A 55,007-nucleotide genomic window follows, 5' to 3' on the forward strand; every position below is an offset into this window, starting at 1 on the left:
TGTTTATATCATGCAGAGTTTTTTTTAACCAATAATGTTGTTGTTGTAGGGTGTTTTTTTTACCAATAATGTTGTTGTTGTAGTTTTTTTTTTACCAATAATGTTGTTGTTGTAGGTTTTTTTTTACCAATAATGTTGTTGTTGTAGGTTTTTTTTTACCAATAATGTTGTTGTAGTTTTTTTTTTACCAATAATGTTGTTGTAGTTTTTTTTTACCAATAATGTTGTTGTAGTTTTTTTTTCTTTCCGAAAAGATTTCATAAAATCCATTTTTTTTTTCTATTTAGACTTACCACTAATCCATGTGTAGGTATACTAGTTGATTGTTCCAATATTTCATGGAGCACCTACTCAAGCCGTTGAACACAGTTTGGGAAACACTGGCTTAGATAGAGAAGGAATGGCAAGGTTGTCAAGGGCTGCTTCAACTGGTCTAGAGCCTCATTGACTCTAGTCATTGTAGAGACATTACATTTTAGAGTGTACATTTTTGTAGTGTGTTTATCATCATAATAATTTTATGTTCTAGAATAAATGTTTGTATTTTTTTATTTATCATATCATAGATTTAACCACAATCTGTGTAATTCACATGGTCCAATGTACACCAACCCACCATGACACTATTATTATTATTATACCAACAAAGAAGCCAATATGTACTTCAACTATCTGTAATTTATTATTATTATACCAACAAAGAAGCCAATATGTACTTAAACCATGGGCGTAGCCAGGATTTTTTTTCGAGGAGGGTTTTGCCCCCCCCCCCCACCTCCCCCCCCCCCCCCGCGAAAAAGAATTATATATATATATATATATATATATATATATATATGTGTGTGTGTGTGTGTGTGTACATAATTAATCTTTATTACATTCTGACCCCTTCGGAAGACGTTTATTGTTTATTGTAGACTCCCCGCCCTTGCTAGTTCGCAGCGCTCCCCCAGCGCGGGGCGAAGCCCCGCCGCCGAGCATTATTTCTGGTATTGAAAGCCAACAAAATGATATTCTGAGGTATCTACAGTGCATTATCTTGCTATTAAAAAGTTTTATTTCAAAAACCTAATGTGCTATTCTTACTGACTTAGACCCTCTCGCGCCGTTCGACGCATTTTCCGGCAAGCTGTTTCCGCAACTCTTATTTCGCGTAATTCATTTTGTCGGAAAACATGTCCCGCAAAACCTCATGCGACGCTCTGTCACAACCTTACTAAGGATTCGACTCCCAGTTCGGCATATGATTTCTTTGATTTAGACCCGATCTCTATGACTGACTCCTAAAATCTGTCTTAGCCATCTTTGTTGAGCCACATTTAATGATTTTCAATTTCGGCAGAAGACTATTCACACTTAATTAATGGAGCCCAAGCCACTGGTAGAAATTTGTAACCATTCTTGACTACGCTCTTGGAATTACATGCCTGTATTTCGCTTTAGATTTTATATCGATAAGGAAAGTTTTTTCGTCAAATCATCTGTTGAGGGGTTTTAAACTAAGAAATTTCTGGAGTTTTTTTTTGTTTTGTTTTTAATTCAAAACCCCATTTAGCTACGATCATAGAATTTGGTGACTGTAGTTTGCTTTAAAATAATATTGAAGAGAGAGGTTTTCAACTCTAAACGCTCTGTAGGGGAATTTTAAACTCAAAACCATCTGGAGGGGTTTTAAACTTTAAAGAAAAAGCCATCTGGAGGAGGGGGATTTAAACTCAAAACCCCCTTTGGCTACGCTCATAGATTTTATAGTGTGTAATTTGCTTTTTTTTTTATATTGAAGAGGTACTTTTTAGCTTCAAACCCCAACTGAAGGGGGAGGGGGGTTAAACTCAAAACCCCTTTGGCTACGCTCATAGAATTTTGAGTGTGTAATTTGCTTTTTTTATATTGAAGATGGGGTTATCGTAAATTTTGGATGGGGTTTTAAAATCAAAATCTTCCTCAACTGTGCTGTTGGAATTTGGGGATTGTTGTTTGCATTTTTTTTTTGTTTTGTTTTATAGAAGAGGGGGATTTAACTGCAAAAACCTCTGGTAGGGGGTTTAAAATTCAAAACCCCCTGTAGGGGGTTTTAAACTCAAAGCCCCCTGGTAGAGGGATTTGTATCTCAAAACCCCCTGATAGGGATTTTTTTTAAAATCTCAAAACCCCCTGGTAGGGGGATTTAAACTCAAAACCCCCTGGTAGAGGGTTTTTAACTCAAAACTGCCTCGGCTGTGCTGTGGTAAGTGATGATTTAGTATTAAAATCTCACCTAAAATAAATAAAATGAAAGCAAAAATCAGTCACTTAATTCCGTCCCCCCCCCCCGCAGGCAACATCGTTCCGACCACAGCTAATGCCCAGGCATTCATCTCTTTCCATGAGATGATCCATAGTCGCTTCGCGACTGAAGGAGGCCATTTAGAATATTGACATTCTATATTTATTGTTAGAGGAGAGTTTTTTTTTTCATTTCGGGTGGGGGTTTGAACCCCAAGAACCCCCCCCCCCTGGCTACGCCCATGACTTAAACTATCTGTAATTTACCAGTTCAAAAAACGAAAATGACCCAACAGGTATTTCACGAAGGAAAGACGAACAATTTTTCTGGTCAGTATATCAAAAGTGCCTTGACCAATTTCCTTTCCCAGGATTTATAGTCTACAGAACGTATTCCCACTAAACTAGTATTAATTGCTTTGTCTTTCTTACTTCATTGTTGGTCTTATTAATATTAAAGGTGCTGTCAGTAGAGTCAGAAAGTCACAACATGTCCACCGCCTCCTTGTTCTGACTCGGAAAAAAAAAAGAAATATATTTTTGATGAAATAGTTGAAACCCCGTCATTGTTTAAGAAGGACTTCTAAAAACAGCAATCTGTCATGTTAATTGGAACCAATAATTGGTGAAAATTTTAAGTCGGATCTAAATTTTTTTTTACAAACTAAATGAAGCTTATGCTTTTAGAGGCCCAGGAAAGGGGTAAAAAAAATATTTTTTTTGTGTGTGTTTTGTCTGTCATTTTTCTGTCCATCCGTCTAAAACCTTTCGATCACAAAAACTAGAAAAAATGTTGAAAATTTGATTTAAGAATATTTTGCTTCTTCCAAGATCCTTTTTATCTTCTAAACGTGAGCCGTATTGTTTTCTTAAAGTAAATATGTAAGCCGTTTCTTAATAGAATTAATACTTTTTATTATCATTACTTTTTATTACTAGTTTTTTAATTATGAATGAATTTTTTTAAATTATGCGAGTTTTTCTGAGATGTATTTCCTCAATTCAATTTATATTCATGTTTTGTGGTTAATATTTCAATCAAACTTTTGTCGATATAGTGTTTGCGTACTAAGAAATACGTATACATTACTAATACTTAAACTCTTAAAAAACAATGCCACATTATAGAAATTGTTTTTCTATTTTTTTGTTCAATGCAGAAAGATTGAAACATATGCCGGGGATAGTATTTCTCTGTCTGAATACCAAACCCATCTTTTATAAAGCGCACAACAGAACGTCATTTGAAGCTTATTATTGTCATTGATAAAAAAAGATTTTTGTTAGCAACTCCTAAATTAAGTACAGAAAGCCTTGTGAGATCACTACAGCACAGACCTGCATAACACTTGAATCTAGAGCTTTACATGGTATTGTTACCTTGCAGCTATACCCAATCATGGGGAAAGGCTTCGGGAGTCAACCTTGAGGAAAAATCAGAAGCTGGCGACCCTAAGGCAGCTTGCAGCACCCTGTGTTACACCCTGGCAGAACATGCGACGCCGCTGACCCCAAACTGTATCGGCACTGCCGTTCCTTTGGATACATCAGCTGCGTGGAGAGGAGGGAACTGATGTGTAGGCAACATCGTTCCGACCACAGCTAATGCCCAGGCATTCATCTCATTCCATGAGATGATCCATAGTCGCTTTGCGACTGAAGGAGGCCATTTAGAATATTGACATTCTATATTTATTGTTAGAGGAGGGTTTTTTTAGGCTTGAGTTTTTATCTTGTGATAAAATTTTAATTATTTTTAATTGTCTGGCTCGAATATAGTATATTGTTTTATAGAAAAAGATTTTAGCTAATTGAAAATGTATTGTGATGAATGTTAAATTTTTTTTTCTGCCAGCTTGTTAATACTAAAATCTAAAAACACAAGTTACAAATGTGAGATGTCAGTATTGTAATTTATGACACGTGTTAACTGAGTCAATTTGAGATTTTCATACAAAAGTGTATTCTTTTGCTTGAGTACATTTTGATTTTTTAATTGATTCTACTGTGCAAAAATATTTTTATATAGTTTTAAAATGTATAGTTTCTTTATACATCCGTATACTGTACACTGCATACATCTTATAATTGATAACAATAAATGACAACCGTATTCATCATGGGACCAGGCCATTTCTATGTCTATCTATCTATCTATCTATCTATCTATCTATCTATCTATCTATCTATCTATCTATCTATCTATCTATCTATCTATCTATCTATCTATCTATCTATCTATCTATCTATCTATCTATCTATCAATCTATCTATCTATCTATCTATGTTCTACCTATCTATCTATCTATCTACCTACCTACCAATATTCTATCGATCTATCAATATATGTTCTATCTATCTATCATTCTATCTATCTATCATTATATCTATCTATCTATGCTCTATCCATCTATCTATCTATGTTCTGTCTATCTCTCTATCTATCAATCTCTCTCTCTGTATATATATATTTATAACAGTGCACACACCTGTTACTCCAATTGATTTGTTTCCATGTTTTTTATTGTTAATTGTGGAATTGCAATAAACTGGACACCTTTTTTTACGAGCAACCTAACAGATTTGTGAATTAGTGTATCTGTTAGTGTTAGTGTTACAATGAAATTTTACGGCCCGATCTCTCTTTCCTTTTCTGTCTCTCTTTTTTAGCTTCCTGAAACCCCCATTTTTTTAACCCTCACTTCGTAGATTCTCCGACAGAGACTTTTAACTTGATTTGGGAAGACCCGCTTCATAATGCGCCCCGACACATAAACGCACTCATATTTTGATCCCGTTAATTCTAGTAGCGATTTCACATAACCACTCACCCCACACCCTGCCATAAAAAACAATAATTATTCAAAACAAATAATTTAAACAAAAAACAACAACAACAAATACATGAATATAACAAAGTAGCTGATAAAGTTCGTTTTAGTGATAATTTACTGTCTATAGTTGACAGCTAATGAATATCAACATACATTTAATTTTAATTAAAAAGAAGATTATATTTGTTGCATCATATTCTATGATGCCATGCACTTTGTGTGTTAGTTCCTTGGGGAAATCGTAAGGCTTCAGAAAATAACAAATCAAAGGTAAACAGGACAAGTCTTTCGCCATGTAACACCACAGCTGACTAAAGGACACTTATACTAATATAAACCTATTTCTTTTTTTCTTCATTTAAGTCTAGTTTTCCTAAGCCTCACGCTAAATCGTATGATATTCACTAGATCTGGTAGTATTATTAAGATCATGACCGCTGACAAAAAAGTCACACCTGTCATTCCTATCACAAAGGCAGATGTTCTTTTATCGGCAGCAGAGATGTGATTTCTTTTATAAGAGGAGAGCTTGTGATAGTCCACAGTTGGAAACAACTCTACGTGCTCAGTATCTTCTTGTATCATCTGGGTCACGCTATCAGTGGATTTAAAAGTCCATACGTCTGTAGTAGTCGGGACGTCAGTAGTAGCAGACACGTCACTTGGAGCATACGTGGAATCTATAGTGGTGCCTAACAGGCTTGTGGAATTCTGACTGGTGACTTGGCTGGAGAACTCAATGGACACTTGGCTAGTTGACTCGGTTGTTGACTGTTCCTCGCCGCATGACTTTTCGTGCTGACTTCGAATTCTCCGCAAATACTTGTCATGTTGAAACTGTGAAATTATTGTAAAGATTGAAATTGGATTAATTCAAATACTGAGAGATTGTCACAACTTTTGTGTTACAACCAGATGAACTTTTTCAATTAGTTTTTCTATTCAGACAGTTTAAACCATAATTATTAATCTTTCCAATAGTTTAATTAAAGTATAGTTATGTCCATTTTGTAGTGCCGAAAGTTATAAGAGTATGTCTTTACTGTTCTATTTCAGATTCAGTTACTATGTCCATATTGGTGAACTACAGATTCGGATGCTTTGGTCATGTTGTTGTATTTATAGTAATAATATGGCTCCTTTTTGTCTTTGAAGGCAGAGATATAGTAATATATTAATTTATTTTATATTATATACAATTCGAACTTCGTTCTCAGGGGAGCTAATTAAACTTATACCACCACATCTGTCAAGTACTATTTGGTTCCCTTGTTTGATGCCAAGCATAATTAATTACCATTAGCTAATTAACCTATTCGTTATTTTTGTATAGATTCTTGTTTTGTCAGGTACAAGGAAAAATGGTGCAAAATTTCAACTTGATCCGATATTAGGCGTGGGAGAAATAACATGAACAACATTTTTACCAGACAGAGTAAGTTAACATAAGCTTTTTTTTTTTAAAAGGAACAAAGACAAATAAAAAATAAATTTCTGTTGTATTTGTTGTATTTCGATTTGCATATTATATTATGACCAGCGGTTGTTGTTTTTTTAAGAAAGAACATTCTCCTTTCTTAGATAATCATATCATATAAAATATGTGGGCACCGGCTGGAAAGAGGCAGTGTACGCCTCTAATGACATATCTCAGTAGAAAGAACTTGCCTCCCAATACGTCGAACGTTGAAGAAAGATAAACTTTGCTTTAAGTGGGTTCACCAGGGGGAACTGTTTCAATGAAATGCCTCGATAGTCACTCGAGTTATTTGTAGTTATTTCAGTATCTCACACTCTATCTATGCACTTTCCTAATGTTTTATCTCTTGTTATGTATTTAAGATTTATAAAATTGTGTTGGTATTTTCGCTTTATAGTCAAACTCTTTAAACTTTTGTTGATGATTACTACTGTTTTTAGCGGCCCCCGAAAGGGGAAAAAACGCTATTAGTTTTGTGTGAAATGTCTGTCCGTCCGTCCCGTTTAGAACTCGTAAACTAAAAAAGATAGTGAAAATCACAATATCACAATATTTTAGACCATTCAAAGCTCTGATGCAACGGCTACTTTTTTTCTGAAAGCAAAAAATTCTAATTTTTTTAATCACTTAATTGACATTAAGAAAATAATGGATTTTAGGGTAGAGAATAATCGAGTTTGAATTTCTTATACTTGAACAATGCTCAGATAGTATTCCAGAAATGGGGTGTCGGGGGTCAGGGATATCTGATATTGTGTGGATTGTTCTGGAGTAGAGGATACTTGTATCATTTTTAATGTCTCTAGTGGGTTCAATGGTTAGAATGGTTAGGTAGTATGTCTTTGATATTAAATAATATTTCTATTACTATTATTATATGCTTAGGTTAAACACTTTTCAATTGTTTATGATTTAATACTTGTGAATTATGAGAACTTACAAATAAAAACATATTTAAAAAAGGCCACAAAAGAGGCAAGATGGCCCATAAAAGAGGCACATAAAGCCCAAAAAAGAGGCGAAGAAAAGAGGCCTAAGGCCCAAGGATTCCTATGATGATAAAGATAAAATTGAATAGCGCAAATTCTGAGGTTTTCTTTAAAAAAAAATAAAAAATAATAAATAAGAGATTGAGTCTTTTCAAAATAATTACATCAATAATAAGACTTCGGTTAGGCCAAGGGAGTCGCGGTAGCTGAGCGGTAAAGCTCTTGGCTTCCGAACCGTGGATCCCGGGTTCGAATCATGGTGAAGACTGGGATTTTAAACTTCGAATCTTTGGGCGCCTCTGAGTCCACCCAGCTCTAATGGATACCTGACATTAGTTAGGGAAAAGTAAAGGCGGTTGGTCGTTGTGCTGGCTACATGACACCCTCGTTAACCGTAGGCCACAAAAACAAATAAACCTATAGATCACAAGGTCTGATCACATCTGCCCTATAGATCACAAGGTCTGAAAGGGGAACTAGTTAGGCCATGTTCACATCTAACTTTACATTCACTTGCACCTATCCTTTGATCTGCTGGACCGTTGGGGCACTACACAAGATCTGTCAACCTTCTTTCTCCATTCTTATCTCTCATTTGCCTTTGATATAATTTCATTCGGATGTTCTTTCTGAAAATATTGAAGCCTGCCTGGGTGGACCACTTCGGGGGCCGATTTTGAGTTTGTGTTCCCACACAAACTTTCTTTGTAACCTTGTTTTTATTGCCTTAATATTTTTCTTGCTATTGTTTAGTTAGTAATTTTATTTTAGTGTTGATTGTTGTAACAGTTGTTTCTGTTTTATTTCTTTGTTTTGGTTATATTTTAATTTGTTATGTTTTCCCTTATAATGTCCTTTCAGTTTTGTCTATGTTAGCATTGTCGCCAACTAAGATTCCCATACTTACTCAATCTAGTAAGCCGTGAGGTTTAGCATTAACTCTGGGCTAGAGAAAATAAGGAGAAATTACCTTGATGAGGTAAGAAATCATTTAATGAAGTGGGTTTTTTTAGAACAGATTCCACACAGCTAGAGAAGTCGATAATGTTATTCAAATGACAATGTTACACGACTCTCATGTCTCAATGTTACACGACTCTCATGTCTCAATGTTACTCTCATGACAATATTACTGTTATGACAATGACTCACGTGAAAATGTTACTCTCATGACAATATTACTGTTATGACAATCACTCACGTGAAAATGTTACTCTCACAACAATATTACTCACGTGACAATGTTACTCACATGCTCAATATTTGGAGATACCACAATGTCTGAAATACCCAACGGATGACAACATATTGCCGTGTTATCATGAGCTAAAAGATAAGCTCCAAACATTGTTTTGTTGGTTACTTGTATCTGGAGATACGTAACAGAGGTAGGAAGTTGTGTAGTACATCCCAGGTATACACTTCCTGAAATTAGAGACAATTAATATAGATCTAATTCCCCTTTTTAGACCTTTCGATGTATAGGGGCAGATAATTGAACTAATCAATGACGTGAAGAACTGTAAACAATAAAACAATGTGGATGCAGCTTTTAGTGTTTCAAAAGAAATCCTTTGAATAAAGATACAATTTCTGAATAGCTCTATAGCAGTGTCGACCAACATACGACTGGTGGGCCATATCTAGACAGTGACGCACCGCTATCCGGCCCTTCTTTCCACAGTGCCTAATGAAGCCTCAGAGGCTTGATTCAAAAAGCCCGACAATATCTTTGTGTTGATGCAACATGACATTCAGACATGTAAAAGGTTTGGTACCACTTTTGTATAGGCCTAAGGTTTTATTGCAAGTGTCACTCTGTCTGGAAATACTTCGTAGCAATGAATTGAAATGTATGATTATTGCAATGTTTGTAGTTGAAATTTGTTTGTTGGTCACATACATTTTGGAAGCTCATATTGGAAAATTATTATATCAAAGTAAAACTACTGCAGGACAACAGTAATGAAAGCAGCTTTCGACCAGGTATCCTTTCTGATCAGGCTGTGGTTTGATGGATATCTACCTGAGGGATTTGTCGACACGTCTTAGAAGAGGAAGTTGGATAAGGGTATTTACCTCAAATGTATTTATTAATACTGATGTGAGTGTGTGTGTGTGTGTTTATGTGTGTGATCCTTCAGAAATAAAGATTATTCACGTTCTACGTAAGCCCCTCAGAGAGTGCAGGGGATCACGGCGGCAGTAAATCACAGCTGGAAGTGGATCACGTCGGGCAGGGGAGCAGGTTCAAAACCATTGTGACAATCGTCCAGAGCTAATATCATACAATATCACATGACTTGGTAACCAATGTTACATTTTTGATGTAATTAAATACTTATAAATAAATTCAAGGCAGCCCTATTTGTCGGATGCAGAGCTGGGGGGAATCTCATGTCTCATGTTAGAGCTGTCCATGACAAGTGAAGGGTGAGACAAATGTGTTTCTAATGGCTACATTGATGGTATAAAACGTGTAATCTCATTGGTAATTAACTCTATTGGTAAGAGGGAAAGAGACTTTATTTAGTTTGGGTTAGAAATTCTTTAGATCAATTTATGATAATCGGGGATGTTCAGAGAATAAAAGAATTGGGGGGGGGGCTAATTGTCAGTTCGTTCTACATATTGCATTTATCTCATTAACAATAACATTGAATATAATTAAATTAATTAACCATTAACATGTTGGCATGTCCACTGTACTGATGTGTCATTGGTCAGGATGTCCGAGGAGAATCGGATCTCAGCAATGATGTACATGTAGACTGTGTAGACCTCAGAGACCCTGGCCAAACTATACTCATCTCTCCAGACACTGGGTGGAAGCAATGTCGTCACACATAACTCTTGGTGACTGTCTACTTGATAGAAGAATATTTTGTTACCAATGATTACACTAATTAATTACATTAAACAGATACTTCTGACATAACTAACACATTATTTGTAATAACTAGTAACTACAACGACGTTAACAAAATATTATGCTCTAATTGTTATACATTACAATACAATATTTTTTCTTAAGCCTTACCATAGAGTCATATTCATTCAGCCTACTAAATACGTTAAGGCAGAGGCGGAGTGAGGAGGGCAAGGGGGCAAGATGCCCCGGGCACGCCACACGCAGGGAGGTGCCAAAAAATAAAAATTATTGTAGATAATTTAGTCAGCTAATACATTCTAAGGTTATCTGCATAATATTTTATTAAATATTTAATAATAATAATGATCTTCATTGTCCGTAATGAAATGAAAGCGCAAATTGCATGTCGCCACAGTGCAGCGCCATTTGTTATTTATACGCCTATATTCTTATGTGATGTTCATGAAAAATGGGTTGGAGGGCACCAATAAAAGAGCTTGCCCAGGGGACACATTTTACTCTCTACGCCTCTGTATTAAGACGTTGTCTTTGAGGCCAAAAGTTATGAAACGAACATGGATATTATGTATGAATGAAGATCCTTTAGTAACCTATATATCAGGACTTCAGTCATAGAACGACTATGGTTCGTCTTGAACACTTTTTCATGCGACTGTGGAGCCCTATTTTGGAGCCACATTCCCGTCCACATATATTGTTGGTTAAGGTGGCTTTCGCTTTGGTGGTAGAGGGGCCGGCCATTTTTCGTATAGCACGTTTTTCTTCCAGGCCCATGTTTTTCACTGACTGTCCATAGCTTTCTTGGTCACTGTCTCTCCATCTAGTGCGGTCTAGGGCTATGTCTTCCCAACGGTCAGTATCAATGTTCACTGTTTTGAGGTCCCGTTTTATTACATCCTTCAGTGACCTAAAAAATGTATGGTTATGTCAAAAATACTGTTGTAACTCCAGTGGCGGACTGAAAGGGTTAATGTGTGTGCGGCCTACTGATACACACGACTCAGGCCAATCACACAGGTCAACGGCTGTGGAACAAGGTACATTACTGCTTGTAAACGCAAGTAGGAACTGTGTTGTGGTCATGTGACCGAGAGCCTTTAATGTCGAGAGACAATGTGTAAGAAAAGACAGTAGAGTCCAGGACAGCAGAGCAGTAAGGACTGTGGGCTACAAAGTGAGTCCTCGAGAATGTAGCTGTACGAACTAGAGAGACTTGTAGTGTTTAGTTAGGCAGTTCTATTGTACAAGCATTTGAATTCGGTGTATTGGCTTTTGATGTATTTGTCATTAAATCGCCACTTTGTTTATTGAAGCTCTTGTTGTCAAGTTCTTGTGTTAGATGTGCTGTGTTGTGTTTAGCAGTGTTTGCAGAAGGCCTGATAGAGAAGATCGTAACAATACTCTAAATCATTTAAAGACCAACCTGAATGTCTTGAAATGATGAGATAAACATAAAAACTTGTGTTTCCATTGATGTAGTAATATTGGTCGTTGGTTTCATTTGTTTCATATGTGTCGCCTACAGACTCCAGCAGAAAGGAAATATTGGGAGCTGTCTAGAATAAAACATTTCTTTTAACTGTAAAATATAATTAAACATTTATTCAATACTATGAAATTCATTTATATCTCCTCAAAGTAACCCTCAATATAAAAAAAAAAAAATTTAAATATATTATAATACCTAAACGAGTTTAGATAAAACAAGAAATTTCACTTTTGCTTGCATAATTGCCAACTTTTAATCTGTTTTTTAGCGGCGACGCAATTAGTTTTGTGCAAAATGTCTGTCCATCTGTCCGTCAGTCCCGTTTAGATCTCGTAAACTAGAAAAGATATTGAAAATCGGACATCACAATATTTTAGACCATTCAAAGTTCTGATGCAACGGCTACTTTTTTTTTTCTGAAAGCGAAAAATCTAATTTTTAAAATCAGTTATGCAAGCAGTTTTTTAAAGAGAAAAAGCTAATTAGTATGCATTATAAGTTAGACCTAAATTAAAACAAATAGTAATCTTGTAAAGTTCATTTTCGTAAACTTTGTTTTCAGGAATGTTGCAATACTAGTGTAAGAAATTGAGCCTTATCAAAATAATTACATCAATTATAAGACCCAACTTAGACCAGGAGAGGCGAGGTAGCTGAGTGGCAAAGCGCTTGGCTTCCGAAACGGGGGCTCCGGGTTTGAATGCTGGTGAAGACTGGGATTTGCAAATTCGGAATCCTTAGTCGCCCCCACCCAGCTCCAATGGGTACCCGATATTAGTTGGGGAAAAGTAAAGGCGGCTGGTCGTTGTGCTGGCTACATGACACCCTCGTTAACCGTAGGCCACAAAAACATATGAACTTTACATCATCTGCCCTATAGACCACAAGGTCTGAAAGAGGAACTAGTTAGGCCAGGTTCACATCTAACTTTACATTCACTTGCACCTATCCTTTGATCTGCTGGACCGTTGGGGCACTACACAAGATCTGTCAACCTTCTTTCTCCATTCTTATCTCTCATTTGTCTTTGATATAATTTCATTTGGATGTTCTTTCTGAAAATATTGAAGCCTGCCTGGGTGGAACACTTCGGGGGCCGATTTTGAGTTTGTGTTCCCACACAAACTGTCTTTGTAATCTTGTTATAAATCCGTTTTAAAGTTCAATTCAGTCAAGCATCTCCATTATGTCTTGTATACACGTATTTATCGGTTACACCGAAGTAGTGTTAAATTAGATCATATCCGTCGTCAGTTGATTGGGTCCTAGAGACACTGAAATCTGTTTATTTGATAGTGTATGAATTATTTAATCTGTAAAGTTGAAAAGAGACTCAGTGTTGTCAAACAGCGATGATTGAGATGGATACTAAGAGTCACATAGCCAGGTCGTGTCACAAAATTCATCTGCCCAACGGGCCCTTGTGCCTGTTAGAGAAGTTGTGACCGAGCGCTGGACATGTCTTAAGACAAGAGGAAACATATTCCCTGAAGACAGCCAAAATATGGAAGCCTAGACGAGTAAAATGTGAATAGGCCATCTTCTTAGAGCACTACGACGTACCTTCATTAGTCAAATAAAATATAAAAAGTACCCTTTTCAAACCTAGGGCAGAAGGTCATCTGTTTCTGTGGGCCACGGTTAACGACCAACCTTTACTTTCCACGAACTAATGTCATTAGAGAGTCTTCACCAGGATTCGAATCTGGGACCTCAAGGCTTGGGAGCCATGCGCTTTACCATTTGGTAATCGCCCCCCCCCTTTTTTTTCTTTAGTACCTCATTGGCGATTTAAAAGCTAAAGACTTAGAGATGATAAGGTGTAGACGTAGCCCAAGACGATATTGGTGGAGACACTATGCCGCCCTATGCTATAAGCTGGCAGAGCTATGACTTAGTAAGTAAGTTTGTCTAATTATATACGATTACATAAATATTGATTTAAATGATCTATCTAGCTATTGTAACCCTATATAGTTAGAGAGGAATAGTAGGCCTAATACCTGACTCAAATATGAAAGTAAATAAAGCAATTACTTACAATGTTGATGTGAGTCCAATCATAGACAGCTTGACACTTGATTCTGTTCTTAGTGTTCAACATGTCCACGTTCCATGTGGTAAAGATAAAATATTCTTGGCCGATATAGTCAAGTGGTAATGAGACATCCAGGCTAGAGTCAATTGTCTTGTCCTGATTTCAGTGTAACAATTATTAGTTATTAATTAAATTTAAAAAAAAAAAAAACAATATATATATATGTATATATATATTTGTATAGCATACCCATCTTTTACTATTAATTTTTATGAAAAAACGTTTTGCCTATTTAGTTGTAAAAATTAAATGCGTTTTAGAAAAAAAAAAGAAAAAGAGCCATTGCAACTTAACTTTGCACGATCTAAAATATAATTTAGGATGTTCAATATCTATTTTAGTTTTTGCTATCTAAAATGGGACGGACGGACGGACGGGCAGACATACTACACAAAACTAATTGCGGCTTTTTTCCCCTTTGTGGGCCACTAATTGAGATAATAGACTGAATTTTGTTATATCAATGTCATACTTAAAATTAGCGCTTCCTATTTGTCTCATAGTAAGGTTAGACTTCGTAAAAAATGTAATAGACGGACTTACCCCAATTGTCCCCATTGTGACCATGACAGGATAAGCAGAATACAAATAGGTACCATAGAGGTTAGACTGTAGATTTATATGCAGTGTTTGATACAGTGCTTCTAGTGAGACTGATATGTTTTCAACATTACTGGAACAATCAAATACATACATTCATGTAAAGCATAACATCTTATTTAATTAATATACAAGTCAGTACGTGAGTTCAATTATATTTAGACTATGGATTAATTACATGAAATTATGCCTTTGGGGAAAAGGAAAACAACATATCCTTTCAGACCTTATGGTCTTTAAGGCAGATGGTGTAAAGGTCTTATGTTTCTGTGCCCAACGGTTTACGAGGGTGTCATGTGGCCAGCACAACGACCAATCGCCTTTACTTTTCAAAAATTAATGTCAGGCACCCATTAGAGTTGGGTGGACTCAGAAGCGCCCTAGGATCTAGAAATTAAAAACCACTGGATTTGAACCCTGGACCACGGTTCAGAACCAAGCGTTTTACTGCTCAGCCACACAATGATTATGATTTATAAATCCTATAAATTTAGTTCCAAGAAAAACTTCGATGGCTCTGTGCTTATTTGGTCATAGCTCTCAAAGCTTTAGAATATCCTACTTATAGTGAAAAAAATGTGCACATAAATAAGAAAATTTAATTAGTGGTCGAGAGGCCAAGTGCGCATTAACTTGGCTTGGCTTGGCAACCTAGAAGGGGGCTCGAGGTTCGACTCCCAACTCGGGCAGAGTTGTGTTTACTGAGCGCCTGAAGGCAGCACGAAAAACCAACTCCTAGATACCCCCTCCCCCCACTGGTCAACAAATGAGATTGGACCAAAAGCGCTCTGAGCATGCTATAAGCATGACAGTAGCGTTATATAAAAGCTATAATAATAATATCAGCGTAGGTCAATTTATTTGTTGGGTTAGAAGGAGGAGCGGAATAATAGTTTAAGGGAAGGTTTACTTCAGTTAAGTATTCAAATAATGAGGTCATAGGAGAGTTCAAACACTAACGAGTAATTTCTGTTCAAGTATTATGACACAAGCAAAACATCTGACTTTGGTGTCCATCCAATGTTGGTAAAACAACTAGTATCTATGAACTATGAAAAAGAAATTACCTTAAAGTCATTTGCGTATAACCGAAAAAAACTAACTTAGAATGTCCTTGAACCCTGAACTCGACATTGACCTTGTTCGTGTAAGTCGACATTAATGTAATGGATAATGTGATGTTATTGTCTGTGACAGATGGTAATAAGTATATAAGATCAAATACACATTAAATTACTATAGTTTTATGCCATTGTAATAGTAAATAACACATTTCAATTAATTGTATTGATTTGAAATTTACTATAACATATTAAATACCCTAAAAAGTAAACTAAACAAGCACACACACACACGTCCATTTTTTTATAATTAAAGGCATCTATGTTGTTTTAATTGTTAAAATCTATGTCAAGATGCCTGTTTCACCTAGCTCTGTTAAATTCTCGAGCTGTAAGCCAACTTTACATATCCCAAAGTCACCGCTATTATCTTAGGAACGTTCAATGCAAGTTTCATTACAATTGGTCAAATGGTTTGGGTTTCTATGAAGGACTCACATACAAACATATTCCTTACTTTTTACTTTATATATTAGATTGAAGACGAAAGGATATGGCATTTGGTCTTCAGAGTCTGAAGATTAAAGAAGAGTTCCGGATATGCTTTGTTCGTATCACATCTCATGACCTTGGATCATTTAGTTTAGAAAACTGTTTCTCAACCTTTTACTTTAAACTTCTCCATAAGAAAAAAAAAAGGAAAAGAAAAAGATGTGTCCGTGTTTTCACTTCTCGTCTTTCTTTTCTAACTAGGATCTAGGGGAAGCGCTGTAAGCCCCAACAGAGAGGTCTGGCTCAGATCTTCCCGACATTAAACTCTACCATTTTGTACTGCAGAAAGTCTTTCTTCCGGCTCCTAAAGCCTTGACTTTATTCTTGAGAAAATAAAGTCATAAGAAGAAAGGAGAAGGAAGGGTTGAGAGACTTCATAACACTATGTAGCGCAGATACGTCTGTTAGGTCATCTTCAAAAAATCAACTTTTAATGGGCCTGATATGTGTCGTGCTTAAGACTCAGCTGAACAATTGTAATATGCTCAGAAGAATATCGCGTCTCCTGACCTGAGAATGACTTGTATAATTATACATTGGCTAAGACATGGTTAAAATGGTTCTTGAAAGAGAATGCTGGGATGAGATCTTGTTGAAGACAACTCTGCTGACAACGATATAAAATGTCCTACTCTAATATGAAAAGACGTCTTCTGATTTATTTTGAAAATAATATATATATATATATATATATATATATATATATATATATATATATATATATATATATATATATATATATATATATATATATATATATATATTTGCAGTAATATCGGTTAACTTAATGAATAATTATATATATATATTCGCCTTTGTTAAAATTGTTGTCAGTACGTGGCAACCCTCCTTCTAAAAAACTTAGGCAGACATTTTCATACACTCCAACTCAGAGAACATAATTACAGCATTTACCTATCGATGTGTTATATAAAGATATAGGTAAGTAGTTCTTTGATATCTGGAGACTAGATGTATATATATTGACAGGATACACTAAGGTAGAACTGATTGTTGATTGGCTCACTATGTACAGGACAACATTCACTGGTTGGCTGGAGTTGACCTCAACGAAGCGAGAATAGACATCTGTTGCAATTTGGTGGAGGGAGAACATATATTTAAATTTACATAAATTAAAAACGAAAAGATTTATTTTAAAAAAGCCTTTTAAAACATAACTTTGTAAATAAAAAAAATCAATATTTGATGTTAAACATTAAATACAAAGTCATGATGTGGTATTCCCGAAGCTTTGGTTACAGTTAATGTCACGTGAGAACAAATATCAAAAAGTGAACAAATAAAGTAAAGTTCCCTTTTCAGACCTGCGATCTATGGGGCAGATGATAATTAGGTTATCTGTTTCTTTGGCCAAAGGTTAACAAGCAGGGCATCAAGTGACCAGAAAAACGACCAACCGCCTTTAAGTTCCCCAACCAAATTCAGGAACCCATTAGAGAGTTGGGTGGACTCATGGGCGCCCTGAAAATCCCGAAATTCAAAATCCCCAGTCTTTACCGAACCCTAGGACCCGGGTTCGGAAGCCAAGCGCTTAGCCACTTAGCCACACCGTTCCAATTTATCAATAAAAAAAAAACATTAATGATCAATCAAAAGTAGTTCTATAATAGTATTCAGAGAGATTAATGTCATCTTTGAAGAGAAAAATTTTAAAAGCCTTGCGTTTTAGCTCTTATCATTTACTTTACACGCAAGACAGCTAATCATTTTCAGTTAGTCTAAGTTCTTAGGAGTAATCGCATGGTGTACAATATTCCGCATGTAAAATAAACGTTTGCAAAGATAAACGCAAAAAAACTTTCAAATAGTTTTAGAACATTTGAATATTAAAATTTAATTTGCAAAGAAGAAATTATAGTATACATAACCATGAAAACAATTTATTCCAAGTATTTTTAACTCTCGTTGACTCTACGGGTGACTCTGTTGTGAAAATGTTTGTTTGTGGATCCAGATAGACGAATAGCGACTGGTTCCATTGGGGATACAGTAAAAACCTGGGAGCCAAAGTACTCAATACACGCTATCCGAGTCCAGAGAAGGAAATGCACGAGAGGCCCGGTAGACCAGCCCGAACTATTCCACATAAGGGAGGAGCCTTCAATATTAAAGTGACGATTCTCCCACTATTCCAGGCGGTTACACGATAATAATGTTAAGAGATATTCCGTTGTTGTCCGACCTCTTGCTGCTTTTAGCGCACCAGGACCAGGGTCTGCATTACGTGCAATTACCTAACCCAGCACATTGGGACAACCTTAAGCAGAACTAGAGTCGAAGAGCTCGCGGTTTTCTCCTGTCCGTTAAGAGAAATCCTTCTCAGCTTTCAAAAGGGTCCTGGGGACGAACAGCGCTCAGGTTCCTTAATCGAATGTTTCTTTTTTGAAGGAATAACATATTACCTGTGGAACTAAGAAATGTACTCTCTTCCAGATAAAAGCTAACTGCTCTTCTTGGAATTAATGGTAATACTGTAAAGTTCTTTAAAGTCTGGTCCTTGCTAACATTAAACCGGACATAGATGACGTCATTAGAGCCGGAAGTCACCTGAAGTAACCCATGGTGTGGACTTACTGTGGTCATTTGTGGAAGTACAGCAAGGTACAATCGTGGAGCAATGACTGTAATAGCTACTCGAAATAAAGAAAGAAGGAAAAAATACATTGGAAGGTTACATGGTAGCATGGATGTTAGAATTGTCCTAATAGGTTTAAAGGTCTAGGTAAGTCAGGGAAATAATATATGTGTGTGTGTGTGTATGTGTATGTGTATGAGAAAGAAAACGAGTACAACAGTACCAACTATTTATTTTTATTACGTATAGTGTGCATGTAATACAAAACTACCATAATAACAACATTAAGCTATTCACAAGTTGTGTTTTATAGGTAATAATGGATGTACTGGATGCTACATACATAATACGCCAGTACTTACTACTGAGATATACATGCTCCTAAAATTAAAAGCGCTAAAATATTCATACGTCACACAAATGTTCGTGATATTAGAAGAACACTTGGCTTCAACAAAGTAATGCCTACACCTCACGTACAGCTCTGATTAATAACTGTTGTTTGATTAAAACGCTCTCTGAGCTAAGGATACACATGCAGCATAAGCGCCACAGTTCCCACCCCCCCCCCCCCACGCCTTAAAGTAGCCAGAACGGACATCATAGTTTGGCAGAAACAAAACAGACAAAATGCCCCCTATGGGAAAATGCCCCCTTCAGAGTTTAATCGATCTGCTAAGAAGAATGCTGAATTACCATGTTATCAGATTTTTGTAAAGATTTTATTAATTTCTCGTGTACCCACTCTTGTGTTTATTTCTTTTGGCTTAAATTGTTGATCAAACAACAGCATTTCTTTCCAGCTATTCCTCCGGTTTTTAAACACTGTTCAGAAATAAAATTACTTCCACACTTGACGGCGGGGTTCTTTCAAGCAGGCTTCGAACTCGGGACCAGTTGACAGTCTAAAACGCGCATCAGACCACTTACATTGTTGTTACTGATCGTTGACTTGTAGCGCGAAGCTGCTGGTAGACAACTAAACCGTTGCAGGGGTAATCTATCTTAACTAATAAACTTGAAAACCTTTAATACCTTCATTGTGAACAATATTAAATTTAGCTTTATATATAATATAGACAAAATTAATATGAAATAAAATGTACATGAACTAGACTTAAGTAATAATATTTCTTATCAAAATCTAGCTCACTAAAATAACACAACCTCTCATGTTCTGGAGTCGTCTGCACTAACTAGGATCTAATGACGACAACGCCACCTACGTTGCATCCTTCACAACCAATCGCTAACCTTTTCTCACTGTCACCATAGAAACACACACATCCATAACAAGCATCCATTTTCATATACAGCCATACCGCTTTGACAGACAAATCCATGAGATTCTTGACTATCATTTGCAGTCCAGGACATGGAGCTGTTCATCTGCTTCCACAACAGACCTTGGGTTCTACAGCCACTTACTGAAGTACTTTGAATAGAGCTACTAGGGACTGTCGTGTTTCGGATATACCATTGAAATGACGTAGTACAGTCCCTGTTACCGCCCCCTATCCAAGCTAAGGGATATTAAATAGATCAAAGTTAACAAATCAAAAAGTGAAATCTGGTCTGATTACAAATATAATAATGGATACTGTCTAATTGGTTATAAAAATATAGCATATACACGACAATCGTAATAAATGTTCTCACTAAGACAACACTTTTGATCTATTGTTTTCTTTAGAGGGTGGGTTTTTTTCAACTTGAATCAACTTTATAAATTGACTTTAAAAAAAAAAAAAACTACAAAAGTTGACCTTTGACCTATGACACTGATTTACTTTTTCTTCATAATCATCTATTTATTGGAGCGTTCAGACGAGTAGTTCTAGATCTGAGGAGGGTTTTGGGACCACTGCCTTGTTCAGGTCTATGTAGTATGCAGCTTTAAAAGAAATGGTTGGCTAATTCTGATTATGCTCCACATGATATAATAAAATATTTACAAAGTTTATATCAACTCAGTCTCTGTGGTAAAAAGAGTGTACACGCTATCACTTCGACACCCAATATCGGTTCAAGCTAAAATTGTGCACACTTATTTCTTTCACCTGACCAAAGAAGAATAAAAAAAAAAAATAAACCAATAGTTAATTAGCTATTGGTAAATAATTATTGCGTTTGGTATCGAATAAGGGAAAGAAATCGTAAAAGAAAAAAAAAAGCTGATGTGGTGGTATAAGCGAATTAGTTCCCATTATAGGTCACATCTTTAACATTGGAGACTAACATTAGATAACTAGGAAACCGTCTATCTTCAGAAACACTTTACTATAAGATAGTATGTCGGCTTGAGGAGACTTGAGACCTGAATTCGAATTTAGGTCGTTCCCCTTTTTCAATAAATGCATTTAAAAAGCGATTACAGCACCATTTACGTATATAGCCTCTTCTTTCTCCCCCACCCCTCCCCCCAACTGGTCCAGGCAAGTGATAGGATCATAGCGTATTGAGAAAGCTAAAAGCATGAAATAGCTCTAAACAAAAACTATTGGCACAAATATTTCTATTTGCACATATTTATTGTTGTTACTCCAGACAGCGTTGGCCTTAGGTACAGGTAAACAAGGCAGCCAGCTAGGGGTTTCGTTTCGTGGGGGCCTCACACAGGATTAGTCATTTTTCTAGAGAAGATATTGCGAACCTATTTGTGCCCAATGTTATTGTAGTACACTGGTTTTTGGTTAATTGTGTTATTTAATTTTTCGTAATTTATTTTTATTTGTCTATTTTTTTTAGGGGCCACCAAATTCACTTCCTCTAGAACCTGAAATTATTTAAGACTGGCCCTTGTCCGATGCCTGATCTAAACTAATCAATATAACTACGCTTACCATACGCTTTACAAGGCTTCTTTAACTCTTGTCTGTCTGGTAAAAAGTTTGTATACCTTATTTCTCCCACACTTCATCTCGGATCAAGCTGAAACGTTGCACATTATTTCTTTTACATGACAACACAAAAAAGCAAAACAATTATTTAATGAACTATTGGTAACTAAGTTTTTTGTATGGTATTTCGAACAAGGGAAAAAATTCTATTTGAATGAAGAGTTGGCATAAGTTGAGTTAGTCCCCTTTATAGGCCGCCACTCTAAATAGAAACAAACAATAATAGGTACCTCACTAGCAGAGTATGTCGACCCGAGAAGGTCTAAGCTTCTTATTTATAGGTTGTTTCCCCTCCCTCTTTTTTTTTTTTTTTGTTAATGCTTTTAAACACTTTTTATGGTCAAATCCACCCAGACATTCCTTTCTTCTCCCTCCCCCAGTTTCCCAACTGGTCCAGTCACGTGATAGGATCATAGCGTTTTGAGAAAGCTAAAAGCATGAGATAGGGCTAAACAAAAACAATTGGTAAAATATTTCTAATCGCACAGATTTATTATTGTTTGCCTAGATCTATTACACATTTATTTACATGACTGATTTGTACAACGTGTTACAACTACACATAGAGTAATCTTTTTTTTTTGATTGTTTTTTGTTATATCTTTAAGGTTGTGAAAATCTCTTTTGATGAAATCTGTTTAGTACAATGGATTTTAGTAACTCTAATTAATTTTTAATTTTAATTAATTTACAATCTTTTTTGTTATAGTGATTAAGATTAAATAGGAATAAACTGTAACTGGGTAATATTTATAGCCCTGGGAAACGAGGCGGTCTCCAGGCGTTGGTGAAACTGTCTGTTGTGGCAACTACACATACATAAATAACGAAGCGAACATTTGTGTTATTATTGTTAGTGTGTTAAATAGATGTATTATTGTTTAATATGCATGACTGAATGCATGACGCGTAGGACGTAATCATCTTCTTTTTTGAAGTAAGGTCTGTATTATATAAGATAAGATAAGATAATATGGATTTACACTTGCTTTGCCATATAAGCCTTTTACTTACTATCGTGCCTAGTTACAAGGTTTTACGGAATATTTGACAAAGTGGTACTGGCAGGTATATTCTATAGATTTTATTCGGTGGATAACAGACACGCAGTTTTCATGACTGTTAATAACTGTGTTGTTAATAATCATTCGACTGATAGAAACCTATAATTTCCTGCCATGACAGAGTTCGGCATTGCTCCAAGAGTATCTAAGACTGCATCTTCCAGCCTTCTAAAAAAAGACTCCTTTTACGCCTAGTCATGTATTTTAAAAGCTCTTGAACCATGATCCGAGGTCAAACCCTGCCCAGTTCCATCCTCTGAAATACTGCAGGGGGTCTGGTCGTTACAATATTCCTTTGTGAAAAAAAAAAAGTCCAAAACTTTTCCGAAGAGGGACAAATATTCAAAATTATAAAAGCAACAACCATGTCATAAAATGCGATTTTTAACTGATGTAAACTTTTCTTATAAGATTACTGGTTTCAGAGGTTTTACTATTACAAGGATAAAAAGTAGAATGATATCCCACTGTAGCTTGTACTCACCTGTTCTGTTGTAAAGGTAAACCTGAAGTGTTTGTAAAACATCGTTTTCAGGCTCGACCAAGTGGGAATTAAGACTTAAACAAAATTTCTGAAAAGTATGAAATTTAAAAACAAATAACATTGGAATGACATCATTAACATAATTAGACATGTGTCTTTACTTCTTCAGTCTTATTAGTAACACAAAGACCGCAGTCACGAATGAAGAAATTAGAAACGTTATACAGCAATTGGACCCCACGATGACCTAATAACAACTGTCAAAAAAACGTAAAGTTAAACACTGTGGCCACATCACAAGATCCTTAGGACTCGCAAAGACCTTATCAAAGAATGGACAGGCCTTCAGTGAATGAAAATTCCATTCACGACAAAGGACAAAGAGAAATGGAGAAAGACGGTTGAAAGATCTTGTGTGGTGCCCCGACGTCTAACTGACTAAGGGATAGGTGGTGAAGGTGATTAGTAACACTGATGGGTTCAAACAGCTGGTTCTTCAGATTTTTTGGGTTGCATGCCGTTCAGTAGTCTCCAGGTATTAAGGTTTACAGGCGATTATTTGTAAATATTTAAAATATAGTAGTTATGGCATGTAATTTTAATAATGAATACGTTATATGATACAAGGATAGCGAAAAAGAGAGAGAGAGAGAGACAGAGAATCAGATAGAGAAAGAGAGAGAAAGAAAGAGAGATAGAGAGAGACAGAAAGAGAGAGAAAAAGAGAGAGAGAAAAAGAGAAAGAGAGAGAGAAAAAGAAAGAGAGAGAAAAAGAAAGAGAGAGAGAAATAGAGAGAGAGAATGAGAAAGAGAGAGAGAGAATGAGATAGAGAGAGTGAGAGAGGGAAAGAGATAGAGAAAAATAAAAAAGAGAAAAAAATAGAGACAGAGAAAGAAAGATAAAGAGAGAAGGAAGAGTTCGAGAAAGAGAGAGACAAAGAGCTAGGAAGAGAGAGAAAAAAGAAAGAGAGAGAAAGAAACAGAAAGAGAGACAGAGAAAGAGAGACAGAAAAAAGAGAGAAAAAGAGAGTGGGAGATAGTAAGAGATGCTATGATGTCAGATTTTAATGCTAAATAAGTCATATATCTTTTAGATAATACTATAGACAATAATGATATAAATATACAAAATAACCATCTCCGTTGATTAATACTTAATATAAAAGTAAATAGATGTAAAGTGTTGTTTTTTAAATGAAAAAGTGGTTTGAATACTTAACTTTAAATACATTATTTTCCAATAAAACTTAAATATATCTATCTATAGTCTATTGTACTAAACCAGTAATGTAGAAATTTATTTCACTAATCGTTTTCAAACAAATCCAATAATTACCAATAATTCATTGACTAATTGGTTAATTTTGTAAGTGATTGATGTTATGTCAGGTACAATAAATAACTGTGTGGAGTTTCAACTTGATCCAAGAAAGAGTGTGGCAGAAAAAACGTGTTCAAAGTATTTCCCAGACAGACAGACAGACAGACGGAGTTGATATCAAATTTTTAAAAAGTACCTGCTACACATACATTTGGCAATCACTAAATTTTATAAAATCTCTTTATAATCTGTTTTCTAGTTGTTGTTTTTCCTATCTATACGTGATTAACTAGTATAGGGAAGGACGGAATGACAGACAGACAACATATAACTAATAGCGGCTGTGACATAATGGGGAAATAACTATTTTTAAGCTATTGTAAAGACAGGAGTGATTCCCCTTAAGAAGTTTATATAAGGGCATGTAGACCGTGTTTAGTGGCCACTTGCTCCAGAGTTACCAGCTTGATTACTGGACCTGTGTTGTGTACTGTTTATTTTTTTCTGTTAGTTATTGGTCGTTTATCTTGGGGTACTCTGAAGAGTGTGCCCTGCTCTGGAGATCTTAGGACTTAGTTTATCTTTAATCATTATTGCATTTTGTATTTTATGATTAATTAGTAGGTATAGCCTCAAATGATTTCCAGGCAGTATTTTTGAACCCTGATGTTATGCATCCTGGGGTACTCCCAAACGTGACATTTCTATGTAGCCTTGTCTCTGAGGGATTCAACTCTGTATTGAATCATCAGATGGGCTTTACCGAACTTGATAAGTGGGATTCTATGAAGTGTATAGTTCATCATGACCCTTTTGTTTTTTTGGCTAAAAGTGGCTGTGTTGGCCTGAAGGCTGGACCCAGAGTGGCCAAAAGTGCTCGTGTGTTGACCTGAGGCCTGTGACCTTGATTTTTGTTTACACTGATGTGTGATTTCTCGAATTAGACAATGGATTTTGTTGTAGTTATGACATATGACTAGGGCGGTTTGTCATACTTTTTTTGAATGTGTAACTTTTATTTTGTGTTGAGAAGACCTGTGAGTTGATGACCATTTATTTACACATTTATTTTACTCTCCATGTTAATAAACTTTGTATATATGTTTACCTGCAACTTTGTTAAGTCTTGTGTTGCATACAAAAATAGGACTTCTGGATAAATATAATCAATCAATTTTACCTAGTAGCAGGTATAGCTAAAAAGATTCAATGAGACTTATAGTTAGGATTAAGTATTTTAGATCTATCTCTCCGTAATTATTTTCCACATTCCGATGGATTTATTTTGCTCATTTGTGTTTCACAGCCCTGTTATGATCAAACTTCAATAACTTTTTGTATGTAATCAGGAAATGTTATATTAGGTACTAGACATATGTTACCCGCGACCCGCGGGTCTTTATTTGCGCATTACGGTCGATGTAGTCACAATTAAATGAAATAATAATGTAATAAGTAAAGCGAATGTGTCAATATAAAAAATAGTGTGAATGAAGCTATCAAATAAAAATAGCTAATAGGCTTAAATCCATTTTTTCAAATTAAAACATTTGCTTGTAGGCCTACATACATTTGATTAAAATTTGAGATGAATAGACTTAATTTTGTTCATGTGTTAGTAGATCTTGAGGTAGACATAGATCTAAATCTACACTAATCTAGAGTTAAAAATTGGCTTTTATAGAGTTCATTCTGTGTTGTGCATGCGTGACCTTTTTTCATGAATGAATATAGGCCTATCTCAACACGGCTACGCAACTTTAGCGAACAGTGAACGAATGTATTAAAAATGCTTTAGAAAAACAAATTTGAATGTTAAATTGATTAAAATATCAAATGAATGGACAATAATTAGTATGTTTATGTGTTAAAGCACAAAACTATCTTTGCGAAAAGAAGTTTTATCATCTTAGAGTTCAATAAGAGTTTTAGACCTAGACCTAGGAATAGACTCAGTAGAGAGATGTGTTAATGTGTAACCAATTGGTAATGTCTAATGAAAGAATGTTCGCCAGGAAATCTGTAGTCACAGATATCAGGAACTAATTTATGTAAAAAATGCTTTTAAAACACAAAATTGAAGGTTAATTTTATTATATAATGAAATCAATGGATCTTCTTTTGTATTTTCATGTGACAAAGTAAAAAACTATGTGCGCAAAGTGTATTTCTTAAAATTAGATCTAGGTCTAAATCCTTTCGATCTTTTCTCATGTCACCATTGTAGACATGGCCTAGATCCATAAAATACTATAGCTGTAATAGAGTCGGACAACTTTTTTTTTTTTTTTGAGATTCTTAAGTTTGTCTTAGGGCTACAATACATACACTACGGTCTAAGTTAGTACCCAAAGAACATTCCTGCCAAGTTTTATCAAGATTGGTCAAGCGGTTTGGATGTCTATAAGTAACATACATACATACATACACCTCACATTCTACTTTATAATATAGAGATCATTATAGAAGTATTCATGCTCTTTTTATATAACACAAATTAAAGTTTACAAAACCAAAATTTTTTTTAATTTAATGGGGTCATATCAACGTTGGTATCATCATTCAACAGATCAGTGTTGAAGGTATGCTGGCACGTTCGTCCAGTGGTATATTGGCCCCTACTTGTATTTCCTAAGTTATTAAGTATAACCTCTAGGTCTACAATTCAACTAATGTATGCACTTCTAAACTTCAATTCTGCTCAAAAACTCTAGACTTTGCGTTTAGACACTAGACACGTACTTACCTGAGCACTGCTCCAAGTCATTGGACTCTCATAATATTTGTAGCATGTGTGGTGCTCCTGTCCATAGAGAGAGCCAGGTAAGAACGTATCACATGGATCTGAAACACACGTCATCACATTAGACGCTATCAGCTCTCGGGGTGAAAGCCTGTTCTTACACCATTTTGATTTGTAGAGACGAGGGTCTTCGGTTTGGACGCCACCTCATTTACAGTCGTTTTGAATTTTGTTTTTGTTCTGAAAAGCTACTTGCTAGACTCCACTATCACCTGGAATGTTTTGCAAGTGGATATGGTCGACCATTTTATGGCGTAAAAACGATATGTTTATCTAAGGACTTTATAATGTTGCTAATGCTACATATTTATCTTCTATCTATAATCGTCACTTTAAAAAGATAACTATTGTGTAAGTTTCTGTTCCTACTTTTATCCCACTGTCAGTTTAAAGACAGAGTTGACTTGTCTTTATCTTTTTTTTTGTGTAATTTATACTAAGTGTAGACTTTAAAAAATCCTCGTAGTGTTCATTTTAAGAATTAAAAATCAGATTTTTTATAATTTACCTAAAGATGATCACAATCAAATGGTGTAAGAAGGTGTAGCAACGGGCTCGTGGGACAAGACAAGTTAGTCACGAGATATAGACATTACATGATAATACATTTGACTTTCTTCCTGTCAACACATTTCAATTCATTTTGTCTAACTTCAGGCCCTGGGAACTCCTACTGGTCATAGGCTGGTGATGGTCCCAGACTGGCAATGAACATCTTCGTGCTATGGTTGTTATGCCAATAAGCATAAGCACAATCATAAAACAGTTATCAATGATTTCCTACCAATCAAAGACTTACATAAAGATACAGCTTTAAATGGATGAAAAGTTAGATGTTACAGAACTAAAGTGTCGGTCTCCGACTAGAAGTTAATAGTTCGGGCATCACTGCTTCTGATGAAATTAAAGTGATTGGAATATGGAATCTGGAATTTGAGTGCCATTGATTTAATTTTTAAATTTGAAAAATAACCTTTTACCTGATTGGCAGACAAATGAACATTGTCTGGCACAAATGGCGTCGTTGGAAAAATTGGACGATTGCCAGAGTAGCACACAGTTCTCTGTGTCATTGTAGTCACTGAAATATTTGTTGTCAGGCTGTCCACGACTCCATCTTGTATTGACGAAGGTGTTATTATTAGAAGACCAGACAAAAAGACCCGGTTGGTTAATGTCATTGGCACCTATCCAGCCTTCAAAACAAAATCATATATTAAGTTCATCAATTTATTTTCAATTTTTTTTATTTATATCAATTTATGAAGTCAGTACGTTTGTACTAGATCTAGACTAACAACAATAAATCTGTGTGATTACAAATATTTTCTTACCAATTGTTTTTGTTTAGCGCAATTCATGCTTTTAGCTTTCTCACTACGCTATGATCCTGTCACTTGTCTCACTACGCTATGATCCTATCACTTGTCTCAATACGGTATGATCCTGTCACTTGTCTCACTACGCTATGATCCTATCACTTGTCTCAATACGGTAAGATCCTATCAATTGTCTCAATACGCTATGATCCTATCACTTGTCTCAATACGGTATGATCCTATCACTTGTCTCACTACGCTATGATCCTATCACTTGTCTCAATACGGTATGATCCTATCACTTGTCTCACTACGCTATGATCCTATCACTTGTCTCAGTACGCTATGATCCTATCACTTGTCTCAATACGGTATGATCCTATCACTTGTCTCACTACGCTATGATCCTATCACTTGTCTCACTACGCTATGATCCTATCACTTGTCTCAGTACGCTATGATCCTATCACTGGTCTCACTACGCTATGATGCTATCACCTGAGTAGAGAATGAAAAAACAAGATTTCTGGGTGATCGCTCTTTAAATGTTTTTAAAGAACGACCTGAATTTCAACTTGTGGGCTGAAACCTTCTCGGGTTTCTCAAGCTAACGCGATAACCACTCTGCTAAAGAAGAGTCTATGAACATTGAAAATAGTTTTGTTCGCTCAGACGACAAGCTAAAATAAAGGGGACTAATTCAGCTTATACCACCACTTCAGTCAAGTATTTTTTCTTTCCCTTGTTTGAAATACCAAAAATAATTTGTTAGTAATAGTTAAAAAACTAATTGGTTAATTTAAAAAAAAAATAGTACTTGTGTTATCAAGTAAAAAAATAATTGTGCACAATTTCAGCTTGATCCGAGATTGGGTGTGGGAGAAACAACGTGTACAATCTTTTTTTGACAGACACGCAGACTCAAGTTGATATAAGCTTTGTAAAAATGAAATGATGTTGATGATATTTTATGAAAGTAATTATGTCCGGCTTATGTGCAGCGGATCCAGAACTTTGGAGTGGGGGGGGCGATTTTTTTCCAAAGCCTAACCCTAAAACCTAGTAAACCCTAACCCTATGCATAAACGTGTGTATATATATATATATATATCCAGAAGGGGAGCCGAGTTTGCAGGGGGGCTATCGCCACTACCGCCCCCCTCAGTTCCTTGCAATAAAAACGCATTTGATGGAAGAACAGAGAAACTTTATGTGTCAAACAATGGTCAGTTTTTATGCTTGGCAAATTCGACCAAAAAAAAAGAACAACTTCGACGAATTAAGAACGCCGAGGCTCACGACCAGTACCTCGGATATAGGATTCAAAACGAACTTATAGGTCTAGTCTTGATGGCATAGTTTCCCGTCATCCTTGACTGCAAGCTTGATGTTTGCCACAAAGAGCAGACGTCTTTTACAAAGTGTTTTGTGGGCGTATCAGGTCCAGAAGTTAAGGTGGAGAACACTTTATGTAGTTTAAAGGCCAATAGTACAGTACTTACGTACTTCAGCGTTAGAGGCGGGCAATCTCGTTAGCGTGACATGGTAAGATATATAATGTCTTACGTTACGGCTCAGGGCCCCACATTTGACATTCGCCCAGGGGCACCGCGCACTACTGAGGCCACCTCTGAATTCGCATGATTTTATAAAATAGTTTTTTTTTTGGAAGAACGGAAGGGGGGCTGGGGCAGGAGGAGGATTGCCCGCCTAACTGGGTGTGATATCAGGTGTGAGCATTAAGTGTAATAAGGTGTACTAACTTTCGTTTTCCATGTGATTTTTAAGTAGGTCAATCACGTGTTGCATTTCATACTCTGTGATTGGTTCTGCCAGTTTTCCTTTATAAAATTCATTGTGACAATATTTCTGTGAAAAAAAACAACAACAAATAGATAAGTAAAAAAAATGCTTACGATTTATAAAGCAATGGATTTGAGTGCAGACAGATGTAGACTTCCCCTAGAAACCAAATAAGTTTGAAGGTCCTTCGTCTTTAAATAATTACAAAAATTATGAGAGGTAAACGGCGGTTAAATCTTTGCTATTTTATTATAGATATTTAGTTTTGGCTTATTAGTTTGTAATTTGATATATTGTTAATTGTTGCATTGTTTGTTGGTGTTATATAATTAGTCGGTATATTGTAACTTCGTATATTATTAGCTCGTACATTTTACGTGCCATACGGTTTTATCACCTTAAAAAGCGGATCGGACGCGAACACCTGATCTACTACACAAAAATTACCAATAATTTTTTTTTGTTTTTTAAAGCTGTTTAATCTTCACACAATTCACAATAAAGCAGTAATGCTCAACCTAACTCGGCCGGCGGGCCATTTTTATTTCCAATACTAGTGTCGCGGTCCACATCAACAAAAAGTTGATAAAAAAATAGACATTAAAGCATTTTCATCAGAAACCCGTGATAGTGCTTAGAGTAATTGATCAGAAGCTTATTCTAAACCAACTTTATATATCGGCTCCATAAACGAGACGCTGAGTCTAGAATTCTAGATATTCGTTATTGAGACGATTACGTCACATGGTTTTCGCCCGATTCATCAATCCACACTTTTTCTAATAACTCAATTAGTCAATTAGTCTTCTGGCACCATAAGTAGTCACTCACACTAATTTCTCCCATGGAAGAGAAAGATCCTTTGTGTTGTGATGGTTGAAATTACTTTAACAAGACCTCAAGTGTCCCATGCATCATCCTTATAGCTACTGATATATTTTGTTTAAAAAATGGATGTAACCACGAATAATGCTAAGATTTCGAGCAACATCAAATGTCTTGGTAGACTCCTCAGCGGAGATGGTAAACATTTGGAGCACTATCAAATATCTTGGTAGACTCCTCAGCGGAGATGGTAAACATTTTGAAATCTGATTTGCCCGTTACTTTTCAAATGGTGATAGTTACCAATATCTTTCACTTGCCTTGTAATTGTCATGAGAAAGATTGACAGCTTCAACAGCATTCTTCTTTTAAGGACACATTTCTTCCATCACTGCTAACAAGCATTTTTTTGTTACACAATCGCTAACGGACTACGGCTTCATGTCTCTACTTACAATGTGAACAACTCTCTAGCTAGCCTTAAGTTTTACTCATTTTCTGGTCTCCTATTCGTAAATATTCTCATCGATCAACCAATCTAGGTGAAATAAAAAAAAATTGCTGACTTATTTATGTGTTTGGCTTCATAAAGCTATTTAATGTTATGTTATCTAACAAGAGCCATTCTTTCTTGATAAAACAGATATGTTGTTTCTTTATCGACACCAAATCAATAAACAAAAAATGTGAGAACCTAACGAAGGAAAATATTTTTGTTCACATTTGCTCTCCACTTTATGCCGACGTTTCTGGAATCATGTCACGGGCCGGATGTGGCCCGTGGGTATTATTTTTTGGGTATCACAACAATAAAGTAGGCCTAGATATTTATATTGTTTCCTTAAACATTAAGTTTGGTATATCTAGGAGTATTAATTAGAGGTTTTTTTTTCGTTATGGACTATGAGAGTGTGTATGGACCTTTACAAAGTCTCTCTCCCTGGCTCTCTTTTATTTAAATGCGTCGTCACTATTGCATACTATAAATTAATGAAAGATCGAAAGTTATGAACAATGCCAAGTTGTAACTAATAGAAAGTTATGAAATAATAACAAACAAGTAATATTTACTAATATCATGTTTTAATAGATAAAAAATAATAATTATAAACTTGCGTGATAATAATAACTGTTACAACGAGGTCAATAAGTGGCATAAATAGACTTCAATATTATTTCTCTATCTCACCTGCGCATGGTGCCAGCTCAACTTTTCATTAAAATATTTATAACATTTTCCGTTGACGGCTGTAGAACTATCACCAGGACCTGAACACGGTTGTAGAGCAATGTAATCTAGCGACAAAAAAAAAATATTGCGTTAAATAATTATAGACTATCTGGTAATGTCTAACAAATAGATTTTACGAGTGAATTTTAATTCGTTTGTATTCTGACTTCAGAGCAATTAGATTCCTAATGAACACCATCAGACTTTATTGAGAACTTCTTTCTTCATAATTAGTAGCGATTTAGTGTTTTTTAATCACCATTCAGTTAGCGTAGACAATTGACAGTCTCATATTACAAATGCATTAGGAGAAAGACAGAGGTAGTCAAAGAGACAGAGCAAGAATGAGAGATGGGGGAGTATGTGATAATAAAAGTTTTAAAAAATTCAGATATTTAACTAAATAAGATTTAAAGTGTAAAAAAAAGGTCGTCTGAAGTTAGGACGCGTGATACTAAGGTCTCCTACTTTTCAGGGTCAGTAACTATTTTATATTTATCAACCTCTGAAAAAACAAGCGAGAATCCTCTCTAACTTTGTCTGACAGCGTTACTGTTCTTGCCAAGCTTATATCAACTGACTCTGTGTGTGTGTATGTCTAATACAATTGTATTTCTACTACGCCGGATTAAGTTGAAATTTTGAAGAATATTTTCTTGAGTAAACACAATTCAATTAAAAATCAATTTAAAATATTAACAATTCATTTATGAACTATTGGTAATTAATTTATTTGTTTGGTATCGAAGGGTGTGATAAGAAGATGGATGAAATACTGTTTAGAGATGTATAACTTTGAAATCTCAGAAGATGCAGAGCTACTAAATTTCCCAGCAGTATCCAACGTCAACAAATATCATAGCCTTTGCTCGGAAGTAGTATCAGCAGGGAAAGGGTTAAATTAAGCGGGAGTTGACGGGCTGGAGAGGAAACCATGATAAACGTACTTTTTCAAATTGAGATGCTACAGAAAGATTCTATGTATCACATTTAAAGACAGCATCATAACAAAAAGAAGAGATTAGAGACAGGGTTACTGCAGCGATTGGACCCCACGATGATCAGTGAACTACTGTCAAAAAAGCTATTTAAATCTCTATAGCCATATTACAAGGTCTTCAGGGCTCGCATAGATCTTCCTTCAGAGAACAGTACCAGGAAAAAGAAAATGAGTCAGATAGAGAAAGTGATGGGAAGGAAAACAGCACAAAAGAATGCCCGGGACTGCCATCAAAGGCTTAAGGCAGAGAGGAAAAGGAGAAAGACGGTCGATAAATCTTGGGTGGTTCCCCAACGGTCCAACAGACTAAGTGACAGGTGAAGGTGATTTCCTATGCTAAATTTAGAATTATCATTTATTTATAAGTATAAAACTTTAATAAAATACTGACATAAACCTATGTAGAATTTAAACCCTGGGACTGATGGTACTATTTCCATAAAGAGCACAATTTCTTACTATTAAGCACAAAATTGGTAAGCTGCATTCTAATGCATGTTTTGGCGTCTATAATTTGACTATGTTGCAACATTAGAAAATCCTGCTTTGGTCAAATGGGAAACCGAAGTCAAATAACGGTAGCTCGTTGGGACTATTGTATACACTTCAGAGAAACTCGATCAGAAATCATTTAATAATTGACCTTTGTTTCTTTGTTTCAACACAGTTTGAATCTAGGTCAGTTCAAAGTTCATCATGATGATATTATATAATTTTTTTCCGCTACTAAGAAGAGCCAATTAAATCAATAGATATTTTCTTAATTTACTTACGGATTAAATCACAAGAAGGCCGACTAGTTTATTACTCTAATAGTTTGTGAAACACCTATTCAGGTCTCGTGGAACCATAGTGTTCAACGGAACACAGTTTGTGAAACACTGGTCCTAAATCTATTGTAAATTGAATGACATGACTGATCAAACCTAATTGATACAATAACGCAGTGTATAGGTTTCTTTCTTTTTTTTTTAAAGTATGATATATATATATATTTCTTTTTGTTGCAAGTATCAACTCGAATTGTCGCTCGTAAAACGAACAAAAATTTCGTTCTCGACGCTGCTCGTATCTCGAATTACTCGTATGTTGAGAAGCTCGTATCTCGAGGTTCCACTTTATTGAAATATTTGGCTGTAAATGTGAAGTTCTAATCGTTAGACTGTTTTTAAAAGTATTTTTTTAAAATATTTTGCTTGTTTTTTTTTTGTTGTTGTTGTTGTTGTTTTAGATAATTTTACGTTTCCCACACTTTAATTGAACATCTTATCTTATCTTATCTTATATAATAAGACTAAGACTAAGACTAAGACTAAGACTGCTTTATTGATCCTTACGGAAATTTGTTGTGATTACAAGGACTCCTTTCTCATATAAAGACAACACAACAGAAACATACACATAAATACAACAGACAACATAAAGAGTTCATTCAGCGACTACAAACAGGTATCTTGGTGCATTTCATGTTCCCTGATCAATGAGTGGCGGTGATAGAGTCTGACCGAGTGAGGTACGAACGAGTTTTTGTACCGCTCCGTTCTTGTTTTGATTGACAGCAGTCGCCCACTTCGCGACGACCTGGCGTAGTTCTGATGGAGCGGGTGGCCGTTGTCTTCCAAGATAATACATGTACTTATTGACAAACTATAAAGGATACATTTCTATACCACTGAAGTGTATAGTAATTAATATTTAGTTTTATTGATTAATTGAATTTTTCTAATGATTCACGTTCTTTAAGACCCAACTGAACTGGTTCGAAGAGCTTGAGTATGCCATCGATTGGAGAATTGGAGAATTTAAACTACAGACTCATGCCCACATATTAAATTAAGCAAAAGAAATAGCTCACTAAAATTGCAAATCATATTTGTAAGAAAACTAATCTTTCTAACAGAACATTTTCGTACAACTTACAACTATTTGGTGAAAAAACTTTCACTACTGGCAAACATTTCTGCACAAAATCCTAGAGAAACGTTCTAATGACTTCTTTACAGCGAGAGCAGACCAATAATCTATCTCATCTTATTTTAAAAAAAAACGTATACACGGAGAGCTTAGGTTTTCACACAAACTTAGAGATGACCCCGATAGATCATTCCGGGGTTCCGCTGTTTGGTAAGCAATGCAGGTAAAAAAAAACGTTTCGATCTTTCCATTCAGCATCAATATTATAAGATATGATGTAGTAAAACCAATTAGCTATGATGTACAGCCAATCAGCTATTATTATTATAGCTTTTATATAGTGCTACTTTCATGCTTATAGCATGCTCAGAGCGCTTTTGGTCCAATCTAGGAGTTGGTTTTCCGAGCTGCCTTTAGGCGCTCAGTAAACACAATTCTGCCCAAGTCGGTGTCGAACCTCGAGCCCCCTCTAGGTAGCAAAGACAAGCCAAGTTCAAGCGCACTTAGCCACTCAGCCACGCTTCCCACTATGAGCTATGATGTAAAGCCACTCAGCTATGATGTACAGCCACTTAGCTATGATGTACAGCCACTCAGCTATGATGTACAGCCACTTAGCTATGATGTACAGCCACTTAGCTATGATGTACAGCCAATCAGCTATGATGTACAGCCACTTAGCTATGATGTACAGCCACTCAGCTATGATGTACAGCCACTTAGCTATGATGTACAGCCACTTAGCTATGATGTACAGCCACTCAGCTATGATGTACAGCCACTTAGCTATGATGTACAGCCACTCAGCTATGATGTAAAGCCACTCAGCTATGATGTACAACCAATCAGCTATGATGTACACCCAATCAGCTATGATGTACAGCCACTCAGCTATGATGTACAGCCACTCAGCTATGATGTACAGCCACTCAGCTATGATGTACACCCAATCAGCTATGATGTACAGCCACTCAGCTATGATGTAAAGCCACTCAGCTATGATGTACAGCCACTCAGCTATGATGTACAGCCACTTAGCTATGATGTACAGCCACTCAGCTATGATGTACAGCCACTCAGCTATGATGTACAGCCACTTAGCTATGATGTACAGCCACTCAGCTATGATGTACAGCCACTCAGCTATGATGTACAGCCACTCAGCTATGATGTACAGCCACTCAGCTATGATGTACAGCCACTCAGCTATGATGTACAGCCACTCAGCTATGATGTACAGCCACTCAGCTATGATGTACAGCCACTCAGCTATGATGTACAGCCACTTAGCTATGATGTACAGCCACTCAGCTATGATGTACAGCCACTTAGCTATGATGTACAACCAATTAACTGTGATGTACACCCAATCAGCTATGATGTACACCCAATCAGCTATGATGTACAGCCAATCAGCTATGATGTACACCCAATCAGCTATGATGTACAACCAATCAGCTATGATGTACAGCCACTTAGCTATGATGTACACCCAATCAGCTATGATGTACACCCAATCAGCTATGATGTACAGCCAATCAGCTATGATGTTCAGCCAATCAGCTATGATGTACAGCCAATCAGCTATGATGTACAGCCAATCAGCTATGATGTACAGCCACTTAGCTATGATGTACACTCAATCAGCTATGATGTACACCCAATCAGCTATGATGTACAGCCAATCAGCTATGATGTACAGCCAATCAGCTATGATGTTCAGCCAATCAGCTATGATGTACACCCAATCAGCTATGATGTACAACCACTCAGCTATGATGTACAACCAATTAGCTATGATGTACACCCAATCAGCTATGATGTACAGCCAATCAGCTATGATGTACAGCCAATCAGCTATGATGTTCAGCCAATCAGCTATGATGTACAGCCACTTAGCTATGATGTACACCCAATTAGCTATGATGTACAACCACTCAGCTATGATGTTCAGCCAATCAGCTATGATGTACACCCAATCAGCTATGATGTACAGCCACTTAGCTATGATGTACACCCAATCAGCTATGATGTACACCCAATCAGCTATGATGTACAGCCAATCAGCTATGATGTTCAGCCAATCAGCTATGATGTACAGCCACTTAACTATGATGTTCAGCCAATCAGCTATGATGTACAGCCACTTAGCTATGATGTACAGCCAATCAGCAACCACAGTGCCATCTCATTTGTAACAATATATATTTATATCTATATATATTCAGTTAAAACAAGCCCTTCTGACATCTAATTGGATATAGATATACTATGGGGTAAATGATGTTAAAGTCATCTGTTTCTTTGACCAACGGTTAACGAGCAGGGTGTCATGTGGCCAGCACAACCACCAACCGCCTTTACTTTTCCCAACTAATGTCAGGTACCCATTAGAGCTGAGTGGACTCAGGGAGGCTCAAAAAAATCACTGAATTTCTAAAGTCCAGTCTTCACCTAGATTCGAATCCAGGACCCAGGTGCGGAAGCCAAGCGCTATTAACCATTCAGCTACCGTGCACCTATAATATCTATATTATTTAAAACTCTAAATTATTTCATTATATTCCTTAACATCTGTGACGATCACACTTGTCGGGGATTATATTATCAAACTTGACAATTCAATGAAATGAAGAAAGAAACACCTCTCTGTATTTTCTTAAAACTTCTTTAATAATACTTCTTCAACTTTCACATAAAATGACTTCTCAATTCAATAACAACTTGACTTAAATACAACTTAAAGATACATGAAACTTCACTTAGTATAACTTCAACTAATAAAACTTTAATTAAATGGACCCGCTAATATCACAAAACTTGAATAAACCTTTACTAAGAGAAGACTTAAGCGATAACTAAGCGAGGACCAATGCCCTACAAAAACTACTACTATACGAGGACCCCGTCTAACTGACTTTCCCTTAATTTATACCTTTCTTAATCGTACATTCCAGAATCATGGAAACTTCTCTCCTAATTATTTTAGTAACTTTGACCTTCTAGAAGCTGACGTGTGCTATTTTTTCCCATAACCTCTTTCTTTGATTGGATACCTAAAATTAACTTGTTTACACTGGACACTTGCACTGGTTTGACCTCGAGCATCTAGAAACTGGTCGAAATAGGTCACAGACTCGACTCGTGACAACATCTTTAAATGAAAGTAATACTAAGGATTTATCCAAGGAAATGGTTTACAAATGGCTTTTGTTTTAATAATGACACGGAACTATTTGTAAAAATACATTTAGCGGGTCTCGAACTGGTGATTTCGACACCTTCAGCATCTTGTACGAACGATCCTACCCAGTCAGCCAGCGAGCAATGTTTAAGAAAGCCATTACTTATTGATACAGTCATTCCATGTATCTGATTTGGAATTCTTAAGATCTAGTCTAAATCTATATCTAGAATCTAGATCCATATTAGATTTACGTAAAACTGTAAGCAGAAATCAAAGATAATCTATTAATAAACTTAAAGTGACTTTAAATTAAATAAGTAACTCAGTGATTGATATACTACGCCATGTTTTTTATAATCTAATTCATAGCCAAATTTAAATTAATTTCTTATTTACTATGGAAAATTATAACGAACGAACTAGAGTTATCCCGTGTAGCCAACGAGCTAGTAATTATGTTCTCAGCAATATACATAAACAATTACACCGCAATGAAAAACTTTCGCGCCTTTTCTGAGATCAGCGTCCATGTTCCGTGAAGTTCTAATGATATTGTAAAAAAACACCACCACATGTTACATTTTAAAAACAAAAAGTAAACTTCTAGAACACAAAAAAATTATAGCACAGAAACCTTATACGTTTAAAAATATCCATTAAGTCGGATTTTAAAAGATTTCCTAATATTTGTGATCTAAGCATGTCTGGCAGGCGGACGGACAATGAAAACACACATTTTATTCACATTTTATTCACATTGTATTCACCCTATTAAATGATAACTTACCTAGGCTGATAAAAAGTACGTGCACAAATAAGCTCCACTCCATGCTAGGAGAACAATTCTTTCAGATACTGCCTAAAACAAAGAATAGGATTAAAACGTGCATCTAATTAACATCGTTTTTTAAAAAGGATTTAAAGCAATGTTGTTATAGTTCTTGTAGTTATTATATATATATATATATCAAGAGAGAGTGAGGGAGTGAGAGAGCGAGAGAGTGAGGGAGTGAGAGAGCGAGAGAGTGAGAGAGACAAATCAGTTTTTGTACCCTCTCAGAGATCTATGAAGTATAAGAACACTTCTAAGCAATCAAAATATCTGCGTACTGTTTGAAAATTTTCAATGAAATAATTTTTTTAAATGTAATCTTTTAGTTTGAAAACTGTAAAATAGTGCCTCAGTTTAGAATCTGTGCAATGTAAAATAAATATTTGGATTGAAATTTTTGAAACAATTTTTTTTTATATTTAAATAATTCTTCATTCTATCTCAAATTTCTGTAACACAATCTTTTGAAAACATTCAAAATTCTGTTTGAGATCATTGTACGAGTGCTTTCTTCTATCTGAAATGTTACTCTTAAGACCCACAAGAAAAAAAGAACAATCTTTGTTCAAAGATTTTTTATAATACATTTTAAGTAAAGTGCCAACAAAAAATTGCAAAGCCTTACCTGGATTAACTTGTCGCGTAGAGTTTATCACCTTTATTGTAACTTTAATGTTAACCAATTAAAAGCATGGATCGATTGCGGTCAATTTCCAACGTCACTCGTGTAAAGAGTAATACACACTACATTCTTTATAGTGTCTCAGTTGTGTTTCAGAGAGTCTAAAGCGATTCGCTTTTTGTTCACATTCCTTGATGAATTGTTGTCTTTGTCCAAGTTGATGGTTGAAGTTTTATTTTTTTTTTTAGATATTATTCCACTTCAAAGGAGGCACGCAGTTTCCTCATAATATTTATAGAAACACCCATCAAGTGTTTGCTGACCTACATAACATGCGATTTGAGTACGACGGTACTGCCATGGATCGATTAAAAAATCGATCCTATTGAAAATACATGATTGTTTAATGCTGATGCACTAAAACTGAAGTGCCTTAACTAGACAGGAAGTACGTCATCGAAGTCGTTAAGAAATTTTTAGATTTACCGCGAAACAATTCCCAAACGTAAGCCGAGAATGGCGGTTTTCTGTTACATATCTAAAGAACGACAATCAGCTTATTTCGAACTGAATTATACGTATGTAAAACGAGTAGTTGGCGAGCATAAACAAATTTCATTCAGTATATCAGCCTTTCAATAATAGGCCTACGTTTCTATGTCCGACATCAGCCTTTCAAGACTACGTTTCTATGTCCGACATCAGCCTTTCAAGACTACGTTTCTATGTCCGACATCAGCCTTTCAAGACTACGTTTCTATGTCCGACATCAGCCTTTCAAGACTACGTTTCTATGTCCGACATCAGCCTTTCAAGACTACGTTTCTATGTCCGACATCAGCCTTTCAAGACTACGTTTCTATGTCCGACATCAGCCTTTCAAGACTACGTTTCTATGTCCGACATCAGCCTTTCAAGATTACGTTTCTATGTCCGACATCAGCCTTTCAAGACTACGTTTCTATGTCCGACATCATCCTTTCAAGACTACGTTTCTATGTCCGACATCAGCCTTTCAATACTACGTTTCTATGTCCAACATCAGCCTTTCAATACTACGTTTCTATGTCCGACGTCAGCCTTTCAAGACTACGTTTCTATGTCCGACATCAGCCTTTCAAGACTACGTTTCTATGTCCGACATCAGCCTTTCAATACTACGTTTCTATGTCCGACATCAGCCTTTCAATACTACGTTTCTATGTCCGACATCAGCCTTTCAAGACTACGTTTCTATGTCCGACATCAGCCTTTCAAGACTACGTTTCTATGTCCGACATCAGCCTTTCAATACTACGTTTCTGTGTCCGACATCAGCCTTTCAATACTACGTTTCTAAGTCCGACATCAGCCTTTCAAGACTACGTTTCTATGTCCGACATCAGCCTTTCAATAATACGTTTCTATGTCCGACATCAGCCTTTCAAGACTACGTTTCTATGTCCGACATCAGCCTTTCAAGACTACGTTTCTATGTCCGACATCAGCCTTTCAATACTACGTTTCTGTGTCCGACATCAGCCTTTCAATACTACGTTTCTAAGTCCGACATCAGCCTTTCAAGACTACGTTTCTATGTCCGACATCAGCCTTTCAATAATACGTTTCTATGTCCGACATCAGCCTTTCAAGACTACGTTTCTATGTCCGACATCAGCCTTTCAAGACTACGTTTCTATGTCCGACATCAGCCTTTCAATACTACGTTTCTATGTCCGACATCAGCCTTTCAAGACTACGTTTCTATGTCCGACATCAGCCTTTCAAGACTACGTTTCTATGTCCGACATCAGCCTTTCAAGACTACGTTTCTATGTCCGACATCAGCCTTTCAAGACTAGGTTTCTATGTCCGACATCAGCCTTTCAAGACTACGTTTCTATGTCCGACATCAGCCTTTCAAGACTACGTCTCTATGTCCGACATCAGCCTTTCAAGACTACGTTTCTATGTCCGACGTCAGCCTTTCAAGACTACGTTTCTATGTCCGACGTCAGCCTTTCAAGACTACGTTTCTATGTCCGACATCAGCATTTCAAGACTACGTTTCTATGTCCGACGTCAGCCTTTCAAGACTACGTTTCTATGTCCGACGTCAGCCTTTCAAGACTACGTTTCTATGTCCGACGTCAGCCTTTCAAGACTACGTTTCTATGTCCGTCATCAGCCTTTCAAGACTACGTTTCTATGTCCGTCATCAGCCTTTCAAGACTACGTTTCTATGTCCGACGTCAGCCTTTCAAGACTACGTTTCTATGTCCGACGTCAGCCTTTCAAGACTACGTTTCTATGTCCGACGTCAGCCTTTCAAGACTACGTTTCTATGCCCGACGTCAGCCTTTCAAGACTACGTTTCTATGTCCGACGTCAGCCTTTCAAGACTACGTTTCTATGTCCGACGTCAGCCTTTCAAGACTACGTTTCTATGTCCGACGTCAGCCTTTCAAGACTACGTTTCTATGTCCGACATCAGCCTTTCAATACTACGTTTCTATGTCCGACATAAGCCTTTCAAGACTACGTTTCTATGTCCGACGTCAGCCTTTCAAGACTACGTTTCTATGTCCGACATCAGCCTTTCAAGACTACGTTTCTATGTCCGACATCAGCCTTTCAAGACTACGTTTCTATGTCCGACATCAGCCTTTCAATACTACGTTTCTATGTCCGACATAAGCCTTTCAAGACTACGTTTCTATGTCCGACGTCAGCCTTTCAAGACTACGTTTCTATGCCCGACGTAAGCCTTTCAAGACTACGTTTCTATGTCCGACATCAGCCTTTCAATACTACGTTTCTATGTCCGACATCAGCCTTTCAAGACTACGTTTCTATGTCCGACATCAGCCTTTCAAGACTACGTTTCTATGTCCGACATCAGCCTTTCAAGACTAGGTTTCTATGTCCGACATCAGCCTTTCAAGACTACGTTTCTATGTCCGACATCAGCCTTTCAAGACTACGTCTCTATGTCCGACATCAGCCTTTCAAGACTACGTTTCTATGTCCGACGTCAGCCTTTCAAGACTACGTTTCTATGTCCGACGTCAGCCTTTCAAGACTACGTTTCTATGTCCGACATCAGCATTTCAAGACTACGTTTCTATGTCCGACGTCAGCCTTTCAAGACTACGTTTCTATGTCCGACGTCAGCCTTTCAAGACTACGTTTCTATGTCCGACGTCAGCCTTTCAAGACTACGTTTCTATGTCCGACGTCAGCCTTTCAAGACTACGTTTCTATGTCCGACGTCAGCCTTTCAAGACTACGTTTCTATGTCCGACGTCAGCCTTTCAAGACTACGTTTCTATGTCCGACGTCAGCCTTTCAAGACTACGTTTCTATGTCCGACGTCAGCCTTTCAAGACTACGTTTCTATGCCCGACGTCAGCCTTTCAAGACTACGTTTCTATGTCCGACGTCAGCCTTTCAAGACTACGTTTCTATGTCCGACGTCAGCCTTTCAAGACTACGTTTCTATGTCCGACGTCAGCCTTTCAAGACTACGTTTCTATGTCCGACATCAGCCTTTCAATACTACGTTTCTATGTCCGACATAAGCCTTTCAAGACTACGTTTCTATGTCCGACGTCAGCCTTTCAAGACTACGTTTCTATGTCCGACATCAGCCTTTCAAGACTACGTTTCTATGTCCGACATCAGCCTTTCAAGACTACGTTTCTATGCCCGACGTCAGCCTTTGAAGACTACGTTTCTATGTCCGACGTCAGCCTTTCAAGACTACGTTTCTATGTCCGACATCAGCCTTTCAAGACTACGTTTCTATGTCCGACGTCAGCCTTTCAAGACTACGTTTCTATGTCCGACATCAGCCTTTCAAGACTTCGTTTCTATGCCCGACATCAGCCTTTCAAGACTACGTTTCTATGCCCGACGTCAGCCTTTCAAGACTACGTTTCTATGTCCGACGTCAGCCTTTCAAGACTACGTTTCTATGTCCGACGTCAGCCTTTCAAGACTACGTTTCTATGTCCGACGTCAGCCTTTCAAGACTACGTTTCTATGTCCGACGTCAGCCTTTCAAGACTACGTTTCTATGTCCGACGTCAGCCTTTCAAGACTACGTTTCTATGTCCGACGTCAGCCTTTCAAGACTACGTTTCTATGTCCGACGTCAGCCTTTCAAGACTACGTTTCTATGCCCGACGTCAGCCTTTCAAGACTACGTTTCTATGTCCGACGTCAGCCTTTCAAGACTACGTTTCTATGTCCGACGTCAGCCTTTCAAGACTACGTTTCTATGTCCGACGTCAGCCTTTCAAGACTACGTTTCTATGTCCGACATCAGCCTTTCAATACTACGTTTCTATGTCCGACATCAGCCTTTCAAGACTACGTTTCTATGTCCGACATCAGCCTTTCAAGACTACGTTTCTATGTCCGACATCAGCCTTATGTCCGACATCAGCCTTTCAAGACTACGTTTCTATGTCCGACATCAGCCTTTTTAATACTACGATTCTGTGTCCGACATCAGCCTTTCAATACTACGTTTCTAAGTCCGACATCAGCCTTTCAAGACTACGTTTCTATGTCCGACATCAGCCTTTCAATAATACGTTTCTATGTCCGACATCAGCCTTTCAATACTACGTTTCTATGTCCGACATCAGCCTTTCAAGACTACGTTTCTATGTCCGACATCAGCCTTTCAAGACTACGTTTCTATGTCCGACATCAGCCTTTCAAGACTAGGTTTCTATGTCCGACATCAGCCTTTCAAGACTACGTTTCTATGTCCGACATCAGCCTTTCAAGACTACGTCTCTATGTCCGACATCAGCCTATCAAGACTACGTTTCTATGTCCGACGTCAGCCTTTCAAGACTACGTTTCTATGTCCAACGTCAGCCTTTCAAGACTACGTTTCTATGTCCGACGTCAGCATTTCAAGACTACGTTTTTATGTCCGACGTCAGCCTTTCAAGACTACGTTTCTATGTCCGACGTCAGCCTTTCAAGACTACGTTTCTATGTCCGACGTCAGCCTTTCAAGACTACGTTTCTATGTCCGACATCAGCCTTTCAAGACTACGTTTCTATGTCCGTCATCAGCCTTTCAAGACTACGTTTCTATGTCCGTCATCAGCCTTTCAAGACTACGTTTCTATGTCCGACATCAGCCTTTCAAGACTACGTTTCTATGTCCGACATCAGCCTTTCAAGACTACGTTTCTATGTCCGACATCAGCCTTTCAAGACTACGTTTCTATGTCCGACATCAGCCTTTCAAGACTACGTTTCTTTGTCCGACATCAACCTTTTAAGACTACGTTTCTATGTCCAACATCAGCCTTTCAATACTACGTTTCTATGTCCGACGTCAGCCTTTCAATACTACTTTTCTATGTCCGACGTCAGCCTTTCAAGACTACGTTTCTATGTCCGACGTCAGCCTTTCAAGACTACGTTTCTATGTCCGACGTCAGCCTTTCAAGACTACGTTTCTATGTCCGACGTCAGCCTTTCAAGACTACGTTTCTATGTCCGACGTCAGCCTTTCAAGACTACGTTTCTATGTCCGACGTCAGCCTTTCAATACTACGTTTCTATGTCCGACGTCAGCCTTTCAAGACTACGTTTCTATGCCCGACGTCAGCCTTTCAAGACTACGTTTCTATGCCCGACATCAGCCTTTCAAGACTACGTTTCTATGCCCGACATCAGCCTTTCAAGACTACGTTTCTATGTCCGACATCAGCCTTTCAAGACTACGTTTCTATGTCCAACATCAGCCTTTCAAGACTACGTTTCTATGTCCGACATCAGCCTTTCAAGACTACGTTTCTATGTCCGACATCAGCCTTTCAAGACTACGTTTCTATGTCCGACATCAGCCTTTCAAGACTACGTTTCTATGTCCGACGTCAGCCTTTCAAGACTACGTTTCTATGTCCGACGTCAGCCTTTCAAGACTACGTTTCTATGTCCGACGTCAGCCTTTCAAGACTACGTTTCTATGTCCGACGTCAGCCTTTCAAGACTACGTTTCTATGTCCGACGTCAGCCTTTCAAGACTACGTTTCTATGTCCGACGTCAGCCTTTCAAGACTACGTTTCTATGTCCGACGTCAGCCTTTCAAGACTACGTTTCTATGTCCGACGTCAGCCTTTCAAGACTACGTTTCTATGTCCGACGTCAGCCTTTCAAGACTACGTTTCTATGTCCGACGTCAGCCTTTCAAGACTACGTTTCTATGTCCGACGTCAGCCTTTCAAGACTACGTTTCTATGTCCGACATCAGCCTTTCAAGACTACGTTTCTATGTCCGACATCAGCCTTTCAAGACTACGTTTCTATGTCCGACGTCAGCCTTTCAAGACTACGTTTCTATGTCCGACGTCAGCCTTTCAAGACTACGTTTCTATGTCCGACGTCAGCCTTTCAAGACTACGTTTCTATGTCCGACATCAGCATTTCAAGACTACGTTTCTATGTCCGACATCAGCCTTTCAAGACTACGTTTCTATGTCCGACATCAGCCTTTCAAGACTACGTTTCTATGTCCGACGTCAGCCTTTCAAGACTACGTTTCTATGTCCGACGTCAGCCTTTCAAGACTACGTTTCTATGTCCGACGTCAGCCTTTCAAGACTACGTTTCTATGTCCGACGTCAGCCTTTCAAGACTACGTTTCTATGTCCGACATCAGCCTTTCAAGACTACGTTTCTATGTCCGACGTCAGCCTTTCAAGACTACGTTTCTATGTCCGACGTCAGCCTTTCAAGACTACGTTTCTATGTCCGACGTCAGACTTTCAAGACTACGTTTCTATGTCCGACATCAGCATTTCAAGACTACGTTTCTATGTCCGACATCAGCCTTTCAAGACTACGTTTCTATGTCCGACATCAGCCTTTCAAGACTACGTTTCTATGTCCGACATCAGCCTTTCAAGACTACGTTTCTATGCCCGACATCAGCCTTTCAAGACTACGTTTCTATGTCCGACATCAGCCTTTCAAGACTACGTTTCTATGTCCGACATCAGCCTTTCAAGACTACGTTTCTATGTCCGACGTCAGCCTTTCAAGACTACGTTTCTATGTCCGACGTCAGCATTTCAAGACTACGTTTCTATGTCCGACATCAGCCTTTCAAGACTACGTTTCTATGTCCGACATCAGCCTTTCAAGACTACGTTTCTATGTCCGACGTCAGCCGTTCAAGACTACGTTTCTATGTCCGACATCAGCCTTTCAAGACTACGTTTCTATGTCCGACGGTGAACGAGGGTGGCCAGTTCTACGACCTTTACTTTCCCCGCTTCTCAGGCACTCAAGTTTGTCTTCAAAGTCGCGAATTCAACAGGTCCGATATAACTTTCTTGTCTTAGCCATTCATAAAAAGTAACAATAAATAAAGAGTACCTTCTTTTGATGGTTTCTAGTGATTAAATAACAAAGACAGTCCTGCATAAACAATACATTTATACTTTGTAGAGAATGAATCGGAATTATTTCCTTATTCTGTTACAATTTCTAATGTTATTCTTCCTATTTTTATTATATATATTTTAATAATAAACAAAGCTTGTCTTCGAGTTCGAAGATTACTGAAGAATGCATATTTCCCTTTGCTACGCAGCCCCAGCTGCGAACTACATCTTAATACTGTATTGCATTTGGCCTACTCAGAGTATTTTTAAAGTGATAATTGGCTCGAGCAGGCCTATACCTATACCACTCTTTAAACTAAATGCAGTCCACAATGGCATAGAAGTCTGAGACGTGACCAACAGATAGTCGTAGGTTTTATTTCGGCCTCAACTTTAGCATTATTATTATTATTATAGCTTTTATATAGCGCTACTCAGAGCGCTTTTTGGTCCAAGCTCATTTGTGGACCAGTGGGGGGGAGGGGTATCTACGAGTTGGTTTTCCGTGCTGCCTTTAGGCGCTCAGTAAACACAACTCTGTCGAACCTCGAGCCCCCTTCTAGGTAGCCAAGCCAAGCCAAGTTCAAGCGCACTTGACCCCTCGACCACGCTTCCCACTTTAGCATTGAAGTGTTCTATGTAACTGTCCAGCAATACTTTGGTGTCTGCAAAACAAGATCATGACCGAAGGGTGATCAAAAATATCGATGCTGAAATGTAGTAACCTAATGAAACACACATGTCTTGATCCTAGGCTTTATTGAACAAGAATGACAAACAATTCACGATAACACATTACACACACACACACACACACAAGCTGATCTAGACACCTAGACATTTTGACACACAAAAACGGTACCCCGACAAAATAGCGCGGACAAAATAGCGCCGAGAACATAGCGCGAACAAAATACGGCAAGACAAAATAGCGCAGAAAACAATATTTTCCTGTCCTTTTGCAAGATATACTTTATACAGGTAAAATTATTTTTCAGTCATTTTAAAATATAAATAGAGCCAATATTTTTATTTTATTTTAATATTTGCATTATTTTTCTGTCATTTTGCAGGAAACCTAAAATATCTTAAAATCTGATTATGCAAATATTATGCAAGATTTATAATAAGCTTAAATGAGTAGTTTCAAAAAATAGCATTTATTTATATTCCAAAAGTGCACTTTCAAATACACATATTCTTAGTTCTTTACTTCTTAGATTTACACACACACACACACATATGTAACATACACATCAGCTTATATATAGTAATTGAACGGGGTCAAAGCATTTCAAAAACATATTTGTTAGCAAGTAATTTATTTTAAGCATTGGTGAAAAGGCAGAATGAAATAACATTTAAAGTACTTTCTTCCTCTCTCTTCCAATGCAGATATGGCAAACTTCTAGTTGCAATAATATTGAAGAAAGATAAATACACAACATGAGGTGATCTCAACAATTAGCCGGCGGGTCCATGATGAATAGACATCTCGATCAATAGACTGAAGTATACGTTCAATTAAATAATTACACAAAAAATAATTAACTTAAAGGTGTAAATCATTCGATGGAATAATCAAAATAACATTAATCTCAAGATAATCAATTATCAAAAGGACATTAATCTCAAGATAATCAATTATCAAAATGACATTAATCTCAAGATAATCAATTATCAAAATGACATTAATCTCAAGATTATCAATATGACATTAGTCTCAAGATAATTATCAAAATGACATTAATCTTAAGATAATTAATTATCAAAATGACATTAACCTCAAGATAATCAATTATCAAAATGACATTAATCTCAAGATAATCAATAATCGATAACACGTTGTAAATAGCGGATCGAAGACAATACTAAGTAAGAGTAAGAGTACGAAATAAGATCTTTAAGTAGCCTTAGATTCACTTTTAGGATGATACTGTATAAAGTGAATTCTTCACGATGGTCCTGGGAATGTTTTCTTTGTAATCCTTTTTCCACACAGTTACTTTATGTCATTTGCGCTTTGACGAGTGTAGACTTATAAAATAGGACAAAGTCATGTTGTGGACAAAGTCATGTTGTGGACAAAGTCACGTATATATATTTAGTTGTTTAATGCACGGGTCAACAAAATGTCCAAATTTGTATAGAAACGAACAGAATGTGTTCGCTTAAACAAAAGTAAATGATCATAATACAAATGTATTCCATTTTGAAACAACTTTAGTTAGTAGATAATGTCTTCCTTGACATTTTACCTTTTCAGTTTTAATCCCAACTGCATCTAATAAACGTTATCTCGTACAGCTCTTTTAAGAAACAAACTGCAGACTTTGAGCGCTTTCAAAATATAACACAGTGAAGACCCCACATGACTCTGTATAAGAATTAAATTTGGTCAAAAGTTATAGTTAAAAAAAGATAGGCTCAGAAGTTATTTCAATAAATAGAAATTATATTCCAATGTAGCTACTGGTAATAATCGTTTTGTTCGAAATAGTAAATGATAGTATCTGTAACAAGTACGCCATAATTAGCACAATCAACGTGAATAAGATAATGCAGTGTTCGCTTAAAATATTAGAGGAATATCTTTAACAACTAGTTATTCATCTACATGTCTACCATAACTGTGGACTTCCTTTAACAGTTTTGTAAGTAGCTACAAATTTATCATGTGTACTCCGGTGATTCATGTATCAAATACACCTGTAATGATATGCTGGTGATTTTTATCTAGAGCATAAAACATGAGTCATTTTTGTAGTGCCAGCAGAAGTCAATAATAAGTAATTGAGTATGTATGTATTTTGTTTTACAAAGCTTAAATGAACTCACTCTGTCTGATAAAACGTCTGAACACGTTATTTCTCCCATGTCCAATCTCGAATCAAGCTGAAAGTTGGCACAATTATTTCTTTTACCTGACAAAACAAGAATCAATTTAAGAAATAGTAGCAACTAAGTTAATTAACTAGTAGTTAATTAATTATTTTGTTTGCTATCTCGAACAAGAGAAGAAATTATACTTGACTGATAAGGTGGTAAAAGTTGAATTATTCCCCTTTATACTTAGTAGAGAGAAAAGTTTGAAACTAACACTAGACAATAATAAAACCTTCTATTTTCATAAGTACTTCCCTGACACAGTGGTAAGTGTTCTGTTTTAATGAGGCTGAGGAGACTTAAGCCCTCGAGTTCCAATTCAGGTTGTTCCCTTTTTTTTTTAAATAAATGCATTAAAAAAGCGATCACCCAGATACCCCGTTCTATCTATCAAAGCCCTTTTCGAACTATTCCAGCCAAGTAATATGATCATAGCGTATTGAGAAAGCTAAAAGCATGAAGTTGCGATAAACAAAAAGAATTGGTCAAAATATTTGTAATTGCACAGACTTATTATTGTTGGTCTAGACTAGTCTAGAGTCTAGATCTATTACAAATTTAATTACACCACTGATCCAGACTAATTGATACAACTACGCTTAATATAAGCTTTGTTTTTTTTATTTATTTTGTTAAAATGTTTTTCTTATAATTTGTGTTTGTGTTTCTTTTAGCGCCGTAGTACACCTTGTGCTGATTCTTACGCTGATTATTGTGTACCTTTTCTTCGTTCTTTTCTTGGTCAAGAATGCTCTGAATGCAGATTGTCTAATTAAAAGTGATAGAACAGGAGTGGGAAAATTACGTCCCGCGGGCCACATACGGCCCGCGGGATTGCTTCATGCGGCCCGAAGACACCTAAAGAATTCAGCTATGTCCACACATTACACATAAAAATGCAAATATATTAACAATAAATAATTGTAAATATATATACATATTATTGAAACATTTGATTCTTATCACTTATAATCAAGAGGCTAAAAAAACATTGTCTCCAAACGTCAATCTAAAAAGTATAAAGTAAACGAAGAGCTTTTTAATTGGCAATATTTCCAAACATTCAGTCAAAGACAAAAGCCCAGGCCAGTATTTATCCAATGGTGTGATGAACTGTGCTGAAAGAGTTGGGTTAGCTTGTATAATATTGCAAGGGGAACAACTGATGGGGCACGTGATTTGACTGAGAAAAACAAGCTTTTAATAAAATTTAAAAAAACAATATTCCAACCATAAACTCATAACGGGAAAGTTGACACAAATCTGCATTTTATTGCATTCAACTTATCTCCAAATAGTAAATAGTAATCAAATTTTAGCATAGGGCCGACCTTAGGCATAGACAAATTATGCAGCTACTTAGGGTCATTGAATTACAGGCGTCCTCGCGCAGGAAATATGTTACATTATCATAGGAAATAATTAGCTAAACCTGTCTCAATGTTATTGTTGAAGTACACTAGTTTTTTGTTTTTTTTAATAAATTACATATTCATAGTTTTTTTCGCTGTTTTTATATTTCTTTGGGGGTCTACCAAATTCACTTCGGATAGGGCCTTTAATTATCTAAGGCCTGCTCTGACTGGCAGTTCCAAAAAGTACTTGAAGATTTGGCAACAAAACATTCCGATGCTCTGTAACACAGTAGTATCAGTTGGTCTAGCATTAGAAGAAATGAAATCTCAAGGAAGAAATTGTAAATTCCTTAAAGGACATTGACTGTGACTTTGTTACTAATATTTCTAATGAAGAGTTGAAGACAGACTTCATGTTTATGAACGGAAGCATTGCAATTTGTTGTCTGCACATGAAATGTATGTGCATCTTAACTCTTTTCAAACAAAGCTATTCCATTTCTTCAGGCCAGCAAGTGAAATCGGGTTTTGTCTTTTTCCTTAGCTGAAAGGTGAAACTATTTCTAGTGAAATGATTTAAAAGTACAAGACTAATTTGGATTCGTTGATTGTGGAATTTGAAAGCCAATTTTAAGACGTCAAGAACTTGGAATCAGTTTTCACTACCCTCAGATCACCATTTAACGCAGATCCTGATTCAGCTCCAGATATTATAACTCCAAGCAAAGTTTGACCTGAAATACAAGTTCCAGTTAGTTCTTTCGCAGTAGCTTCATGGTGCCAGAAGCTGCATATCCACAGTTTAGAAAACTTTGCTGCTAAACTTTCACATTTTTTGGAGCCAATTCATCTGTCATGCTGATTGACTGTAATTTGACAGCAGTCACAAGAAAACAACAACTAGTAAGCTAGTTCCACGGTTCCGGAACATGCACGAGAATAAGCACTTAAATACTTCACATTAAGTACAACTGTACATTAGTGGTGAAAATTATGATGTAAAATGACAATAGCAAAATTAAAGAAAAGTCATTCGTAAAATTAGTTCAAGAAATTGCTATTTTTTGTAGTAATTCCTCAATTGGGAGTGCCGAAAAAAAACTATATATTTATGCGGCCCCCAGTCCCCAAATGTTTTTTATGCGGCCCTCGGTAGTAAAATGTTGCTCACCCCTGTGATAGAAGATGGTCACAACGTAGTCAGATTTATGATACATGAGGATGGTTGGATCTTAGAGTAGCAGCCGGCAGAACGGGGGAATTAGCCTGTAGCTAAGGAAACTATTTTTCGCCTTTCTTGAGATTTTTCATTAGTACGAGGGCGTAGGATTAAGATAGGTTGCGGGGAGGGAAATAGGCTGCAGGCAAATTTTAAGCCCCCTAGTGTGTGCCAAAGACGCATGACGCAAGTGTCCAAATAAAGAGTGTAGGCGTCCAAATAAAGAGTGTAGGTGATAAGACGTGGTGTAGTTTTATACACCTAACGGCGTATGGAAAGTTACGACCCCATAAGACAAGGGTAAAAAAAAAGTGTAAAGATCAGTATTGTAATCTGGCCTTTTCATCGCTTTTTTTAGGGGGTGGGGGGGGCAGCTGGATAGCCAAATTAGATATTACACAGGTATCTGGTTGCTGCTAATCGATGTCTCCGGGTCTGGTCCGTGGTTTGAATCCTCTTCGGGGCTTAAATATGTTTCGCCAATATTTTCTTCCCCTTCTACACTCAATAACCTTGGTACCTTCATTGTACAATTATAAAATGTCACGTGTCATGTATACTTTTGACCCTTAGCTATAAAATGTTCTTATTTGTTGACCAGTAACATTTATAACAAAAATTTTTTTCAATTTCTGCCAATTTCTTGACTTGTATTTCCCATTAGCTTGTTACATTAGCTTGTTACATATACACAATATGTGACTTTTTGACCTGGTGTTCTAATTGTTTGTTCCATTTACAGCTCTATTTTTTTCATCTGTTCGAGTTTCTTGATGATTTGTCGCGTTCAGTGGTCACAAAAGATGACGCGTATTCAATTTTTCTTTATTTATTTTATGTACTTGAAAATAGAATATCTGAATGTTTACAGTAACAAACAGAGTATGTTCGCTAAAAAAAAAGTGCCAATGATCATGGCACAGATTTGTTTCTTTTAAAAACAAAGAGAAGTTTCGTATTGAAAATCTATTCCCTGACTTCTTAGCCCTGACATTTCCATTTCATACGAAGATGTAATTTCAGACACAACTAATATCCTAAATAGTTGTATTTGTCTAGCACTGTAAGTAAACAAAGAGTTTATATGAAGCGACAGTCTGTACACACATTAGGCAATGTGATCTATGATTTATAAATAAATATTTTAAAAGCTAAAAAAATAAAATTATTAGAGGAATTCTTCAAACAAACAAAAAATAGTCTGCAGTGTAAATGCTGCTTTTTAACTTAAATAGGTATTTGTTTCCACTGAATCCATATATTTTTGCCACAATTAGCACAACCATACGAATAGTAAAATGTTTCCTTAAAATGAGTGTGGATCCCAATTCACAATCAGACATAGAGCTGGCTATCCACCTTATTACAGAGTGAGACTGGCATATGTCATCATCTGAATGTCGTCAAGAGAAATAATTGATGTCATCAACTGGTCACGTGTTTATGATTTATGTTTGGGGAGGCGGGGCATTAGGTCTAGTATACTGCAATTAAACCTGTGACATCAGAATTCCAAATGATATGTTGAAATGATATGTTGTGGCTTTTGTATGCATATTATAAAACGTCATGTATTCCAGTACAGCCAGGAAAAGTTAATAGTTATTACTACGAATGTATTAATTTAATCTATGTTTATACCAATCTATTTTATACTGCTTGTCACGTGTGCCATTTAAAACTCACTTTATTTTACTGATAGTTATTATGCATTGAAAATTAAAATGGGAATAAAACCATCCTTATAAAGTTCGTCCCAAGTTCGGAATGGTTAGATTTAATGGTCGAGTTAGGTTCGGTTTGGTTACATTTTTTTAAATTAGGTAATACAAAAACTAAGTAATACGGACGATACAATTTATTAGTTAAAACTCTTGAGCTTGAGACCTGACATAAGGATAAAACAAACAATTTGCTACGTACGGCTATTACAAATGTAAGCATTGAAAGTACAAATTGCTGCCCCCAAAGCACACTGAAG

General features: G+C 36.6%; 4 protein-coding genes across 4 annotated transcripts; 1 reads left to right on the forward strand and 3 right to left on the reverse strand.

Moving 5' to 3' along the window:
* Positions 1 to 5,280: 5,280 nt before the first annotated feature.
* Positions 5,281 to 8,983, reverse strand: LOC129922995 (uncharacterized). The gene is made up of 2 exons (XM_056011618.1): positions 8,821 to 8,983; positions 5,281 to 5,936 (listed from the first exon to the last, which is right to left on the reverse strand). Exons 1-2 carry the CDS (start codon positions 8,914 to 8,916, stop codon positions 5,454 to 5,456), a joined length of 579 nt encoding a protein of 192 aa, XP_055867593.1. The 5' UTR covers positions 8,917 to 8,983; the 3' UTR covers positions 5,281 to 5,453.
* A 1,261-nt stretch (positions 8,984 to 10,244) lies between these two features.
* On the reverse strand, positions 10,245 to 14,133 carry LOC129922705 (uncharacterized). The gene is made up of 3 exons (XM_056009639.1): positions 13,992 to 14,133; positions 11,885 to 12,017; positions 10,245 to 10,432 (listed from the first exon to the last, which is right to left on the reverse strand). The coding sequence occupies exons 1-3, from the start codon at positions 14,052 to 14,054 to the stop codon at positions 10,245 to 10,247; spliced, it is 384 nt and encodes a 127-aa protein (XP_055865614.1). The 5' UTR covers positions 14,055 to 14,133.
* Positions 14,134 to 16,053: 1,920 nt separating this feature from the next.
* On the reverse strand, positions 16,054 to 31,637 carry LOC129922706 (macrophage mannose receptor 1-like). Its single transcript, XM_056009640.1, has 9 exons — positions 31,584 to 31,637; positions 30,515 to 30,620; positions 28,413 to 28,628; positions 27,376 to 27,473; positions 23,309 to 23,396; positions 20,183 to 20,383; positions 18,688 to 18,915; positions 17,177 to 17,350; positions 16,054 to 16,139 (listed from the first exon to the last, which is right to left on the reverse strand). The coding sequence occupies exons 1-9, from the start codon at positions 31,635 to 31,637 to the stop codon at positions 16,054 to 16,056; spliced, it is 1,251 nt and encodes a 416-aa protein (XP_055865615.1).
* Positions 31,638 to 36,053: 4,416 nt separating this feature from the next.
* Positions 36,054 to 37,778, forward strand: LOC129922707 (dynein heavy chain-like). The gene has a single exon (XM_056009641.1). It carries the CDS (start codon positions 36,054 to 36,056, stop codon positions 37,776 to 37,778), a length of 1,725 nt encoding a protein of 574 aa, XP_055865616.1.
* Positions 37,779 to 55,007: the final 17,229 nt, after the last annotated feature.

This window comes from Biomphalaria glabrata, chromosome 14 (assembly GCF_947242115.1).
Source record: "Biomphalaria glabrata chromosome 14, xgBioGlab47.1, whole genome shotgun sequence".
NCBI classification, from domain to species: Eukaryota; Metazoa; Mollusca; class Gastropoda; family Planorbidae; genus Biomphalaria; species Biomphalaria glabrata.

Excerpts from the sequence above, each read along its gene's own strand:
- LOC129922706 (XM_056009640.1), bottom strand. The coding sequence starts at position 31,637 with ATGTTTACCATCTCCGCTGAGGAGTCTACCAAGATATTTGATAGTGCT. Across the intron at positions 27,474-28,412 it reads TTCATTTGTCTGCCAATCAG|ATCCATGTGATACGTTCTTA; the intron begins GTAAAAGGTTAT and ends CGTGTGTTTCAG. Across the intron at positions 20,384-23,308 it reads TTACCTTTACAACAGAACAG|CTTGGATAGGGGGCGGTAAC; the intron begins GTGAGTACAAGC and ends AATATCCCTTAG.
- LOC129922707 (XM_056009641.1), top strand. The coding sequence starts at position 36,054 with ATGAGCTATGATGTAAAGCCACTCAGCTATGATGTACAGCCACTTAGC.
- LOC129922705 (XM_056009639.1), bottom strand. The coding sequence starts at position 14,054 with ATGTTGAACACTAAGAACAGAATCAAGTGTCAAGCTGTCTATGATTGG. Across the intron at positions 12,018-13,991 it reads ATTGGACTCACATCAACATT|ACAGCTCCCAATATTTCCTT; the intron begins GTAAGTAATTGC and ends GTTTTATTCTAG. Across the intron at positions 10,433-11,884 it reads CATCATTTCAAGACATTCAG|ACAGTCACCAAGAGTTATGT; the intron begins GTTGGTCTTTAA and ends TCTATCAAGTAG.
- LOC129922995 (XM_056011618.1), bottom strand. The coding sequence starts at position 8,916 with ATGTTTGGAGCTTATCTTTTAGCTCATGATAACACGGCAATATGTTGT. Across the intron at positions 5,937-8,820 it reads TATCTCCAAATATTGAGCAT|TTTCAACATGACAAGTATTT; the intron begins GTGAGTAACATT and ends ATAATTTCACAG.